Genomic DNA, 72,089 nt, shown 5'->3' with positions numbered 1-72,089 from the left:
CAATAAGTGAATGTAATACATTTGGAGAATATAAAAGTTGTAATCAGAAATTGGTTGCATTTCTATAAACTAATTATAAAGTAGCAAAAACAGATATTAAGAAAACATTTCCATTTACAAAAATAGTAAAATATCTAGGAGCAAAGAAAACAAAGAGGTGAAAGACCTATACTCTGCACAATATAAAACACTGATGGAAGGAACTGAAAATGACAGAAACAAATGGAAAAATATCTCATGCTCAAGCATTAGAAGAATTAATATTATTTTATTAACTCATTTTATTTTTTTATTTTTTAAAATTTATATCCAAATTAGTTACCATATAGTGCAACAATGACTTCAGGAATAGATTCCTTAGTGCCTCTTACCCATTTTGCCATCTCCCTCCTACAACTGCTCCAGTAACCCTCAGTTGGTTCTCCATGTTAATGAGTCTCTGATGTATTGTCCACCTCCTTGTTTTTAAGTTATTTTTGTTTCCCTTCCCTTATGTTCATCTGTTTTGTCTCTTAAAGTCCTCGTATGAGTGAAGTCATATGATTTTGTCTTCCTCTAATTTCACTTGGCATAATACCCTCCAGTTCCATCCATGTAGTTGCAAATAGCAAGATTTCATTACTTTTTATTGCCAAGTAATATTCCATTGTATGTATATACCACATCTTCTTTATCCATTCATCCATCAATGGACATTTGGGCACTTTCAATACTTTGGCTATTGTTGATAGTATTCCATAAACATGAAGGGTGCATGTGTCCCTTCGAAAGAGCACACCTGTATCCTGTGGATAAATGCTTAGTAGTGCAATTGCTGGGTCGTAGGGCAGTTCTGGTTTTAGTTTTTTGAGGAACCTCCATACTGTTCTCCAGAGTGGTTGCACCAGCTTGCATTCCCACTAACAATGCAAAGGAGATTCTCTTTCTCTGCATCCTCGCCAACATCTGTTGTTGCCTTAATTGTTAATGTTAGCCATTCTGACAGGTGTAAGGTGTATCTCATTGTGGTTTTGATTTGTATTTCCCTGATGATGAGTGATGTTGAACATTTTTTCATGTGTCGGTTGGCCATCTGGATGTCTTCTTTGGAGAAGTATCTATTCATGTCTTTTACCCATTTCCTCACTGGATTATCTGTTTCTTTGGGTGTTGAGTTTGATAAGTTCTTTATAGATTTTGGATACTAGCCCTTTATCTGATATGTCATCTGCAAATATCTTCTCCCATTGTGTCAGCTGACTTTTAGTTTGAGTGATTGTTTCCTTTGCTGTGCAGAAGATTTTTATTTTGATGAGGCCCCAGTAGTTCATTTATGCTTTTGTTTCCCTTGCCTCCAGAGAGGTGTTGAATAAGAAGTTGCTGCGGCCAAGATCAAAGAGGTTTTTGCCTGCTTTCTCCTCAAGGATTTTGATGGCTTCCTGTCTTACATTGAGGTCTTTCATCCACTTTGGGTTTCTTTTTGTGTATGGTGTAAGAAAGTGGTCCAGGTTCATTCTTCTGCATGTCGCTGTCCAGTTTTCCCAGCACCACTTGCTGAAGAGACTGTCTTTGTGCCATTGGATATTCTTTCCTGCTTTGTCAAAGATTAGTTGGCCATACGTTTGTGGGTCCATTTCTGGGTTCTGTATTCTGTTCCATTGATCTGAGTGTCTGTTCTTGTGCCAGTACCATACTGTCTTGATGATTACAGCTTTGCAGTATAGCTTGAAGTCTGGTATTGTGTTGCCTCCTGCTTTGGTTTTCTTTTTCAAAATCGCTTTGGCTATTCAGGGTCTTTTCTGGTTCCATACAAATTTTAGGGTTATTTTTTCTAGCTCTTTGAAGAATGCTGGTGTTATTTTGATAGGTATTGCATTGAATATGTAGATTGTTTTGGGTAGTATTGGCATTTTAACAATATCTGTTCTTCCTACCTAGGAGCATGGAATCTTTTTTCCATTTTTTTGTGTCTTTTTCAATATTTTCAGAGGCTTTCTATAGTAGTCAGTATATAGATTTTTCACCTTTGGGTTAGATTTATTCCTAGGTATTTTATGTTTTTTTGTGCAACTATAAATGGGATCGATTTCTTGATTTCTCCTTCTGTTGCTTTATTGTTGGTGTATAGGAATGCACCTGATTTCTGTGCATTGAGTTTATATCTTGGAACTTCGCTGAATTCATGAATCAATTGTAGCAGTTTTTGGTGCAATCGTTAGGGTTTTCCATATATAGTATCACGTCATATGCAAAGAGTGAAAATTTGACCTCTTCCTGGCCAATGTGGATGCCTTTTATTCCTTTGTGTTGTCTGATTGAAGAGGTTAAGACTTCCAATACTATGTTGAATAACAGTGGTCAGAGTGGACACCCCTGTCTTTTTCCTGAAGAATTAACATTTTTAAAATGACTACACTACACAATGAAATCTACAAATTCAGTGTAATCCCTATAAAAATACCAGTAGCATTTTCACAGAGCTAGGGAAAAAATACTAAAATTTGGATGGAACCACAGAAGAACTTAAATAGCCAAACCATTCTTGACAAAGAAAAAAAAAAAACAAAGCTGGAGGTATCACAATCTGAGATTTCAAGGAATTCTACAAGGCTATAATAATCAAAATAGTGTGGTACTTGCACTAAAATAGACACGTAGATCAATGAAAAGAATAGAGGGTCAAGAGATATAGCTAGAATGACTAGAATAAAAAAGAAAAGAAAGAACAAATGTCAGTGAGGAAGTGGATGTGTACTGTTGGTGGGAGAGTAAATCAATGAAGCCACCATGGAAATCATTGTAGATGTTTCTCAGAAAATCCAAAACAGGAATCCATATGCTACAGTAATTCCACTACTGGGTATTTACCCAAAGAATATAAAAACACTAATTTGAAATGATATATGCATTACTATATTTATTGAAGCATTATTTATAATAACGAAGGTATGAAAGCAACCTATATGTCCATTGATAGATTAATAAGGAAGATGTCATATATATAAACAATGGAATACTACTCAGCCATAAAAAATAATGGTATCTTGCCATTTGTAACAACATAGTTGGATTTAGAAGGTATTTTGCTAAGTTCAAAAGTCAGAAAAAAACAAATACCATATGATATCACTTATATGTGAAAGAAAAAAATAAACATTTGCAAACACCTTCTTCCATTGAGTACTTTTTGTTTATTGATGGTTACCTTTGCTATGAAAAGCTTTTCATTTTGATGTAGTCCCAATAGCTTTTTTTTTCTTTTGTTTCCTTTGCATCTGCAGATGTATCTAGAAAAATGTTGTGGCCAATGTCAAAGGATGCACAAAGCAAAATGCCTGTGCTCTTTTCTAGGATTTATAGTCCAGCTCTCACATTTAGGTCCTTAATTCATTTTGAGTTTATTTTTGTGTATGGTGTAATAAAGTGGTCCAATTTTATTAATTTGCATGTAGCTGTCCAGTTTTCCTTGCACCATTTATTGAACAAACTGTCTTTTCCCTGTCATATATTCCTTCTTCCTTTGTAGTTGATTAATTGACCATATAGTCATAGATTTATTTCTGAGGTGTCCATTCTGTTTCATTAATCTATGTGTCTATTTTCTGTGTCAGTACGATATTGTTTTGTTTACTACAACTATGCAATATATCCCAAAATCTGTTATTGTAATACCTCCAGCTAAGTTCTTCTTTCTCAAGATTGCTTTCGCTATTGAAGGTCTCTGTGATTCCATACAAATTTTAGCATCGTTTGTTCTACTTTTGTGTAAAATGCTGCTCGTATTTTAATTGGAATTGCACTGAATCTGTAGATGGCTTTGGCTAACATGGACATTTTAACAAAATTATCTCTTCTATTCTATGAGCATGGAATATTGTTTTCATTTATTTGTGCCATATTCAATTTCTTTCATCATGTTTTAAAGTTTTGGGGTATAGTCTTTCACTTTTTTGGTTAATTTTATTCCTAAGTATTTTATTCTTTTTGTTACAATTTTAGATGTAGTTGTTTTGTTTTTGTTTTGTTTTGTTTTGCTTTGCTTTTGTTTTGCTTTGTTTTTGCTTTTTTATTTTTCCTGTACTTATTTTGTTATTAGTGTATAGTAATGCTACTTTTTTTTTGGTATTGATTTTATATTGTATTCTGCCACTTTACTGAATTCATTTATTACTTCTAGTAGTATACTGATGGAGTCCTTAGGGTTTTCTATGTATAGTATTGTGATATCTCCAAATAGTAACAGTTTAACTTTACCAATATGAATGCCTCTTATTTCTTTTTGTTGTCTGATTGCTGTGGCTAGGATTTCTACTACTACATTGAGTAAAAGTGGTGAGGAGAGTGGATATCCTATCCTGTTCCTGACCTTAGAATGAAAGCTCTCACTTTTTCACTATTGAGTATGAAATTATCTGTTGGCATTTCATATATGGCCTTTATTATACTGAGGGTTGTTGTCTCTATCCCCAATTTGTTGTGAGTTTTTAACATGAATGGGTGCTGAATGTTGTCAAATGTTTTTTCTGCATATATATTGAGATGATATGATTCTTCCCAGTTAATTTTTTATTAAGCTTTTTTTATGGTTAATTCCAGTATAGTTAACATATGGTGTTACATTAGCTTTGGGTGTACAATGTAGTGATTGAACAATCTATACATCATTACTCAGTGCTCATTATAAGTGTACTCTTAATCCTTTTTACCTTTTTCACCTACTCCCCAATTTACCTCCCCTCTGATATGGTTTATTTTAAATAAGTACCATCAGTTAAAGTTATTTTCTTCAAAAAGAACATTTTTTACTTGAAGCATACTTCAGAATACATGGCTCTAATAGGTATATATAAAACATTCAATTCAAGAAAAATAGAGTACACGTTTTTTTCAAATACACACTGAAGAATCCCCTGGTTAAATCACATACAAACAAGCATCACAAATACAAATTTAAGACCACTGAAATTATACCAATTATATTTTGCAACCACAATGGTACAAAACTAAAAATCAACAATAAAACAAAGCCAGAAAATCTATAATGTGAACATTAAATGTTTAATATGTAAATATTAAACAACACACTACTGCACAATGGGCCAATGATTTTAATCCTATATTTTGTTGAAGTGGTGTATGACATTTATAACTCCAATAAGAGATTAATATCCAAAATATATAAATAATTTATGCAACTCAACACCAAAAAAAGTTATCTGCTTTTAAAATAGCAGAAAACCTAAACAGACAATTTTCCAAAGAATACATACCAATAAACAATAGACACATGAAAAGATACTCAACATCTCTAATTATTAGGGAATTAAAAATCAAAACCAAAATGATATATTCCCTTACACCAGAAGGAATGGCTAAAATAAAAATCACAAGAAATAACAAGTGTGAGCAAGAATTTTGATAAAAAGGGACCCTCATGCACTGTTAGTGGGCATGTAAATTGGTAAAGCCATTGTGAAAAGAGTAAGGACATATATCAAAAAATTGAAAATAGAAATAAACGATGACCCAAAATTTCACTATTCAGTATTTAGGCAAAGAAAATGAAAATACTAATTTGAAAAGATATTTTCACCTCTCTCTCTATATATATATATATTTTTTTAATTTTTTAGATGTTTATTTATTTTTGAGAAAGAGAGAGAGAGAATGATCAAGAGAGGGGCAGAGAGACACAGAATCTGAAAAAGGCTCCAGGCTCTGAGCTGTCAGCACAGAGCCTGGCAAAGAGCCTGAATTTAGGAACCAGGAGATCATGACCTGAGATTAAGTCAGACACTTAACTGACTGAGCCACCCAGGCATCCCTCACTTCTATTTTTATTGCAGCATTGTTTACAATAACTAAGACATGGAAGTAACCTTGCCCATCAATAGCCTAATGGTCAAGGAAAATTTGAAGTTCAAACATTTATATAATAAAAAATAAATATCATAAAATACTGCACAGCCATTGAAAAGGATGAGATTGTGCCATTTGAGACACAATGAATGGGTCTAGGGGATATTATGCTAAGTGAAATAATTAAGACTGAGAAAGACAAATACCACATAATTCTACTTATTAGTGATATCTCAAAAAAAAAAACTAAAGAAATAGCTAGGAGTTAAGAGGGCAGAGTAGTTTGGGGACCCCAAGCTTGTCTCATTCCTGAAATGCAGCTAGATCAGCATCAAACCATTTTGAACCTCTAGTAAATTGATCTGAGGATTAACACAACAATGTGCATAGTATGAGCCACAGAACTTGGCAGGTATGTGGTATAAAGAGGTGAATTGGGAGATAGAAAAGCTGCAGACACATGGAGGGTAGGGAGCTGTTTTCACAGAGAGAGGACAGAGAAGGAGAAATGGGGAGAGTGCAGCACATTGGATTCTGGCAAGAAAAACACTCCTCCCAAAAGTAGCTGGAGAGAAAGAGACAGAGGAAGAGTGAAAACACTCACAGGGGACTGGACAAGAAATCTGTTCCCCCCTAATCATTCATGAGGAGACAGTAGATGGTTTCAATACCACCAGGATTCTACAAAGAGTAGAGCACAGAGTATGAAGGTTTAGAGCTCAGTGCCTTAGTGGTGCTTTGGTGAGGATTTAAGGTTAATCCCCAGAAGCAGGCAGCATGGTCTGAGGGGTTCATTTGCCACATGGGGAGAAGCGTTTCCTGTGCTTTGAGTGCATTTGATAGAGACCATATGGCCTCCACAGGGGAAAAGACTGGGCAAAACCCAGACAACAGCCACATTTGCTGGTATTGAGAAAAAGACACCAGAGTATGGGGAAACCTAGTGCCAGCTGTGTGTTTTGATTTGCCATAAACACTGAACCTCTGCTGCTGTGCAATTGGGTGAACATTTTCTGGGACAAGCTGGCACCCAGCCATTGTTCGACAAGACCTTCCCCCAGAGAGTCAGCTTGGGTCAAAACCGTGGGGGTCTCTGAAGTGTGGGGTTTTGAAACACGGCCCCATCTGAGATAAAATTCTGGAAGGAAGTGCCACATGCAGGCAGACAGCTTGGACACGGACAGGATAGAGGTGGGGGATGGACAGAGGCCTGAGAAAAAGGAGGGGTACTGGATTGAGGGTTGGTGAGAGCATAAGGTTCCTGTGCCAATGACTAGGGAGCTGAGTGAAACCATTTTCACCCCTAGAGTGCCCAAGCATGAACACATGCACACTAATCCATTTCAGTAAACTAAGCAGTGCCACCAAGTGGAGAAAAAAGCTTTTACATCAAGCCCCACCCACTAGCACCCTCCAGGCACATGTCCCACAAGACCAGCACAAATCCCTCCACCTGCTTAGTGTACAGACTAGAGAATGCTTCATAATTTCAGTTCTAGGGGAAACTGCATGTAACTTCATTTGGGATTCATTCTGTTTGCTGGTTCATGTGTTTGTTCATTTTCTTTGCTTTCATTTTTGTTAAATTTTCTTTTTTCTTTCTTTAATTACTTCTTTCTTTCTTTCTCGTTCTTGCATACAGAATTTTTTAAATTAAAAATATTTTACTATCTTTATTATATTTTATAATTTAATTATCTTATTTTAATTTTTCTTCTAACTTTTTTCCCTTTCTTTTCTCTTTTGTATCTATTCTACCAAGCTTTTTTAACAAACAGACCAAAACACACATAAGATCTAGCTTCATTTATTTGATTTTTTGTTTTGTTTTTAATTTTTTAATTTTTATTTTATTTTTTTCTTTCTCCAAAAATGACAAGACAGAGGAATTCACCCCAAAATAAAGATGAGGAGAAATGTCGGCTAGGGATTTAATCAACACGACACAAGATGTCTTCATCAACATGTCTGCACTACAATTTAAAACCACGATTATAAGGATACTAGCTGGGGTTGAAAAAAGCATAGAAAACTCCACACAATCCTTTTCTGCAAAGATAAAAGAACTAAAATCTAGTCAGGCTGAAATAAAAAATGCTGTAATTAAGAGACAATCTCAAACTGGATGCTGTGACAAAAAAGATAGATGAAGCAGAGCATTGAATCAGTGATATAAAGATAAAATTATGCACAATAATGAAGTAGAAAAAATGGGTAAATAAAGGCAAAAGATAACGATACAAGACTTAGAGAAGTCAGTGACTTATTAAAGAGGAATAACATTCATATCATAGGAGTACCAGAACATAAAGAAAGAAAAAGTGCAGAAGGTTTAGGTGAACAAATTATAGTTGAAAACTTTCCTAAACTGGGGAAAGGCACAAACATCAATTTTAAAGAAGAATAGAGAACTCCCATTTAGATTCAACAAAACTTACCATCATCAAGGCTTATCATAGTCAAATTCACAAAATACACAGACAAGGAAAGAATCATAGAAGCAGCAGGGGGAAAAAGTTCCTAACCTACAAGGGAACACAGATCAGGTTTGCAGCATATCTGTCCATAGAAACTTGGGCAGGACAGAAAGGAGAGGTAGGATATATTCAATGTGCTGAATCAGAAAAATATGCAGACAAGAATTACTCATCCAGGAAGGATGTCATTCAAAATAGGAGAGATAAAAAGCTTCTGGGACAAACAAATATTAAAGGAAATTGTGACCACTAAACCAGCATGTAAGAAATTTTAAGGGGGAATCTTTGAATGAGAAAAAAAAACAAAACAAAAAACCAAAAGCAAGAAAGACTAGAAAGGACCAGAGAACATCAACAGAAACACCAACTCTAAAGCAACACAATGGCACTAAATTCCTATCTTTCAATAATCACTCTAAACATAAATGGATTGAACCAAATCAATACTGAAGCATGCTGCACACCTAGAAAACTGGTTTGAGGATTAACACAACTTCTGCACAACTTCTACCATGGAACTCAGCAGATACCTGGTGTGAAGAGGTGAACTGGGGGAGAGAGAAGTCGAGGAGGGCAGGGAGCTGTTTTTGCTTGCAAAGAGAGGCTGGAGATGGGGAAGAGTATGGGAAAAGCACCCCAGAGGCAGCTAGAGAGAAAGTGGAAAAGTGGAAACAGCCACAGGGACTGAACTAAAAAGGGAGAAAAGAAAAAGGAGAGAGTTTAAATTACATTAAGACTCCATAAACAGGGGGATTGCAGAGTCTGAAACTCTGCAGCTCAATTCCTGGTGGTGCTCTGGTGGGAAAGGTGAATCTCAGGAGCAGAGTGGGGTTCAGGAATTCCTTGGGCCACACAGAGAGAACCGGTTCCACTGCTGGAAGGACATTTGGTAGAGGCTGTGTGGCCACCCAGTCCCAGCAGACACCAGAGAACAACCACATTTGCTGATGCTGGAACAAAGTCCTTAAGGGTAAAGCCTGGTGCCAGATGTGTGTTGTGATTTTCCATAATCCCTGATATGCTGCTGCTACACGATTGCATGAACTTTTTCTGTGGTGGGCTGGCGCCCAGCCACAGTCTCTGGGAATCAACAGCAGCACAGTCCTGAAAATATTCCTGGGTGCAGCTGGCACTGGCCATTGCTTGTTGAGAACCTCCCCCAGAGGATATGAGCAGGTCAAAGCTGCAGCCCCTCAGAAGTGAGGGGTTGGGAAACAGCTGCAGTTGAGATAAAACTCAGGAGGGATGTGCCACCTGGGAACCTGATGGCTTGGTCATGGAAAGTATAAAAGCTGGGAGTGGATGGAAGCTGGAGACAAAGGACGAGTGCTTAATTGCTGGTTGGGGAGAGCACAGAGTTCCAATACTAGAGACTGGGTAGCTGGGTGACATCATTGTCATCCTTCCCGTGCATGTGCATACACACCCAAATATATAAATCAATTAATCACAAACATAAAGAAACTCATTGATAATAATAATATAATATAATAGTAGGGGATATCAACACCCCACTTACTGCAATGGATAGATCATCTAAACAGAAAATAAACAAGGAAACAATGGCTTTTAATGACAAACTGGGCCAGTAGGACTTAACAGATATATTCAGAACACTTCATCCTAAAACAGCAAAATATACATTCTTCTCCAGTGCACATGGAATGTTCTCCAGAGTAGATCACATACTGGGACACAAATCAGCCCTCAACAAGTATAAAAATATCAAGGTAAAACCATGCATATTTTCAGAACTAAACGCTATGAAACTAGAAATCAACCACAAGAAAAAATTTGGAAAGATAACAAATACTTGGAGACTAAAGAACATCCTACTGAAGAATGAATGGGCTAACCAAGAAGTTAAAGAGGGAATTAAAAAGTATATGGAAGCCAATGAAAACGATAACACCATAGCCCAAAACCTCTGGGACGCAGCAAAGGCAGTCATAAGAGAGAAGTATATAGCAATCCAGGCCATCCTAAAGAAGGAAGAGAAGTCACAGATACACAGCATAACCTTACACCTTAAATAGCTGGGAAAAGAAAAACAAATAATATTACAAACCACCAGAATACAGGAAATAATGAACATTAGAGTAGAAATAAATGCTATTGAAACAAACAAAAAAGTAGAACAGATCAATGAAACCAGAAGCTGTTTGAAACAATTAACAAAATTGATAAACCACTAGCAAGTCAAATAGAAAAAGGAAAAGACCCATATAAATAAAATCAAGAATGAAAGAGGAGATATCACAGCCAACACAGCAGAAATAAAAACAATAATAAGAGAATATTATGTGCAATTATACGCCAATAAAATGGGCAATCTGGAAGAAATGGACAAATTTGTAGAAACATATAAACTACCACAACTGAAACAGGAAGAGATAGAAAATTTGAACAGACCCATTACCAGTAAGGAAATTGAATTAGTAATAAAAAAATCTGCCAAAAACCAAGAGTCCAGGGTCAGATGGCTTTCCGGGGGAATTCTACCAAACACTTAAGGAAGAGTTAACACCTATTCTCATAAAGCTGTTCCAAAAAATAGAAATGGAAGGAAAACTTCCAAACTCTCTCTATGAAGCCAACATTACCTTGGTTCCAAAACCAGACAAAAACCCCACTAAAAAGGAGAACTAGGGAAAAATTTCCCTGATGAATATGGATGAAAAAATCCTCAACAAGGTATCAGTCAATTGGATCTAAGAATACATTAAAAAAATTATTCACCACGACCATGTGGGATTTATACCTGGGATGCAGGGCTATTTCAATAACCACAAAATAATCAATGTATTTCATCACATCAATAAGAGAAAGGACAAGAGCCACATGATCCTCTCAGTCGATGGAGAGAAAAGATTTGACAAAATACCGCATCCTTTCTTGATAAAAATCCTGAAGAAAGTAGGGAGAAAACAATCATACCTCGAGATCATAAAAGCGATACATGAAAAGCCCAACACTAATATTATTCTCAATGGAGAAAAACTGAGAGTTTTCTCCCTAAGGTCAGGAACGAGACAGGGATGTCCACCTCACCACTGTTATTCAACATAGTATTGGAGGTATTAGTGTCAGCAATAGAACAACACAAAGACATATAAGGCAACCAAATCAGCCAGTAGAAGGTCCAACTTTCTCTCTTCACAGATAACATGACACTATATATGGAAAACACAAAAGATTCCACCAAAAACTGCTAGAATTGATCAATGAATTCAGCAATGTGGCATGATATAAAATCAATGCACAGAAATCAATTGCATTCCTATACACGAATAATGAAGCAACAGAAATAGAAATCAAAGAATCAATCCCATTGACAATCACGCCAAAAACCATAGGCAAAAACCAAAGAAGAAATCTAACCAAAGAGGTGAAAATCTATATACTGAAAACTACAGAAAGCTTATGAAAGAAATTGAAGAAGACACAAAAAATGGAAAAAGATTCCATGCCCATGGATAGGAAGAACAAATATTTTTAAAATATCAATACTACCCAAGGCAATATACATATTCAATGCAATACCAATAAAAATAACACCAGCATTTTTCACAGAGCTAGAACAAACATTTCTTAAATTTTTATGGAACTGGAAATGTCTCCATATAGCCAAAGAAATCTTAAAAAAGAAAACCAAAGCAGGAGGCATCACAATCCCAGACTTCACGCTGTATTACAAAGTTATAATCATCAAGACAGTATGGTATTGACACAAGAACAGACACTCAGATCAAAGGAACAGATTAGAGCACCCAGAAATGGACCCACAAATGTATGGCCAACTAATCTTTGACAAAGCAGGAAAGAATATCCAATGGAATAAAAACAGTCTCTTCAGCAAATGGTGCTGGGAAAACCGGACAGCGACATGCAGAAGAATGAACCTGGACCACTTTCTTACACCATACACAAAAAGAAACCCAAAGTGGATGAAAGACCTCAATGTAAGACAGGAAGCCATCAAAATCCTTGAGGAGAAAGCAGGAAAAACCACTTTGACCTCGGCCGCAGCAACTTCTTACTCAACATGTCTCCAGAGGCAAAGGAAACAAAAGCAAAAATGAACTACTGGGACCTCATCAACATAAAAAGCTTGTGCACAGGAAAGGAAACAATCAACAAAGCTAAAAGTCAAGCGACGGAATGGGAGAAGATATTTGCAAATGACATATCAGATAAAGGGTTAGTATCCAAAATCTATAAAGACCTTATCAAACTCAACACCCAAAAAACAAACAATCCAGTGAAGAAATGGGCAAAAGACATGAGTAGACACTTCTCCAAAGAAGACATCCAGATGGCCAACTGACACATGAAAAAATGCTCAACATCACTCATCATCAGGGAAATACAAATCAAAACCACAATGAGATACCACCTCACACCTGTCAGAATGGCTAACATTAACAACTCAGGCAACAACTGATGTTGGTGAAGATGTGGAGAAATGGGAACCCTCTTGCACTGTTGGTGGGAATGCCAGCTGGTGCAGCCACTCTGGAAAACAGCATGGAGGTTCATCAAAAAATTGGAAATAGAACTACCCTTTGACCCAGGAATTGCACTACCAGGTATTTATCCAAGAGATACAGGTATGCTGTTTCCACAGGGCACATGCACCCAATGTTTATTTTTTATTTTTTTAATTTTTATTTTTGAGAGACAGAGAGACAGAGCATGATCTGGGGAGGAGCAGAGATTGAGGGAGATAGCAGAAGTAGGCTCCAGCAACACAGAGCCTGATGTGGGGCTCAAACTCATAAACCACGAGAACATGACCTGAGCTATAGTCAGATGACCAAACGACTGAGCCACCCAGGCACCCCTGCACCCCAATGTTTATTGCAGCACTATCAACAATAGCCAACACATGGAAAGAGCCCATATGTCCATCAATGGATGAATGGATAAAGAAGTGGTATTTATGTATAATGGAGTATTACTTGGCAATCAAAAAGAATGAAATCTTGTCATTTGCAACTATAATGATGGCACTAGAGGGTATTACACTAAGCGAAATTGGAGAAAGAAAATATCATATGACTTGACTCATATGAGGAATTTTAAGATACAAAGCAGATGAACATAAGTGAAGGGAAGCAAAAATAATATAAAAACGGAAGTGGACAAAAACATAAATCACTCTGAAATATGGAGAACAAAAAGAGGGTTACTGGAGGATTGTAGGTGGTGGGATGGGCTACATGGGTAAGGGGCATTAAGGAATCTACTCCTGAAATCATTGTTGCACTGTATGCTAACTAACTTGGATGTAAATTTAAAAAATAAATGAAATAAAAGTAAATAAATACATACATAAATAAATAAATGTAAATGGATTAGTGCTCTAATTAAAAGACAGAAGGTATAAGAATGGATAAAAAACAAGAGCCATCTATATGCTGCCCATAAGAGATTCATTTAAGACCTAAAGACACATGCAGATTGTAAGTAAGGGGATGGAGAACTATCTATAATGTTAGTGGATGTCAAAAGAAAGCCAGAGTATCCATACTTATATCAGATAAAGTATATTTTAAAGCAAAGACTGTAATAAGAGATGAAGAAGGGCATTATATGATAATTAAGGTGTCTATCCACCAAGAAATTATAACAATTATAAATATTCATACACCCATATTGAAAGCACATAAATATATAAATCAATTAAACACTAACATAAAGAAACAAACTGATAGTAATATCATAACAGTAAGGGACTTTAACACTACACTTGTAGCAATGAGCAGACTAAGCAGAAAATCAACAAGAAAATAATGACTTTGAATGCCCCTCTGGACCAGATGGACTTAACAGATTCGGGATATATCACATTAATAAAAGAAACAATAAGAACTACGCGATCTTCTCAACGGATGCAGAAAAAGCATTTGACAAAATACAGCATCCATTACTGATAAAAACCCTCAAGAAATTAGGTATAGAATGGACATACCTAAAGATCATAAAGGTTATATATGAAAGAACTACACCTAGTATCATCCTCAATGGGGAAAAACATCCCCCCTAAGGTCAGGAACACGACAAGGATGTCCACACTTACCACTGTTGTTCAACATCATACTGGAAGTCCTAGTCTCAGCAATCAGACAAGAAAACAAAACAAAAAGCATTTAAATTGGCAAGAAAGAAGTCAAACGTTCACTCTTCCCAGATGACATGATACTCTAGGAAAACCCAAAACTCCACAAAAAACTGCTAGAACTGATACATGAATTCGGGAAAGTTGTAGGATATAAAATCAATGTACAGAAATCAGTTGCATTTCTATACATCAATAATGAAGCAGCAGAAATAGAAATCAAGGAATCAATCCCATTTACAATAACACCAAACACCATTAAATACCTAGGATTAAACCTGACTAAAGAGGTTAAATATCTGTATGTTGAAAACTATAGAAAGCTATGAAAGAAATTGCAGAAGATACAAAGAAGTAGAAAAACATTTCATGCTCATGGATAGGAATAACAAATGTTCTTGTTAAAATGTCGATACTAGCCAAAGCAATCTACATATTCAATGCTATACCTATTAAAATAACATGAGAATTCTTCACAGAACTAGAACAAACACACCTAAAATTTGTATGGAATCAGAAAAGATCTCAAATATCCAAAGTAATCTTGAAGAAGAAAACCAAACCTGGAGGCATTCCAGACTTCAAGCTGTATTACAAAGGTGTAATCATCAAGACAGTTCGGTACTGCCACAAAAACAGACATATAGATCAATGGAACAGGATAGAGAACCCAGAAATTGACCTAGAATTGTATGGCCAACTAATTATTGACAAAGCAGGAAAAAAATATTCCATGGAAAGAAAAAGATGGTCTTTTCAGCAAATGGTGTTGGGAAACTGGACAGTGGCATGGAGAAGAATGAACCTGTATAACTTTCTTACACCATACACAAAAATTAATTGAAAATGGATGAACACTTTTGTACTGCCAGTGGAAATGGAAACTGTTGCAGCCAGTCTTGAAAAAAGTATGAAGGTTCCTCAAAAAGTTAAAAATAAAAATACCTTATGACCCAGCAATTGATCCAAAAGACACAAAAACGCTGATTCAAAGGGCCACATGCACCCCAGTGTTTATAGTAGCTCTATCAACAATAGCCAAATCATGGAAAGAGCCCAAATGTCCATCAACTGACAAATGAATAAAGAAGATGTGGTATATATATAAAATGGATTCTTACTCAAAGATCATAAAGAATGAAATCTTGCAATTTGCAACAACATGCATGGAACTAGAGTGTATTATGTTATGCGAAATAAGTCAGAGAAAGATAAATATATAATTTCACTTATATGTAGAATTTAAGAAACAAAACCAAAAATCTTAGGGGAAAGGAAGGGAAAATATGATTGAAAACAGAGAGGGAAGCAAACAATAAGATATTTTAAATACAGTGAAAAAACTGAGGGTTGCTCGAGCGGGGAAATGGGGGGGGGATGGGCTTAATGGGTGACAAGCACTAAGGAGGGCGCTTGTTGGGATGAGAACCATATGGAAGTGATGAATCACTAAATTTTACTCCTGAAACCATTATTACACTATATGTCAACTAACTTGGATTTAAATAAAATTGTTTAAAAAATGAGGAAATAAACAAACAAAAAAAAAGAATCAGAACTCTAAATACAGAGACAAACTTATGGTTGGTGGGCTGGCTGGGCATAACGGTGAAGGAGAGAGGAAGGTACTGTTTTCCGGGTATGGAATGAATAAGCTTCAAGATTAAAAGAGCATAAGGAATACAGTGAATTATATTGTAATAGCAATGTAATTGGACAGATTGTAGCCTCACAAACATAACTTAATGTATAAACTTGTCAAATCACTAAGTTGTACACCTGAAATGAATGTAAATTTAGGTGTCAATTCTACTCAAATAAAACAAAAATAAAGCAAACACACATACAAAAGGAGAAATAACCCATAAGCACAGAGAACAAAGTGGTAGTTTCCAGTGAGGAGGAAGTTATGGGAATGGACAAAATGGGTGAAGGTGAATGAGAAGTACAGACTTCCAGTTATAAAATGTGTAAGTCATGGAGATGAACGGTATAACACATGTAATATAGTCAATGATGTTGTAACAGCATTGTATGGTGTCAGATAGTAATTTCATTTGTGAGTACAGCAAAATCTATAGCACTTTCAAATCACTATGGTGTACTCCTGAAAATAATGTAACTTTGTGTGTCAACTATACTTTAATTGAAGAAATAAGATACATTGAGAGAAATGAGAAAAATTACCCATTCCAAAACTTATAGGATGCAAGAAAAATAGAACTGGGGGTGCCTGGGTGGATCAGTTGTTTGGCATCTGACTTTAGCTCAGGTCATTATCTCATGGTTCATGGGTTTGACACCTGTATTGGGCTCTGTGCTGACAGATCAGAGACTGGAGTCTGCTTCAGATTCTGTGTCTCCGTCTCTCTTTTTCCCCCTCCCTCACTCATTCCCTCCATCTTTGTCTCTCTCTCTTTCTCACTCTCAATAATAAACAAACACTAAAAATGCAAAAAAAAAAGATAAATAGAACTGATTGTACTCATAGCATTAAAAGGAAATAGTTTAAATGAATAATCTAAACACACATTAAGGAATCAGCAAAAGAAAAGCAAACTAAATCCAAATTTAGCAAATTGGAAGTCATTAAAAGTAAGAGTGTAAAGTTTTTAAGTGTTTAGATTCTCTAAACACAATAGAGGGAGTGACATTAATGAGATAATTCAATAGGAAGTCGCAGCACCACTCTTTACACACATACACACACACACACACACACAAAACAGATAAAATATTATTTGGCTAGCATGCCTAAGTGAGAGTTGCAGATTTAGGTTAAGAGTTTGCAACATCTCAGAGGAGAATAAAACCAAGTAAAATCACTTTGAAATATTTAAGAAGTATTTTTGGTTTATTCATGTTTGTTCTTTCCTCATGCCTGCACAGCTCAGTGCTAAGAGACATCCACTTGGTCTCTGGTTTATCCTTCAGGGAAAAATGAGTGAAGTGTCCCTCTGACATCCCCAGAACTTCAGGGTATTTTTTGTGAAACCTACTTCTCTCTTATCTCACTCAGAGCCCTGAAACAACTAGCATAGATATAACGTCTGGAGACAGCTAACAAAAAGAAAAAGAGCAGTTTCAGGAGACTTCATGTTCCAGTAAGTTGGAGAGAATATGCACACTCCTGAGATTTCTCTTTCAAGAAGAAAGGGGAGAATTGGGGCTACACCTAGTCTCTTGACATTCCAGTGCACAAAAGAGAGAGAAGTAGAGATGCATCCAGTCTCCTGGGATTCCAGTAAACTCCTCTAGGAAAAGGAGCAAGTGGCCTTAAGTAGTCTGCTCATCTCTGTGGGAATGAAAGAAGGTGTAGAATATTAAAACTTCTCTTTAAGGAGGAAGTTATAGATCCATTTGCATCCAACATCCTGGCATTCCAGTGCACTCCCTTGGAGAAAATGTAAATGAAGTTTTTAATATCCTGGAAATCCCTGCAGGACTGAAAGAAGGGGCAAAATACCGAGGCCTCTCCTTAAGAATTAAATAAGTGATGCTTGCACCAAACCTCCTTAGGGACTACTGTACTCCAAGAAAGAAAGAAAAAGAAAGAAAGAAAGAAAGAAAGAAAGAAAGAAAGAAAGAAAGAAAGAGAAAGGAAAGAAAGAAAGAAAGAAAGACTTATGTCAGCATGGTTTGGTGAAACTGAGAGAATATTCAAAACACTGAAACTTCTTTACCAGGAGGATATGAAAGTGGTGGAACATGCACATCTCTATAAAACTTTTGATAGGCTCTCAGAATCTCTAACCAGGATGATTGTCAACGGTTTTTCACTTCCAAAACAAATATATGAATGATAGGAAAGGTGGTTCCTTGTTCAAGTAGGCATATGAAGAGTAATCTACTAGAGAGAAAAAAAAATCAAGGGAATATGACGCTACCAAAGGTACAAAATAAATCTGTAACTGACTCTAATAAAAAAGATTGGTAAATTGCCTGGCTAAGAACTCAAAATAATTGACTTAAAGAGGCTAAGTGAGATAGAAGAAAATATAGATAACTAAATGAAATTGGAAAAATGTTACATCAACAAAATAAGGTTATCAAAAAAGAAATAGAGGAGATTCTTAAATACAGAAGACAAACTGAAGGTTGCTGGAGGGGAGGGGGGTAAGGGAATGAGCTAAATTTTTGATAGACACTGAGGAGTGCACATGTTGAGATGAGTACTGGGTGTTATATGCAAGTGAAAAATCACTAAATTCTAATTATGAAACCAATACTACACTTTTTGTTAACTAATTTTAATTTAAATTAAAAAAGTAGAAATCATAAAAAATAACCTAGAAAACTACTTGAATTAAATAATTCAATAATTGAACTGAAATATTCAAAGAGAGTTTCAACAGCAGATTTAACAGGCAGTCAAAAGAATCAGCTGATTTAAAAATAGATCATTTGAAATTATCTAGTCAGAGGATCAAAAAGAACACAAGAATGTAAAAGAGTGAAGGAAGACTAAAGGTCTTCTGAACTATAATCAAGTAAATCATTGTATGCATCAAAGGAATCCCATGAAGGGAAAGAGTGAATGAAAGTGCAGGGAAGTTTATTACACACTGTATGTTAGCCAATTTGACAATAAATTGGCTGAAACTTCTCATATCGAAGGGTAGAAGTTGACACCCTGATTCATGAAATCCAAAGGCCTCAAATAAGAAGAACACAAATAAGCCTATTTGAAAAACATTAAAATAAAATTATTAACGACAAAGAGAATTTTAAAAACAGCAAGAAAACATGATTCATCATGTACAAGAGAGCACCCATAAGGTTATTAGTGGATTTCTCAGCAGAAACATTGCTGGCCAGAAGTAAGTGGCATAACATAGTCAACATGCTAAAAGAAAACAAAAACAAACAAAAACAAACACTGAAAACCAGCCAAAGTTCTCCTTTAGAATTGAAGGAGAGATAAAGATTTTCCCAGACCAAAAAAGAAAAAAAAATGCTGAAGGAATTCATAAACACTGAACAGGTTTTTCAATAAAAGCTAGGAGTTCTTCAAGCATAAACAAAAGGTTATTGAATATTAACATGAAAATATAGGAAAGTATGAAACTTGCTGGTAAAGATAATATACAGTTAAATTCAGAGTACTTTAATATAACAATGCTAGTGAATAAATAAATCATAATACTATTATAAAGTTTAAGTCAAATTACTATAAATAATTATAGCAACAATATTTGCTAATGGATACATAATAAAATATGTGAATGGTGACATCAAAATTAAAAAAATATATATTTTTAACTTTTTGAGGAACCTCCATATTGTGTACATTGGTTACACCAGTTTGAATTCCCACAAACAGCACAAGAGGACTGCTTTTTCTCCATATCCTTCCACATTTGTTGTTTCTTGTGTTGTTGATTTTAACCATTTTGACAGGTGTCGGGTATACCTCATTGTCACTTTGTTGATGATGATGAGGTGATATGTCATCATCATTTTGCTGATCAGTGATGTTGAACATCTTGTCATGTGTTTGTTGGTCATCTGGATATCTTCCTTGGAGAAATGTCTGTTCATATCTTCTGTCCATTTCTAATTGGATTATTTGTTTTTGTTCAGTGTTGAGTTTTATAATTTCTTTATATATTTTAAATACTAACCCTTTATTAGATATGACATTTGCAAATATCTTCTTCCCTTCCATAGTTTGCCTTTTAGTTTGTTGATATTTTCCCTCGCTGTGCAGAAGCTTTTTATTTTGATATAAAGTCCCAAAAGTTTATTTTTGCTTTTGTTTCTCTTGTCTCAGAAAACATAGATAGAAAAATGTTGTTATAGCCAATGTTAAGGAAATCACTGCCTGTATTCTCTTCTGCGATTTTTATGGTTCCAAATCTCACATTTAGATATTTAATCCATTTCGAACTTATCTTTGTGTATGGTGTAAGAGAGTGGTCCACTTTTCATTCTTTAACATGATGTTGTCAGTTTTCCCAACACCATTTGTTGAAGAGATGGTCTTTTTCCCATTGGGCACTCTTTCTTGCTTTGTCAAAGATTAATTCACCATATAGTCATGGATTTATTTCTGGGTTTTCTATTCTGTTAAATTGATTTATCGGTCTATTTTTTGTGCCAGTACCATACTGTTTTTATTACTACAGTTTTGTAATATAACTCGGTATCTGGAATTGTGATGCCTCCAGCTTTGCTTTTCTTTTTCAAGACTGCTATGGATATTTGGGGTTTTTTATAGTTTCATACAAATAATAGGTTTCTTTCTTCCAGTTTTCTGAAAAATGCATTGGTATTTTGATTGGGTTGCATTGACTGTGTAGATTGCTTTGGGTAGTATAGACATTTTAAAAATATTTATTTTTCCAATCCATAAGCATGGAATGAATTTCCATTTATGTGTCATCTTAATTTTTTTGCCAATGTTTTATAGTTTTTAGAGTACACATCTTTCATCTCTTTGTATAGGATTATTAAAAGTTAAAATATAATTACTCTATGATCCAGCAATTGCACTACTGGGTATTTACACAAAGAGCACAAAAACACTAATCCAAAATAATACATGCACCCTTATGTTTACATCCGAATTATAAAACCAGTCCAAGTGTCCACTGAGAGATGAATAAAGAAGAGGTGGTATATATCCACAGTGGGATATATTCAGGATTAAAAAAACATATTATCGTGCCATTTGCAAGGGCATGGATGGAACTGGAGAATATAGTGCTAAGTAAAATTTGTCAGAGAAACACAAATACCATATAATTTCACTCATATGTGGTATTTAAGGAACAAAACAAATGAGCATATGGAAAAAAGAGAAAGAGAGAGACAAACCAAGAAGCAGAGTCTTAATTATATAGAAGAAACTTATGGTTACCAGAGGAGATGTGGGTGGATGGATGAGTGAAAATAGTTGATGGGGATGAAGGAGTGTACTTATCATGATGAGCACTGGGTCATGTATGGAATTGTTGAATCACTATACTGTATACATGAAACTAATATAACACTATGTTAAATAACTAGACTAAAAAAAAAAAAAAGAACCTTGGAGGGTGCCTGGGTGGCTCAGACATTTAATCTTCCAGCTCTTGATTTTGGCTCAGGTCATGATCTCACAGTTTCATGGAGCATCGGGCTCTGCACTAATAATGTGGAGCCTGCTTTGAATTCTCCTCTCTATGCCCCTCCCCTTTTCTGTCACTCCCTAAATAAATAAAGTTAAACACAATTTTGGAAAAATTAATAAATAAATTTTGTTGGAGAAGGAGAAAAATGTAGGTATTCTGTGTGTAATTGAAGGTGTTATCAGCTGAAAGTAGACTACAATAATTATAAGATTTTGTTGTAAATCTAGTGGTAACTATAAAGTGAAACCCTACAGTAGACAGACAATAGATAAAGAGAAAAGAATCAAAGCAGAAAATCAACAAATGAGAAAGTAAGAAAGGAATAGAAGAAAAGGAGGGGGGTGGAAAGCCTTATAAAACACCTAAAACAATTAGCGTAATGGCTACTATAAAAACTTATGCATCAATAATCACTTTATACAAATTAATTAAATTATTCAATCAAATAATATAAAGTGTCTGGATAAATAAAAATAATAAATGTTTATAAGCTGCCTATAAGAGTCTTACTTCAGCTATAATGACACAAAAAATGAGGGTAAAAGGATGTAAAAATATAGTCTATGCAAATGGACATCAAAAGAAACCAGTGATAGTTACACATATTCAGGTAAAAAAGACTTTATGTGAAAAACTCTAACAAAAAATAATGTTATAAAATGATAAAGAGCTGAATTAATCAAGAGGACATAACAATTATAAATATGTATGCACCTAGCATTGGAGTACTTGAATATATAAAGCAAATATTTACTGATTGGAAGGAAGAAGTAGACAGCAATACCATACTAGTAGGGGGACTTCAGCATATCAATTTCAACGAAAGATAGATCATCTAGACAGAAATTCTACAAGGAAACATTGTACTTGGACTTGAATTACACATTAGAAGAAATCGACCTAAAACACATTTACAGAACATTTTATCTAACAGCATCAAAATGCTTTTTTCTTCTTAAGTGCATACAAAACATTCCCATGATAGATTCTTCTTAGGCAACTAAACAAGCCTTAACAAATTAAAAAAGTTTGAACTCATATCAAGGATCTTTTCTTACCACAAAGATATAAAACTAGAGATCAATAAAAATAACAAAATTTGAAAATTCACAAACATTTAAGGACTAAACAAAATGTGCCTGAATAGCCAATGGGTCCATGAAAAAATCAACAAGAAAATCAAAAGATACTTTAAAACAAAAAAGATTGAGTTACAACATACCAAAACATGAGATTCAGAAACTCCAGTTCTAAGAGGGAAGTTTTTAATGAGAAGCAACAATATTAAAAAAATAAATAAATAAAACCTCTTAAACAATATAACTTTATATCTCCATGAACTGGAATAAAAAGATCAAACTGAGCCCAAAGTTATGAAATACAGGAAAATAACAAAGGTCAGAATATAAAAAAATAAAATAAAATAGAGACTAGAAAGACAATAGAAAAGATCAATAAAACTATTATTTTGGTTGTTTTCGTTGTTGTTGTTTTTCTTTTTTACAAAGTAAATGGAATTGGCAAATCTTTAATTAGAGTAAGAAAACAAAATAGAAAACTCAAATATATCAAATTATAAATGAATGAAAGGGCATCATATATGACACCATAGAATCACAAAGGATCACATGATACTATAAACAATTATATGTCAAATAATTGGATAACCTAAAAATGCAGAAACTCTTAGAGACAGAAAACCTACCAATATTTAATTATAAAGTAATAGAAAATCTGGACAAATTGCTACTAAGGATATTACAACAATAATGAAACACCTCTCAACAAGTAAATATCTAGGACCAAATGAGTCACTGTTGAATTCTACCATTTAAATAAGAATTAATGCCAAACTTTTCAAATCTTTCTAAAAGTTTGAAGAGAAAGGGACACTTACAAAGGTATTTTATGAGACAAAATTATCCTGTTATCAAAACCATGTAAGGACATTAAAAGAAAATAAAATTATTGACCCCTGTCTCTGATAAAATCCATTGCAAAAATCCTTAACAAAATATTACCAAATCAAATTCCACTGCACATAAAAAAAATTACACACCATGATCAGGTGGGATTTATTCATTGGATTCAAGGATATTTCAACATATGCAAATCAATAAAGCTGATGCATCACATTAACAAAATAAAGGATAAATATCATACAATTTTCTCAATGATACAGCAAACGCATTTGGCAAAATTCAACATCTTTTAATGATAAATACTCTCACAAATTAGGTATAAATGAAATATATCCGCTTTTCCATGCTACCCAGGGAGGGGTCCATAGGGTATTGTTTTGCATTCCCATTGTAACTTAAAGGGAAACTTTCACAATGTCCAGAGCCCTTGATGTCCTGCAAATGAAGGACGATGTCCTCAAATTTCTTGCAGCAGGAACCCACTTAGATGGCACCAACCTTGACTTCCAAAGGGAACAGCACATCTAAAAAAGGAAAAGTGATGGTATTTACATCATAAATCTGAAGAGAACCTTAGGAGAAGATTCTGCTGGCAACTCATGCCATTGTTGCTATTGAAAATCCAGCTGATGTCAGTGTTATATCATCCCGGAATACTGGCCAGCAAGCTGTGCTGAAGTTTGCTGCTGCTACTGGAGCCACTCCTATTGCTGGCCGCTTCACTCCTGGAACCTTCACTAACAACATCTAGGCAGCTTTCTGGGAGCCAAGACTTCTGGTGGTTACTGATCCCAGGGCTGACCACTCACAGAAGCTTCTAATGTTAACCTGCCTGCCATTGGTCTGTGTAGCACAGACTCTCTGCGCTATGTGGACATTGCCATCCCTTGCAAAAACAAGGGAGCTCACTCGGTGGGCTTGATGTGGTGGATGCTGGCCCAGGAAGTTCTGTGCATGTGTGGCACCATTTCCTGTGAACACCTATGGGAGGTCATGCCTGATCTCTCCTTCTATAGGGATCCTGAAGAGATTGAAAAGAAAGAGCAAGCTGCTGCCATAAAGGCTGTGACCAAGGAATAATTTCAGGGTGAATGGACTGTTCCAGTTCCTGAGTTCACTGTTACTCAACTTGAAGTCACAAACTGGTCTGAAGGCATGCAGGTGCCCTCTGTGCCTAGTCAGCAATTCCCTACTGAGGACTGGAGCACTCGTCCTGCCACTGAAGACTGGTCTGCAGCTCCCACTGCCCGGGCTACTGAATAGGTAGGAACAACCACTGACTTGTCTGAAGCTGCTTTTCTACAGAGAAACAAAAAAGAAATAAGGTTAATGGAAAATAAACAGTTTCAAAAAGTTGAAAAAAATATTTAAAAAATGAATGAAATAGGGGCGCCTGGGTGGCTCAGTCGGTTGAGTGTCCGACTTCAGCCCAGGTCACGATCTCGCAGTCTGTGAGTTCGAGCCCCGCGTCAGGCTCTGGGCTGATGGCTCAGAGCCTGGAGCCTGCTTCCGATTCTGTGTCTCCCTCTCTCTCTGCCCCTCCCCCGTTCATGCTCTGTCTCTCTCTGTCTCAAAAATAAAATAAAAAAACGTTAAAAAAATTAAAAAAAATGAATGAAATATATCCCAACATAATAAAAGCTATCCATGACAAGGCCGTAAATGTTACATTCAATGGTGTAAAATTAAAAACCTTTTTCTAAGGTCAGAAACAAGAAAAGAATGTTCATTCTAATCAATTCTATTACTGGTAGTAATATCCAGATAACTATTCAATAAAAGAAAATCAAAGGCACACAAACTGGAAAACATATAGTATAACTGTATTTGCAGAAGACATCACCATACATATAGAAAAAGCTAAAGACTTTACTAAAAGACTATTATAATAAGTGAATTTAGTTAAGTTACAGGATAAAATGATTAATATGCACATTCAGTTGTGTTTCTATATGCTAACAATGACATATTTGTAAAAGCCATTGAGAAAACTATTTCATTTACAGTAGAATGAAAATAAATAATAAACTTATGAATATATACAACCAAGAAGTTGACATACCTATGCAATTAAAACTATACAACATTGATAAAAGAAATTGAAGAAGACACAAGTAAATAGAGACATTCTGAGTTCATGGATTGAAGACAAAATATTGTTAAAGTATTCATGCTCCTCAATGTGATTACAAAATCAATAAATTCCTATCAAAATTCAAGTGGCATTTTTCAAAGACAAAAAAATCTTAAAACCTGCATGAAATTCAGAAAAGACCCCACTGGTTGCTTAACTTGCTTACACCAAGACCCATCTCCCTGTGTTCTGGTGAGACTGCCCTTCTTGGTCAAGCTTGTGTCATCCCCAGCATGCTGGTCTCCAGAAGATCAGCATGCTTCTGTCCACACCATGTATCTAAAACCTGGGGTTTTAAAGGTCAGAAGACTGGGAATAGGGTCTGGAGGTTACTGCACTGCTCCTGGAAATAATGAAAGCAAACACCATGGGGGCAGACAGCATAGAAACAGCAATATGAAAAATGCTTGGGGCACACAGGGAAGATATTTTATATTCTAGGAGCTTCCCTGAGAGGCAGCATTTACAAGGTGCCTCTCCAGGAAAAAAGAAGCTGTCTGGGGACAATTCCCCCCACCATTGGGCATAAACAGAGCCACCTGAAGGAAGCTGCTTAGCTTGGACACTGGCTGCCTAACTTGTTTACATCGAGCTCCACCACCTGTGATCTGGAAGGACTGCCCTTCTCAGTCAAGCTTGACTCAGTCCCAGCATGGCAGGACATTCCCCTCAGAAGATCAGGACAAACCCCTGCCCACACCACGTTTCCAGACTAGAGAGTTCTGAAGGGCTGTGGTTCTGGTAGAATGGGTGTCAGGTCTCATTTCACAAGCATATCAATCAGACCAGAGCACAACTAGTTAAAAGTCACCACATTCAGCCCAGGGACCAAACGTTGCCCACATCAGGCAAGGAGAGCCTCTGCAGATGACTGGCATGAAAGATAGAGAAGTCAGAATAGAGTAGCAGAGCACACACAGCACACACCACAGACACTGCATGAAGCTCCTGACCCTGAGCACTATGTGACCTCTTCTTTCTAAACCCATTACCCTGAGAAGCAGGAAACATAATGGAGTTTTCTAACACAGAGAAGGCAGAAACATAAACCAAATACCAAAACTGAGGAATTTAAAACAAATGAAAGAACAATATAAAACCCCAGACAGAGATGTAGAAAAAAAACAGATAGACGTAAAATACCTAAGGAAAAATTTAAAGCAAAAATCATAATGATATTTATGGTCTTGAGAAAAGAACACATCAGTGAAACACAACAGGTATAAAAGAGTTTTAAAAAAGAATGAATCAGAGATGAAAAATGCCACAAATGAGATTGGAAACTGGCTTGCTGCAATAAACACCAGACTGGAAAAAGCAGAGTAATGTATTAGTGATCTAGAAGATAAAATAATGGACAATAATGAAGCTGAACAAAAGAAGTAAAGAACTAGGGGTGCCTGGGTGGCTCAGTTGCTTAAGTGTCTGACTTCAGCTCAGGTCATGATCTCACAGTTTGTGGGTTTGAGCCCCACATCAGGCTCTGTGCTGACAGCTCAGAGCCTGGAGCCTGCTTCAGATTCTCTGTCTCCCTTTCTCTCTGCCCCTCCTCTCTTCTCTCTCTCTCCTTATAAAATAAATAAATAAAAAAGAGTAGACTTAGAGAAATCAGTGACTCCATAAAATGTAATAACATTTTTAGTATAGGAGTCCCAGAAGAAGACACAGGAAAAAAGGGGCAGAAAGTTTAGTTGAAGAAATAATAGCTGAAAACATTCCTCATCTTCAGAAGGAAATACACATCCAGATCCAGGAAGCACATAGAATTCTCATCAAAATCAACAAAATCAGGCAAACATCAAGACTTTTTAATTTAATAATTTGTTTTTAAAGTTTCTTTATTTTGAGAGAGAGAAAGAATGAGAGCATGTGCACAGGGAAAGGGCAGAGAGAGAATCTCAGGCAGGCTCCACGTTGTCAGCACAGAGTCTGATGCAGGGCTCAATCCCACAAACCAGGAAATCATGACCTGAGCTGAAATCAAGAGTCAGAAGCTTAACCAACTGAGCCACTCAGGCACACCTCAAGATATATTGCTATTAAAGCTGCAGAATAAAGTGGTAATGAAAAAAATCTTAAAAGTGGCAAAAAAAAGAAGTCCTTAACTTACAAGGGAAGACCCATAAGACTAGCTTAAGATTTCTCAACAGGGGCACCTGGATGGCTCAGTTGGTTGAGCATCCGACTTCACCTCAAGTCATGATCTCCCGGTCTGTGAGTTTGAGCTCAAGTTGGGCTCTGTTCTGACAGGTTGGGGCCTGGAGCCTGCCTCAGATTCTGTGTCTCCCTCTCTCTCTGCCCCTCCCCTGCTCATGTTCTGTCTCTCTCTCTCTCTGTCAAATATAAAAAAAAACATTAAAAATGTTTAAATAAAAAAATAAAAAGATTTCTCAACAAAAACTTAGCAAGCCAGAAGGGAGTAGCATGATATATTCAAAGTGCTCAATAGGAAAAATTGCATCCCAATAATGCTCTTTACAGCAAGGCTATGGTTCAAAATAGAAGAAGAGATAGAGTTTCCCAAACAAAAACTGAAGGAGTCCATGACCACTAAACTATCCTGGCAAGAAATATTAAAGAAGACTCTTTGAGTGGGAAGGAAAGACCAAAAGTGACAAAGACAAGAAAGGATCAGAGAAAATCTCCATGTACAATGATAAACAAGAAATAAAATGACACTAAATACCCATGTATCAATATTACTTTGAATGTAAATGGAGTAAGCACTCAAGTCAAACACACGAGACATCCAAACGGATAAAAGTCAAGACCCATCTATATGCTACCTACAAGAAACTTACTTTAGACCTAAAGACACCTGCAGATTGAAAATGAGGGTATGAAGAATCATTTGCATGCAAATGGACATGAAAAGACAGAGTAGCAATATATATATCAGAAAACTAAACTTAAAAAAATAGACTATAACAAGAGATGAAAAATGGGACTATACCATCATACAGGGGACACTCCAACAAGGAGATCTAGCAAATGTAAATATTTATGCATCCAACATGGGAGTATATATATATATATATATATATATATATATATATGTGTGTGTGTGTAACAAACATAAAATAATTCATTGATAATAATACAATAATAATAGAGAACTTTAACACCCCACTTACATTAATAGACAGACCATCTAAACAGAAAATCAACAAGGAAACAATGGCTTTGAATGTCAACTGGACCAGATAGACTTAACAGATATATTCAGAATATTTTATTGTAAAACAGCAGAATACACATTCTTTTCAAGTGCACATAGGATATTCTCCAGAATAAATCACATAGTACAAGTCACATTTCAAGCCTCAAGAAGTACAAAGAGATTGAGATTATACCATACATATTTTTCTGAACACAGAAGTATGAAACTTGAGCTCAAAACAAGAAAGAAATGGAAAAGAACACAAACACATAGAGGTAAAACAACATGACACTAAATAATGAACAGGCCAACCAGAATATCAACAAATGAAGAAAAATCTAGAGCTTTTCCTCTATGGTCAGGAACAAGATGGGAATGCCTGCTCTCACCACTGTTATTTAAGATAGTTTTGGAAGTACTATCCACAGCAATCAGACAACACAAAGAAATAAAAGGCATTCAAATCAGCAAGGAAACAGTCAAACTTTTAGTATTTCCAGATTACATGGTACTATATATATAAAACCTGAAAGACTGCAACAAAAAATTTCCAGAATTTATACACGGTTCAGTAAAGTCATAGGTTACAAAATCAATATACAAAAACATGCTGCATTTCTATACACCAACAATGAATCTGCAGAAAGAGAAATCATGGAATAAATCTCACTTACAATTGCACCAAAACCCATAAGATACTTAGGAATAAACCTAACCAAGGAGAGTAAAAACCTGTACTCTGAAGAGTATAAATCACTGATGAAAGAAATTGAAGATGACACAAAGAAATGTAAAGCATCCCATGCTCATATATTGAAAAACTATCTGTAATATCTATATATCTATATCTATATCTATAAATGTATATATTACCCAAAGCAATCTCCCATTCAGTGCAATCCCAGTCAAAATACTAATGCATTTCTCACAGGACTAGAGCAAACAGTTGTAATATTTGAATGGAACCACAAAAGACACCAAAGAGCCAAAGCAATTTTTAAAAAGAAAAGCAAAGCTGGAAACATCACTATTCCAGACTTCAAGTTTTATTACAAAGCTGTAGTGATCAAGACAGTATGGTACTGGCACAAAAAAAATAGACACACATATCAATAGAACAGAACTAAGAATCCTGAAATGGTCCCACAACTATATGGTCAATTAATCTTCAACAAAGCAGGAAATAATATCTAATCAAAAAAACAGGCTCTTCAACAAATAGTGTTGGGAAAATGGGACAGCAGTATGCAAAATAATGAATCTGGACCACTTTCTTACACCATACACAAAAATTAATTCAAAATGGATTTAAGACTTATATGTGAGACAGGAAACCATGAAATCCCAGAGGAAAACACAGGCAGTAATCCCTTTGATACCAGCCATAGAAAGTTCTTACAAGGTATGTCTTTTTAGGAAAGGGGAAACAAAGACAAAAGTAAACTATTGGGACTTCATAAAAAAAAAAAAAAACAACTTCAAACTGGAGGAAATATTCAGCATATGTAAAAGGCAACCTATGTAATGGGAGAATATAGTTGCAATTGACATATCCAATAAAGGGTTAGTATACAAAAAATATAAAGAACTTATAAGATTCTTCACTTCAAACCAAATAATCTAATTGAAAATGGGCAGAAGACATGAACAGACATCCCCCCCCAAAAAAAAGACATACAGATATCCAACAGTCACATGACAAGATGCTCGACATCAATGATCCTCAAGAAAATACAAGTCGGGCACCTGGGTGGCTCAGTCGGTTGAGCATCCGACTTTGGCTCAGGTCATGATCTCGCGGTCAGTGAGTTTGAGCCCCGTGTCAGGCTCTGTACTAACAGCTTAGAGCGTGGAGCCTGTTTTGGATTCTGTGTCTCCCTCTCTCTCTGCCCCTCCCCCTCTCATGCTCTGTCTCTCTCTCTGTCAAAAAATAAATAAACATTAAATAAAATTAAAAAAAAAGAAAATACAAGTCAAAGCTATAATGAGGTATCACTTCACACCCACGAGAATGGCTACAATCAACAACACAAGAAACAATATGTGTTAGTGAGGATGTGGAGAAAGAAGAACCTTCTTACAATGTTGATGGGAATGTAGACTTGTGCAGTCACTGTAGAAAATAGTATGGAGGTTCCTCTAAAAGTTAGAAACAGAACTGCCTTTTGATCTTCTAATAATACTACTAACATATACCCAAGGAATAAAAAAAAAGACTAATTTGAAGGGATACATGAACCTCGAATGTTTATAGCAGTATTATGTACAGTAACCAAATTATGGAAAGAACCAAAATGTCTATCAAGTGACAAATGGATAAAGAATTGGTATATATATATATATATATATATATATATATATATAATGGAATACTACTCTGCAATACAAAATAATGAAGCCTTGCCATATCCAATGACATGGATGGAGCTAGAGATTATTATGTTAATGACATAAATCAGTCAGAGAAATACAAACACCATATGGTTTTACTCATATGTGGAATTTATGAAAAAAACAAGTGATCATAGGGGGCGGGGGGAAGAGAGAGGCAAGCCAAGAAACAGACTCAACTACAGAAAACAAAATGATGGTTAATAGAGGGGAGGTCAGTGGGGGAATGGGTTTATTTTTGTGATGGGGATTAAGAAGTGCAACAGTTGTGATGAGCATCAAGTGTTGTATGTAAATGAATAATCACTAAATTGTACACCTGAAACTAATATTACATTAATGTTAATTCACAGGAATTTAATTAAAACTTTAAAAAAGTGAAATTAAATAGGTTATACAACTGCAGATCCCAGGTAAGTTAAAAGGATAATGAAAAAATACTAGTAAAAACCATATCCCCACAAAGTTGATAATCTAGATGGAATAGACTAATTCCTTGAATAACATAATCTTCCAAAACTCACACAAGAAGAAACAGATGAGCTAGATAGGATGATACTTTTTAAACAAATTGAATCAATAATTATTCAAATTTCAAAACAGAAAGCACCGTGCCCATTTTTGTTCGATGGCAAATTCTACCAAATATTTATGGACGAATTATAGTAATTCTCTACAGTCTCCTTTAGAGGATGGAATGGGAAGAAATATTTTGTATCTCACTTATGTGGCCAAAATTACTCTATTACTAAATTCAGAGAAAGGCATTAAAAGAAAACAAATCTACAGACCAGTGTATTTCAGGAACAAAGAAGTAACATTTCTTCAAAAAATATTAGTAAATTAAAATAAAAAACATATGAAAATAATTATGTATCATGACCAATATTTGCCCCAGGTATGCAAAACTATTTTAACATTCTAAAATTAATTAATGCTATCCAAAAGGAAAATAAAGGAAAAGGAAAAAACACACATGATCATATCAGCAGATTCAGAAAAATCATTGGACAAAATTCAACACCAATTCATGAGTAAAACCTCTCAGTAAATTAGATACAGAGACGAACGTTTACCAAAATGATACAGTGTCTTAAAAACTTACAGTTAACATCATAGATAATGGTGAGATACTCAAAGCTCTCCTTTGAAGATCAGGTACAAGATGAGGATAACCTTTCTTACCACTTCATTTCAACAATTTCTGAAAGTCCTTCTTAAAGCAGTAAAGCAAGAAAAAGGAACTAAATAGTATATATATTAGGAAGGAAGACATAAAACTACCTTTGTAGATTAAATAATTATCTATGTCAAAAATATGAAAGAATGAACAACAATAAAAATCTTGGAACTAATAAATGATTATAACAAAGTTGTAGGATACAAAGGTGATATACAAAAGTGAATTTCTTTCTTATATATCAACAATAATTAAATAGAGTTTAAAATTTTTAAAATAACATTTACAATAGCTTCAGAAACTGAAATCCATTTGTATAAATCTAACAAATTATATATAATATCTATGTGAAGAAATTGCAAAACTCCAGTGCATGAAATCAAAGAAGAATTGGAAAGCTAGTGTGTAAGAGATTCAATATTGCCAAAATTTTAGTTATTTTCAAAATGATCTATAGATTCAATGCCATCCCAATCAAAAGTCCAGCAAAGTATTTTATGGGTTTTGACAAACTAATTCTAAAGTTTATATAGAGACCCAAAATACCTCGTATAGCCAACACAATTTTGAAAGAGAAGAGCAAAGTTGGAAACTGGACATTGCGAAACTTCAAATGTTACTATAGAGCTCCAGTATTCAAGATAGTGTGATAATCATTAAAGGATAGACAAATAGATCGCTAGAACAGAATAGAGTCCAGGAATAGACGACCATAAATATAGTTTACTGATACGTTACAGAGGAGAAAAATAATACAATGAAGCAAAGATGATGTCTTCAACAAATGGTGCCAGCACATCTGTACAATCACATGCAAAAATTTAATCCAGACACAGAACTTATACACTGCCCAAATATTAACTCAAGGATCTAAATCTCTTTATTTATTTATTACAAAAATATTGTTTATTTATTTTTGAGAGAGAGAGAGAGAGAGAGCGTGAGTGAGGGAGAGGTAGAGAGAGAGGGAGGCACAAAATCCGAAATAAGGTCCAGGTTCTGTGCTGTCAGCACAGAGCCAGACACAGGGCTCTAACTCATGAACCATGAGATCATGACCTGAGCCATAGTTGGATGCTCAACCAACTGAGACACCCAGGTGTCCCACAAATCTAAATTTAAAAAACATAAGTATACCTACATGACCTTGGGTTTGAAATGACCTTTCAGATATAACTCCCAAGTCACAATCATGAAACAAATAATTGATCAAGTAACTTCATTAAAATTAGAAACTTCTGGGCACCTGGGTGGCGCAGTCGGTTAAGCGTCCGACTTCAGCCAGGTCACGATCTCGCGCTCCGTGAGTTCGAGCCCCATGTCGGGCTCTGGGCTGATGGCTCAGAGCCTGGAGCCTGTTTCCGATTCTGTGTCTCCCTCTCTCTCTGCCCCTCCCCCGTTCATGATCTGTCTCTCTCTGTCCCAAAAATAAATAAAAAACGTTGAAATAAAATAAAATAAAATAAAATTAGAAACTTCTGCTCTGCAATAGATACTGCAAGAGAATGAGAAGACAAACCATATATTTGGAGCAAATGTTTGCAAAGGGACATCTGTAAAGGACTGTTATCCAAAATATACATAAAAACCTCTTAAAATTCGCTAATAAGGAAACAAACAAGTCGATGTAAAAATGGGCCAAGACATTAACAGACCCCTCACCAAAAAGATATACATATAACAAATAAACACATGAATATGTAATCTAAATCATATGTTTTCAGGAGAATGAACACTAAACCAACAATGTGATATGACTATATACCTATTCGAATGGCCATAATTGAGAATTCTCAAAATACCAAGTGCCGCCAAGAGAAAAAACAGCAATTCTCATACATTGCTGTTAGAAATGCAAAATAGTACAGCCAATTTAGAGGACAGTTTGGTGTTTAATTTTGCTTTATTTTTACTAAACAAAATATTACTCTTACATATTTTCCAGCAGTTGTGCTTCTTAATATTTATCCAAAGAGAACAGCAATCACTTTAATCCTCCTAGCAAAAAAAAAAAAATCAAAAGAATATTTTAAAAAATCTTACACCATGAACAATACAATTTATCCTAAAAATGTAAGGTAGGTTCAAACTATGTAAATCAATCGATATGATTCATTACATTAACATAATGAAGGATAAAAATGACATGTATATCTCAGTAGATACAGTAAAACTATTAGGCAAAATTCAGCACTCTTTCATGTTAAAACACACACACACACACACACACACACACTTGTAAAGAAGGAAGAGAAGAAATAAAAATTAAGACCGTATTTGACAAGTCCACAACTTACATCATGCTCGATGGTGAAAATTTGAAAGATTTTCCTATAAGATCAGGAACAAGACCAGGATATCCAGGGGCGCCTGGGTGGCGCAGTCGGTTAAGCGTCCGACTTCAGCCAGGTCACGATCTCGCGGTCCGTGAGTTCGAGCCCCGCGTCAGGCTCTGGGCTGATGGCTCAGAGCCTGGAGCCTGCTTTCGATTCTGTGTCTCCCTCTCTCTCTGCCCCTCCCCCGTTCATGCTCTGTCTCTCTCTGTCCCAAAAATAAATAAACGTTGAAAAAAAAAATTGAAAAAAAAAAAAAAAGACCAGGATATCCAATCTAACCAGTTATATTCAACTTAGTACTGGCAATCCTAGTCAGTGCAGTTGGACAAAAAACATAAATAAAATACATCCAGATGAGAAAGAACAAAGTTAAATTATCTTTGCTTATATATGACATATTCCTATATGCAGATAACCTTAAAAATGCACAAAATAGGGGCGCCTGGGTGGCTCAGTCAGTTGGGCATCTGACTTTGACTAAGGTCATGATCTCACGGTTCGTGGGTTTGAGCCTCGCATCGGGCTCTGTGCTGACAGCTCAGAGCCTAGAGCCTGCTTCGGATGCTGTGTCTCCCTTTTTCTCTGCCCCTCCCCCACTCATGCTCTGTCTCTCTGTCAAAAATAAACATTAAAAATTTTTTTTAAATGCACAAAATAACTGTCAGAACTACAAGCAAATTCAGTAGTTGCAGGATTTAAAAGAACCATGTAAAAGTTAGTTTTATTTCTATACATTAACAATTAACTATCCATAAAGGAAGTTAATAGTGTAATCCCATTTGGTTATCAAAAGGAATAAATTACTTAGGAATACATTTAACCAAGGAGGTAAAAGGCTTGTAAACTAAAAACTATAAAACACTGAGGAAAAAAAAATTAAAGCAGATGCCAATAAATGGAGAAACATCTCATGTGCATACATTGGGATAATTAATATTGTTAAACATCCTTACTACCTGAAGTGATCTACAGATTCAGTGAAATCTCCATCACAATTCCAGAAGCAACTTTTACAGACATAGAAATAATTCAAAAGAAGAAATAATTCTAAAATTTATATGAAATCCCAAAAGATCATGAATAGCCAAGGCAATGTTAAGCAAATAGAAAAAAAAAGCTGACTATATCACATTTCCTAATTTCAAAATATAGTAAAAAGCTACAGTAGTCAAAACAGTATTGTACTAAAAATAGACATGTGGACCAATGGAACAAAAAGTAGAGGCAAGATATAAACTTATGGTCAATTAATCTTCAAGAAGGGTGCTGAGAATGCACACTGTAGAAGAGATAGTCTCTTCAACGAATGATATAATGCAAACATGATATCTATGCCAAGAAAATAAAATTAGACTTTTATCTTACACCATACATTAAACATTGACTCAACTTCAATTAAAGATTTAAATGTAATTTCTGAAATTGTAAAAATCCCCAAGAAAACAAAGGGGGAAGGAAGCTTCTTGATATTGGTCTTGCCAAATTTCTTGGATATAACATCAAAAGCACAGGCAACAAAAGTAAAAATAGGCAAGTAGGAGTGCATCAAATTTAAAAGCTCCGAACAGCAAAGGAAACAACAGGCAGTCTATAAAATGGAAGAAAATAATTATAATCTTTATATTTGATAAAAGGCAATTTAAATAAATATATATATATATACAACTCCTGTAGCTCAATAGCAAAAAAATGCAAACAACCTGATTAAATATAGGCAAAGGAATTGAAGTACTTTTCTCCAAAGAAAACATACAAAAGGACAACAGGTATATGGAAAGATGCTCAATATTGCTAATGATTAGGGAACTGTAAATCAAGATTGAAATTAGAATCTTGAATAGATATCCAGTGTACATTTTAGCACTTATTCACATTAGCCTAGATATGGAAATATTATGTCGTAGTGCAGGATTCAGAATCAGATCAGCAGATCTGTCAAGAGATGAATAAAGAAAATGTAGTCTATACATAAAATGGAATATTATGCAGCCTAAACAAAGAAAATACTACTGTTTGCAGTAACATGGATAAACTAAGAGAATATTATGCTAAGTGAATGCCAGACACAGAAAGACAATGTGTGATTTATCTTATGTAATGCCTCTAAATAGTCAAATATATAGAAATAGACAATATAATTGTGATCATCAGGGGATGGGGAAAGGCCATATGAGGGGTAGTTGCTCAGTGAGTAAGCAGTTATAGTTGTGAAAGATGAGCAAGTTCCAGACTTTTAGTATTTCACCACTGATCAAGTTTTTTTTGTGGCCTTTTTATATATGGCCTTTTCAGTGTTTGGTAAGTTCCTTCTAGACCTACCTTATTGCAAATTTGTTTTTTAATGAAACTTTGTTGAGTTTTGCCAAATGCTTTTCATACATCTATTAAATTAATCAAGACTTTTGTTCTTTATTCCATTAATGTGGCATACCACATTGATTGATTTGCCTATATTATAAATACTTCTTGATTCCCAAAGATTAGTCACATTTGTTTATGGCATATAATATTTTTAATATGGCTCTGAATTCTGTTTGATAATATTTTATTTGGGGATTTTGCATTCAGTTTATCAAGGATATTGGTCTATGATGGGTATTATGAGGGCACTTGTTATGATGTTTATTCCATTGTGTTTGGAAACAATACTTGGAGTGATTGTTGACTTCTCTAATTTTCCAAGACTTGTTTTGTGAGCTAGTATGTAATCAAACTTGGAGAATGACCCATGCTCCTTTGAAAAGAAAGTGTATTCTGCTGCTGTCTGATGGAATGTTCTGTACATGTCTGTTAGGTGCATTTGGTCTATAGTATTTTTCAAGACTGCATTTCCTGGGACACCTGATGGCTCAGTTGGTTAAACATCTCACTCCTGATTTCAGCTCAGGTGATAATCTCACAGTTCATGGAATCAAGCTTTGCATCAAGCTCTGCAATGACATCATGGAGGCTGCTTGGGGTTCTCTCTCTCTCTCTCTCTCTTTCTCTCCCTGACCATTCCCCATTTTCTCTCTCTCAAAATAAATAAATGAAATCTTTAAAAATTTTTAAAAAGACTGCAATTTCATAATGGATTTTCTAAGTGGATGACCTATCCATTATTAAATGTGGAGTATTGAAGTCTACCACTGTTATTGTTTTGCTATCTATTTATCCCTCCCTAAATGTCAGTGTTGCTCTATATATTTAGGAGATTTTCTATTGGATCAAATCAATGTCTAATTATTATATCTTCCTCTATAATTGGTTCCTTTATCATTATGTAATAACCTTCTTTGACTTTTGTAAGAATTTTTGACTTAAAATATGATTTACCTGATAGAATTATAGCCACACCTGCTCTTTTTCTTGCCTTTTGCATAGAATATCTTTATCCATTCCTTCAAATTCAGGATATGTGTGTCCTTAAATTGATGTGAGTCTCTTGTACACAGCATATATTTAGGTATTCTTTCTTTTTAAAGCTTTTATTTAAGTAATATTTTGTTAATATATGGTGTAATACCATTTTCAGGTGTACAATATAGCAATTCAACACTTTCATACAACACCCAGTGCTCATCACAAATAAGTTCATTTTTTAGTCCTTATCAACTATTTTATCCACCACCCCCAACTACCCCCTCTGGTAGCCATCAGTTTGTCCTCAATGGTTAACAGTCTGTTTTTCTTGGTTTGCCTCACTCTCTTTTTTTTCCCCCTTTGTTCATTTCTTAAATTCCACATTATTTCTTATTTTTTTAATGTTTATTTATTTTTGAAAGAGAGAATGGCAGAGTGCAAGTAGGGAAGGAACAGAGAGAGAGAGAGAGAGAATTCCAAGTGGGGTCCAGGCTCTGAGATGTCAGCACAGAGCCATATGCAGGGCTTGAACCCATGATCCACAAGATCATGACCTGAGCCAAAGTTGGACGCTCAACAGACTGAGCCATCCAGGGCCGCCCACATTATTTCTTAAATTCAATATACTCATATGGTATTTGTCTTTCTCTGATTCACTTACTTTGTTTAGCATAACACTCCCCAGCTCCATCCATGTCGTTGTAAATGGCAAGACTCCATTCTTTTTGAGGGTTGAATAATATTTCATTATATATATATATATATATATATATATATATATATATCACTTCTTTTTTATCCATTATCAATCAGTAGACACCTCGGCTGTGCCAGTTTGGCTATTGTAGGTAATGCCACTATAAGCATCAGGGTGCATATATCCCTTCAAATCAGTATTCTTGTATCCTTGGGTAAATGCCTAGTAGTACAATTGTTGGATCATGGGATAGTTTATTTTTTATTACTTTTTAAGGAACTTCTATACTGTTTTCCAGAGTGGCTGTACCAGTTTGCATTCCCAACACTAAGAGATGGTTTCCCTTTCTCCACATCCTCACCAACACATGTTGTTTCTTGTGTTGTTGATTTTAGCTAATCTTACAGGTGTGAGGTGATATCTTATTGTAGTTCTGATTTCTATTTTCCTGATGATCAGTAATGTTGAGCACATTTTCACATCTATTAGCCATCTGTATTTCTTCTTTGGAAAAGATGTCTATTCATGTCTTCTGTCTATTTGTAAATTGGATTATTCATTGGGTCTTAAAATCCATTCAATCACTTTGTTTTTCTACTGGTAAATTTCATTCATTTACATTTAATGTCATCATTGATAAATAAGAAGTTATTGTCATTGTATTAATTTTTTCTTGTTCTTTTGCAGTCTTTGTGGTTTAATGTGTATTTTTAATTATTTTTAATGTTTATTTATTTATTTATTTTTAATTTAATTTTATTTTTTTTAATTTACATCCAAATTAGTTAACATATAGTGCAACAATGATTTCAGGAGTAGATTCCTTAGTGCCCCTTACCCATTTAGCCCATCCGCCCTCCCACAACCCCTCCAGTAACCCTCAGTTTGTTCTTCATATTTATGAGTCTCTTAGATTTTGTCCTCCTCCCTGTTTTTATATTATTTTTTTCCTTCCTTATTTTCATCTTTTTTGTCTCTTAAAGTCCTCATATGAGTGAAGTCATATGATTTTTGTCTTTCTCTGACTGACTAATTTCACTTAGCTTAATACACTCTAGTTCCAACCACGTAGTTGCAAATGGCAAGATTTCATTCTTTTTGATTGCCGAGTAATACTTCATTGTGTATATATATACCACATCTTCTTTATCCATTCATCCATCGATGGACATTTGGGCTCTTTCCATACTTTGGCTATTGTTGATAGTGCTGCTATAAACATGGGAGTTCCTGTGTCCCTTCGAAACAGCACACATATATCCCTTGGATAAATGCCTAGTAGTGCAATTGATGGGTCGTAGGGGAGTTCTATTTTCAATTTTTGAGGAACCTCCATACTGTTTTCCATAGTGGCTGCACCAGCTTGCATTCCCACCAACAATGCAAAATAAATCCTCTTTCTCTGCATCCTCAACAACACCTGTTGTTGCATGAGCTGTTAATGTTAGCCATTCTGACAGGTGTAAGGTGGTATCTCATTGTGGTTTTGAATTGTATTTCCCTGATGATGAGTGTTTATTTTTGAGAGAGAGACATAGCATGAACAGAAGGTCAGAGAAAGAGGGAGACAGAATCTGAAGCAGGCTCCAGGCTCTGAGTTGTCACTACAGAACGCAATGCAGGGCTTGAACTTCTGAATCACCAGATCATGACCTGAGCGAAAGACACTTAACTACCTGAGCCACTCTGATGTGTTTTTAAGTGATAGACTTAGCTTCTTTTTATCTTTTGTGTATCTACCATAGTTTTTTCCCCCTCATCATTACTACTGTGTTTCCATTGAACCTCTTATAGTCTATTTTATGATGATAGATATTTAAATTTTATCAAATATGGAAGCTCTACACTTTTAATATCCCCACCCAGTTTATGGTATTGATATCAACAGTTTCTTCATTTTTAAAGTGTATTTATTTTTAGACAGAGACAGAGAGAGAGAAAGTGCAAGTGGGGGAGTGGCAAAGACAGAGGAGAAAGCAAGAATCCCAAGCAGACTCTTCATGGGCAGCATGAAGCTCAACACAAGGCTCAAACTCTCAAACCCTGAGATCATGACTTGAACCAAAGCTGGATGCTCAATAGATTGAACCACCCAGGTACCCCTCAATGTTTACCCCTTTTTATATTTTGTTTTCATCATGAAATATTTGTCATTATAGTCTTAAAACTTTTGCACTTTAACTTTTATATTTGGGTTAAAAATCATTTATCTACTGCCATTCCAAAATTAGAATGTTCTGTATTTATTTATATATTTACCTTTACCAGTGAGACTTGTTCTTTCATACATCTTCATGTTTCTGTTTACTGCCTATTTGTTTCAACTTGAACAACACCTTTTAGCACTTCTCTTAAGATAGGTCTAGAGGTGATGCATTCCTTTAACTTTTGTTTACCTTTGAATGTTTTTATCTCTCCTTCATTTTTGAAGGGTAGCTTTGATGGTTATGATATTCTTGGTTGGCAAGATATTTTTTAGTAGTTTAAGTATATCATCCCATACCCTTCTTATCTGCATGGTTTCTGCTGAGAAATGTGCTGATTTTCTTATGGGAGTTCTGTTATATGGGACAAATCATTCTTCTGTTGTTTTCAAAATTCTCTCTTTGGGTTTCTCATTTTACAATTTAATTACAATTTGCTTTGTAAAGATCTTTTTAGTTGCAACCTATTTACGTAATTTGAATCTTCATGAATTGGGATGTCCATTCCCCTGCCAAAATTTGGGAAGTTTTTTATGCATTATTTCTTTGAATATGTTTTCTTCCCTTTTATCACTCTTCTCTCCTTCTGGTACTCTCATCACACATATATTGTTTCTTTTGATGGGACCCCACAAGTCCCATAAGCTTTCTAAATATTTTTACATTATTTTTTTCTTAGTTTTTGCTCTTATAACTGGATGATTTCAAATGACCTCTTCGAGTTCAATAATTCTTTCTGCTAATAAATCAAGTCTGCTGTTGAAACTGTCCTTTGAATTTTTTAATTCAGTCATTCTTCAACTCTAGGATATTGATTTGGTTTTGTTTTATGGTTTCCATTTCTGTGTTGATCCTCTCCATTTGTTCATCTATTGTTTACCTGATTTTGTTTAGTTGTCTTTGTTCTTTTCTATCTTACTGAGTTTCTTTAAGATTATTAGTTTGAATTCTTTGTCAGGCAGTTCACTGATCTTTTATTTAAAGTCAGTTACTGAAACTTTATTAATTTCCATTCATGGTGTTGTTTTCCTGAATTTTTATACTTCTTAAATCTTTGCACTAGTGAATTTACATTTTACAGTAACAGTCACCTCTTGTTGTCTCCACAGGCTGACATCTGCAGGGGAAGGCCTTCAGCAGGTAACTTGGTCTGGAATTCTGGGAGGGCCTGTTGGTGGCATCTGTGAATGGAAGGGGTTTTCTGCTGTTGTACATGGGTGAATACATTCTTCCAAAATCTTTGGGATCCACAGTCAGATAGTGCCTATAATTTTATTGTTGAATATGAACCATTAGTGAGTGTCTGTGGTTGGTTCAGGCTTATAGTCAACTGATTTTTAATAAGGGTGCCAGAACATTCAGTGAGGAAAAAAAGTAGTCTTTTCAATAAGTGGTACTTGTAAACAAACATATACACATAAAAAGAATAAAGGACCTCTACCTCTTTTCATATACAAAAATTAATTATAAATGGATCAATGACCTAAACACAACAGGTAAATCTGTACAACTCTGATGAGAAAACATAGGGGAAAATCTTCATGGCCCTGAATTTGGCAGTAAGAGTTTACATATGACACTGAAAGCAAGAGCAACAAAAATAAATGGATAAATTTAAGTTCAAATTTAAAATGTCAAAAAACATTATCAAGAAAGTAAAATGAAAACCTATAAAATGTGAGAAACTATCTACAAATCATATATCTATTAAGAATCTTGTATCTATATTTTAAAAAACTTTTATAAATCTACAGTAAGGCAACTTTAATAAGTGAATATAAACATGAATAGATATTTCTTCACAAAAAATATGCAAATGTCCCAAAAGCACATGAAATGAAACTCAATGTCACTAGTCTTTAGCTACATGCAAATCAAAACCACAATGTGATACCACTTCACACTCCTTCGGACAGTTATATAAAGTGGAAATAAAACAAGTGTTGGCAGGTATGTGGATAAATTTGAACAACTGTAATTCTACTACTTGTGGAAATGTAAAATACTTCACTTGCTTTGATAAAGTGATCCTTAAAATTAAGCAGAGTTATCACATAGCAATTTCACTCAAAGGTTTATGACTTCCAAAATTAAAAACAGGTACTTTAAAAAGTACATAAAGGGGCGCCTGGGTGGCGCAGTCGGTTAAGCGTCCGACTTCAGCCAGGTCACGATCTCGCGGTCCGTGAGTTCGAGCCCCGCGTCAGGCTCTGGGCTGACGGCTCAGAGCCTGGAGCCTGTTTCAGATTCTGTGTCTTCCTCTCTCTCTGCCCCTCCCCCATTCATGCTCTGTCTCTCTCTGTGCCAAAAATTAATAAACGTTGAAAAAAAAATTATTAAAAAGTACATAAATACACATACACACATAAGCATTATTTTCAATATCCAAAATGTGCAATTACTACTATACATCATGTGTGAATGAATAAACATGGTGATATATATGTATATATATTACATTTTATTATCTTATATAAGAGAATATCATTTTACTACAAAATGGAATGCATGCTACAATGTGGATCAAACTCTAATACATTGTATTAAATGAAAAATGTCTGGCATACCAGGTCACATGTTTTATGATTTCACTTGAATGAAATAGATAGAATGAATAGATAAGTTCACAGATAAGTAATACAGGTAGGTGTTTTTACTACTTTGTGGTACAGATATGGGGAAAGGAAATAAAGAGAAACTACTTAGTAAGGAGTTTTAGTTCAAAATGATGAAAATATTTTGAAACTAAATAGAAGTTGTGTTTGTACAAGAATGTGGCATAGCTACATGTGAAAGGATGAAACTGGACCACATTCTTATATCAAACACAAAAATATACTCAAAATGTGAGACCTGAAAACATAAAACCCTTAGAAGACAAATGGTCAGTAATTTCTCTGACATTGGCTGTGGTTGGCTTTCTATATATGTCTCCTAAGGTGAGGAACAAAAGCAAACTTGTAGTGTACATAGCGTAATTTAAACACTTGGCAAATCACTATGCCAGACACCTGAAACTAATGTAACACCGTATGTCAACTGTACTCAAATAAAGAATAATAAACTATTGAGACTACATCCAAATAAAAAGTTTCTGCACAGCAAAGAATGCCTTCAACAAAACAGAAGGCAACCTACTGAATGGGAGAAGATGTTTGCAAATGATATATCCAATAAGGAGTTAATATCTAAAATATGTAAGGAACTTATACCACTCAAAACAAACACGAAAAAAAAATAACCCAATTAAAAATTGTCAGAGGACCCGAATAGATACTTTTGGCCATACAGATGGACAAAAGACACATAAAAAGATGCTCAGTGTCACTAATCATCAGGGAAGTGCAAATCTAAACCACAGTGAGATATCATCTCATACCTGGCAGAATGGCTAGCATAAAAAAGATCAGGAATAAGTGTTGGCAAGGACGTGGTAAAAAATAAACTTTCATGCACTGCTGCTGGAATTGTAAATTTGTATAGCCACTGTGAAAAATATTATGGACATTCCTAAGAAATGAAAAATAAAAATACCATATGATCCAGTAATTCTATTACTGGGTATTTACACAAAGAAAATGAAAACACTAATTTGGAAAGATATATGTGCCCCTATGCAGCATTATTTATAATAGTTAAGATATGAAAGCAGTCCAAGTGTCCATTAATAAATGAATGAAAAAAAGAAGATAGATGATAGATAGATAGATAGATAGATGATAGATGTAAAATCGAATATTACTGAGCCACAAAAAAATAATGTAATCTAGCCATTTGTGCCAACATGAATGGACCTAGCAGGCATTGTGCTAAGCCAAATGTGTCATACAGAAAAAAAGATAAATACCATGTAATTTCTGTCATATGTAGAATCTAAACTTTCATCATATGTGGAATCTAAAAAACAAAACAATGAATAAACCTATTGAGAAGCAGAATCAGACCTATAAATATAGAGAACAAACTGATGATTTCCACAGGTGAGAGTAGAAGCATGGGCAAAATGGGTAAAGGAGAGGGGGAGCTACAGGCTTCCATTTATGGAATAAATAAGTCAAGGAATTAAGGGTATAGCAGAAGGAATATAGACAATGGTATTATAATAACATCACATAGTTACAGATAGTACCTACACTTGTGTTGAGCATAATGTAACATACAGAATTGTTGAATCAGTTTGTATAACTGATACCAATATATTATTGTGTGTCATCCATGCTCAAATTAAAAAAAATGTTAATACACTGTTTTTTTAAACAGATAAGTGTATTTTATGTGAATTTTCTGTTAAATTACTTTTTAAACATCATGATAGATGGGGCTTCTGGGTGGCTCAGTCGGTTAAGTGTCTGAATTCAGCTCAGGTCATGATCTCTTAGTTTGTGGGTTCAAGCCTTGCTATCAGGCTCTGTGCTGACAACTCAAAGCCTGGAGCCTGCTTTGGATTCTGTGTATTCCTCTCCCTCTGCCCTTCCCCCGTTTGTGTGCTGTCTCTCTAAAATGAATAAACGTTATTTTTCCATTTTTTGTGTCTTCTTCAATTTCTTTCATAAGCTTTCTATAGTTTTCAATGCACAGATTTTCACCTCTTCAGTTAGATTTATTCCTAGGTATTTTATGTTTTTTGGTGCAATTGTAAATGGATTGATTTCTCTTTCTGTTGCTTCATTATTGGTGTATAGGAATGCAACTGATTCTTGTGCATTGATATTATATCCTGCGACTTTGTCAATACTACCCAAAGCGATCTACATATTCAATGTAATCCCTATCAAAATAACACCAGAAATCATCACAGAGCTAGAACAAATAATCCTAAAATTTGTATAGAACCTGGAAAGACCCTGAATAGCAAAAGCAATCTTGAAAAAGAAAACTGAAGCTGGAGGTGTCACAATCCCGGACTTCAAGCTGTATTACAAAGCTATAATCATGAAGACAGTATGGTACTGTCACAAAAACAGACCCTCAGATAAATGGAACAGAATAGAGAACTCAAAAATACACCCATAAATGCATGGCCAACTAATCTTTGACAAAGCAGGAAAGAATATCCAATGGAATAAAGACAGTCTCTTCAGCAAGTGGTGCTGGGAATACTGGACAGCGACATGCAGAAGAATGAACCTGGACCACTTTCCTACACCACACACAAAAATAAACTCAAAATGGACGAAAGACCTAAACATAAGACAGGAAGCCATCAAAATCCTCGAGAAGAAAGCAGGCAAAAACCTCTTTGACCTGACCCGCAGCAACTTCTTACTCAACATGTCTCTGGAGGCAAGGGAAATAAAAGCAAAAATGAACTACTGGGACCTCATCAACATAAAAAGCTTCTTTGCAGCAAAAGAAACAATCAGCAAAACTAAAAGTCAAGTGACGGAATGGGAGAATATATTTGCAAATGACATATCAGATAAAGGGCTAGTATCCAAAATCTATAAAGACCTTGTCAAACTCAACACCCAAAAAACAAACAATCCAGTGAAGAAATGGGCAGAAGACATGAATAGACACTTCTCCAAAGAAGACATCCAGATGGCCAAGTGACCCATGAAAATATGCTCAACATCACTCATTATCAGGGAAATACAAATGAAAACCACAATGAGGTTCCACCTCACACTTGTTAGAATGGCTAACATTAACAACACAGGCAACAACAGATATTGGTGAGGATGCGGAGAAAGAGGATCTCTTTTGCATTGTTGGTGGGAATGAAAACTGGTGCAGCCACTCTGGAAAACAGTATGGAGGTTCCTCAAAAAACTGAAAATAGAACTACCCTACCACCGAGCAATTGCACTACTAGGTATTTATCCAAGGGATACAGGTATGTTGTTTCGAAGGGGCACATGCACCCCAATATTTATAGCAGCACTATCAACAGTAGCCAATGTATGGAAAGAGTCCACATGTCTATCGATGGATGAATGGATAAAGAAGATGTGGTATATATATACAATGAAGTATTACTCAGCAATCAAAAAGAATGAAACCTTGCCATTTGCAACTACATGGATGGAGCTACATGGTATTATGCTGAGCGAAATTAGTCAGAGAAAGACAAATATTGTATGACTTCACCCATACGAGGAATTTAAGATACAAAACAGATGAACATAAAGGAAGGGAAAAAATAATATAAAAACAGACAGAGGGTCAAAAGATAAGAGACTCTTAAATATGGAGAACAAATAGAGGGTTGCTGGAGGGGTTTTGGGAGGGGGGATGGGCTAAATGGGTAAGAGTCATTAAGGAATCTACTCTTGAAATCATTGGTACAGTATATGCTAACTAACTTGGATGTAAATTAAAAAATAAAATAATAAATAGAACAAAATAAAGAATAATAAAATGAATAAACCTTAAAATATTAATAAAATAACACATCATGATACATGAGAGCAACATAAAGAGATATATCAACTAAATGATAACTTGGATGGGACTTAAAACTGAAAATGGACATTAGGTGAGAATTAAGGAAATCTAAATAAACTATGTATTTTATTTAATAATAAAAACTCTGGAGGGTAGTTGATATTGTATGAACAATATATTAGTTCTTGAGGAAGTATAAGCTTACAAGAATTATATATTTAAAGTGAATTCCCACGTTACAAAAGTAAATTTCATTGTTTAGGATGGAAATGTAAGCTGACAAACTTTTAGAGGTAACAATAAAAATAATGGTGATAATAATTATTTATGTAGTATATTATAAAAGTGATTGTCATGTTTTTCTTCACATCTAAGTGCCCGACACATGGTATATACTTAATAAATATTTGATTAATGAATGAATGCTTTGATTGTGGTCTTTTCTATGTATTAAAAAAAGATCAAAAAAGAGTCAAAATAATATTTTTGACAGTCTTTTTAAGTAATGTGGATTGATTGCACAGCTGGTTCTTTGACTGCCTAGGGATCAAACAGTAAGTTGAGAAAAAGGAAAACAGTAATTTCTACTGAAAAACAACTGATTTGGTGACCCTGTCTATTCACAGTCTAGCTTTCTAAATATTCAGTCTATGAAACTTAATGCAGAACTAACAAATGTCAAATGAGGTTTCAACTTTAACTAGAAGGATAAAAGAAAGGCTCTTTTGCAAAATATATATAATATGATTCCATTTGTGCAAATATAAGTATGTACATAGATGTGTTTGTAGCAGCCTAGTAAATTTATAAAGGTTATTGTAATTTCCTCAAGGGTGTGGGACTATAATGAAGGTAAAGTTTATTTTAATTTTATATCCGTCTAAAACGTGGGATTTTAAAAAAATTATTGGCATAATTTACATTATAGTTTTCAATATTACTAAAATATATGTGCCATATGAGATACTCTTTCGGTTCTTGTGAAATGGGTATGCTGTGCTTCACTCTCCATAGACTCTATAAAATCTACATCTTTGAATGAAGCTTTTGAACATTATTTTTCTTCTTTGCATCTCTGCTAAGCCTTTGAACTACTTAGAGATTAAAGTTTCAGCACATCTCATAATTATAGCCAAATATGCCTTAATTTTTTTCTGACTTTAAATTTCATTGAATTTATTTTTATAATAATTTACACATAATTCTGATTTGGGTTAAAAACTGACTACTCCATCTGAAAGTAAAAAAATCAAACAACGCATAATTTTTCCATGTGAAAACTTTGCATATAAGAGCACTCTATCTATAAAGTATCTTCCTATGTTAATTAAATATGCTTCACATGAAGATTGCCCACATATACATGGTACATTTTACTCAATTTTTAGACATGCAATGGTCAACCTTCTATTAATATGCTTTTCAGGAAGGCTGAAATGAAAGAAACAAAGTACTGACTTCTCATCAACAATGTTACACATGATTCTAACACTAGAATTACTTACTTTAAAATTGTATTATTGAGTTGTTTGTAAGACCCCAGTACTTTGATCTGTGTGGCAGAGAACCATTAAAAATTACTAATAATGAAGAAGAAATCTTACATTGAAATTGTAATTTTCTCCCAACTGAATTTCCTGCCTCCATCCCCTTTTTCATTCTTCCACACTATGGCTTCATTTAAGGCTATAGTGAGTTATCTTTCTAAATACAATTCAGGAAACATACTAGTGGGCAACGACCTGCCCAGCTTGTCTGTGACTAGGGGCTTCCCAGGATATGGGATTGTCTGTGCTAAAATCAGAATAGTCGCTGGCCAAGTAGGACCATCTTTTTTGTTTGTTTGTTTTTACCCTAGTTTATGTCTTCTCACAATTCTTGGGCGGCTTTATCCCAGGATACAAGACCTTTCACTATATGATCCATGCTTAGCTTCTCTGTTTCTAATAGTGTTGTTGTTGTTGTTGTTGTTGTTTCTGACATTTACACTCTAGCTATACCATATTTCTATATTACTTCTGGTAAAATCCTGCAGCAAACTTTTTTCATAATATTTTCATATACCAATATTATTTCTCCCATCAGCGATCACTTCACCTTTTTCTTCACCTGGAGAATTTACAATATTCAACTTTATCTTTCTATGATGATTTCTCTAAATCTCATTACACTTTTCTCTCCTGATAGGGCTCTCTCAGTAGTCTCTGTGTGTATTCATTAAAACCTATGACATTGTTTATTTATCTGTTTGCAATACTGTCTTGTCTACTAGATTGTGATGTCAAGAGATGCAAGGATCCTGTTATCTACGTAAGCAACTGCAATATATGACACAGAGTTAGCATTCAATGTCAAATTAATTATTTAATGTTAATGAATACTCTATTGTGCTATATACACCAATAACTACTAAACAAGCAACGACTAGTATGGCTATAGTTACTATGGTTAATTAAAACAAAAGTCTAAGGCTAAATGCCAGCCATCAAAGAATATACAATCTTAAATTAAACAGGGATTCTCCAATAGAAGTTTATGCTAAAAGGGAATGAACAAATATATTTTATATTGTTGGCATAATTTTTTTTAAATCTTTTAATTTATAATCATGGCAGATTAACATGCCCCTGTAATCAATAATACAGAGAGATCCTCTCTTTTGCCCATTTACATTCATGTGCAGATTTTTGTGTGAATCTGTTCATTTCTATGGGATAAATGTTAAAGAGTACCATTGCTACCTCATTTGAGATTTTTATGCTTAGTTTTAATAGAAACTTCTCAACTGGTTTCCAAAGTGGTGGATTCAAAATAAAATGTATCATTTTACCTTCTCACCAGCATTCTATGAATGGTACTATTTCTCAATAACCATGAAAATATTTGATATTGCCACATTTTTTTTATTTATCCAATTTGAAAGGTGTATAGTAATATGGCATTGTGATTTTAATTGGCATCCTTTTATGGTTACTGATGTTGGACATTTTTAAAGAAATTTTTAAGGTTTAAGTAGACTTATTTTTACAAGGAGGGCCCTACTGAGCAGAACATTATAGACCAATATATGTGGTCCCAGGATGTCACCACGGATAAATTGAGAGGTCATGATTGCAGAGGAGGTCACTGTAATTGAAGGACATGATCCAGGGAAAGTTGGTCAAGAATGCAGCAGACATGATCAAGAAAGGCTGGGGGTGGTCAAGTCACAGGGTGAGGGACAGGACAAACCCCTTCAATTCCATTTCTTGTACTTCTCTAGATGTGACAGTATCCAGCCCAATGGTAAGAGGAAACATAGAAAGCAGGGAGGTGAGCCCAAAGGCTATAAATCATGGTCCCAAGCTCTTCCTGTGGCAGCATGGAATGGATCTGGGCACCCAGCATTAGGAGCTGCTGGGTAAATCCTGTCAGGACACTCAGCAGCAGTGGTGTCAGCATGGACATGACCTCATGGAATAACTGCAGATAGTCGATGTAAAACATTTTAAAATGTGCTTATTTTGCATCTGCATAAAAACAAATGAAGGCAGGGGCGCCTGGGTGGCACAGTCGGTTAAGCGTCCGACTTCAGCCAGGTCACGATCTCGCGGTCCGTGAGTTCGAGCCCCGCGTCGGGCTCTGTGCTGACGGCTCAGAGCCTGGAGCCTGTTTCCGATTCTGTGTCTCCCTCTCTCTCTGCCCCTCCCCCGTTCATGCTCTGTCTCTCTCTGTCCCAAAAATAAATAAACGTTGAAAAAAAAATTAAAAAAAAAAAAAAACAAATGAAGGCAGTGTATGACTCCCTGGTAATGACAAAAATATAGTCAAATTTTGTTTCCATAATATGGTAATAGTGGTACATAATGCATTTACAACTTTGTAATTTCAAAGTTAAAAAACAAATGTGGTAAAAATAGCCATAAATACAATAATCTGTTATTAGTTATACAATATAAAATTACATGAATTATAACACCAATAAGCTTAAATGTGAGAAGGAACAAAAATAAAAGTATAAAACTTAAGAATTCTATTGAAGTTAAGTTGTTATTAAGTTAAAAATGATGTTGTGATATTAAAATGCTTTATATAAGCTTCATGATAAGACAAATTGTACTACAAGACAATTTTTTGTAGTAATTACACAAAATAGCATGATAGAGAAGTCAAAGTGTATTGGTACCATAAGACATCAAAACACACACAAAAGACAGCAGGATAAGAAACAAAGAACAATGGATATATGAAAAAAACAGAAAGCAAATCACAAATGGCAATAAGCATTAACAGATAATAATTACTTCAAATGATAATAAATTAAATTCTCCAATCAAAAGACAGAATGTTTGAATGGGTAGAAAAACAAAATTCAGTGGTATGCTGCCTACAAGCTAATCACTTTAGCCTTAAAAACATACATAGACTGACAGTGAAGAGATGAAAAAAATTCAAGCAAATGGTAACACAAAAGTAGCTATACTTTTATTAGACAAAATAAATTTTAAACTAAATATTTAAGAAAAGACAAAGAAGGCCATTATATAATGATAAAGGGGTTAGTACACAAAAACTATATAGTAATTATAAATATGTATGTGCCCAACATAGGAGCATTTAAAGACATAAAGCAAAAAATAACAGAGCTAAAAGGAGACATAAATAATTAAATAATAGTTGGGGACTTTAATACCCCACTCTCAACAATGAATAGGTAATTCAGACAGATAATCAATAAGGAAACAGTAGATTTGAACAATGCTATATGCCATATGAACCTAACAGACATATACAGAACATTTTGTTCATCAAGAGCAGAAGGCACATTCTTCCCACATGCACAGGGAACGTTTTCTAGGATAAACCATATGTTAGTCCAAGTCTAAACAATTTCAAGAAGATTGAAATTTTATCAAGTATCTTCTCTGACTACAAAATAAAAAAAGTATCTTTAGACAAATGAAAATGAAAACACAATATACCAAAACATGTGGCATACACCAAAAGAATTACAAAGAGGGATGTTAATAGTAGCAAAAACCTACTTTAAGAAGCAAGAAAAATCACAAATAATTTAATTCTACACCTTGAGGGACTAGAAAGAAAAAAATAAATGGAGCTCAAAGCTAACAGAAGAATATATAAAGGTTTGAGCAGACATAAATGAAATAGAGAACAGGAAATAGAAAATACTAAACTAAGAGTTGGTTCTTTGAAAAAACAAACAAAATTCAGAAAGCTTTATTTAGATAAACCAAGAAAAAAAGAAGAGTACCAAATTAATAAAATTAGAAATGAAAAAAGAGACATTACAACTGATACCACAGAAATACAAAGAATCATAAGAGGCTACTATGAATAACTGTACACCAAGAAACTGAACAATTTAGAAGAAATTTCTAAGAATTTTTGTTTCTAATAAAATTTGTTTCTAAGAAAATTTCTTAGAAACATACAAACTACCAAGACTGAATCAGGAAGATACAGAAAATATAAATACACCAATTACTATCAATGACATTTTTACGAAAAATATTGACTAGTTTTATTTTAAAATAACATCAGCAAAATAGTAGAATAACGTTTAAAAGTTAAAAACCAGCAAAACTAGTAATGACATTGAATTAGTAACCAAAATTTTCCCCCTAAAGAAAAGTCCAGTACAAGTGGGTTTCATTGGTGAGTTTTAACAAACATTTAAAGCATCAATGCCAATCTTTCTCAAGCTCTTTCCGCAAATTAAAGAGAAGGAAATACTCCAAGCTTCATTTTATGAAGCCAGCATCACCCTGATACCGAAGCCAGAAAACAAAACTACCAGTGAAAAAAACTACACACTAAAATCTCTGAAAAATATAGATGCAAATGTTTTTAAAGTTTATTTATTTATTTGGGGGGGGGGGCAGAAGGAGAAGGAGAAAGAGAGATTCCCAAGCAGGCTCTGCACCATAAGCACAAAGCATGATGCAGAGCTCAAACTCACAAACCATGATGCAGAGCTCAAACTCACAAACCATGAGATCATGACCTGAGCTGAAATCAAGACTTGGATGATTAACCGTTTGTGTTACACAGGCACCCCTAGATGCAAAAATTATAATAAAATACTAAAAAAACAAATTCAGCAGTACATTAAAAGGATCATTCACCATTATCAAGTGAGATTTACATCTGAGATGCAAGGATGGTTCAATATATGGAAATAAATCAATGTGGCATGCCACATTAATAAGATGAGAGTAAATAGCATATTATCATCTTCATGCAGAAAAAACAATTGGCAAAGTTTGACTTACATTAATGTTAAAATTCTTGATAAGTTAAGTATAAAATATGTCAATACAATAACTGTCACATATAGTGAGACCATAGCTTATATCATACTTACTTGTGAAAGTTTAAAAGATTTCCCTTTTAGATTAAGAATAAGACAAGCGTTTCCACTCTCACCTTTCTTATTCAAAATAGTATTGAAAATCCTTGCTACAACACTCATCTGAGAAAAGGTAATGAAAGAAATCAGAATTGGAAAAGAAAAAGCAAAATTGTCTTTCTTTCCTGATGACATGATTGTGTGTGTGTGTGTATGTATATGTGTATGTATATGTATGTATATATATATATATATATATATATATTTCTAAAAACTAAACAAAGAAACTTAGATCCTATCAACAAATTCAGTAAATTTGCAGTATACAAAATTAGCATACAAATATCAGTAGCATTTCTATACACTAACAAAAAATTATATAAAAAAAGAAAGAAAACAGTTCCATTTATAGTAGCATCAAAATAATAAAACAATTAAGAATGAACTTAACCTAGGAGGTGAAAGATCTCTACTCTGAAAATCAAAAGGCATTGATGAAAGAAATTAATGATGATACAAACACATGGAAAGTTATCCTTTGTTCATGGATTGAAAGAGCTAATATTCTTAAAATGCCTATATTAATAAAATATAATTATAGATTTGATGCAATCCCTATCAAGATTCCAATAGCATCTTTTACAGAAATACAAATTTTTTAAAAATTTATATGGAACTATAGAAAACACTGAATATACAAAGGAAGTCTGAGAAAGAAGATGAAGTGGGGGGCATCATACTTCCTGGTTTTAATCTCTACTATAAATTATGGCCATCAAAACAGTATGCTACTAGAATAAAAAACAGACACATAGACCAATGGAACAGAATTGAGAGCTCAGAAATAAACCCAGGAATATATTGTCAACTAATATTTACAATAGAGCTAAGAGTACTCAATGAAAAAATTCAGTCCCTTCCATAAATGGTGGTGGGAAAATTGGATATTTGATTTTAAATGAGAAAAAAATGAAACTAGACCCCTGTCTTATGTCACTCACAAATTTAAGTCAAAATGGCTTAAAACTTAAATGTAAGACACAAAATCATGAAACTCCTGGGGGGAAAAAATCAAAGGAATAAAGCTCTATGACATGGGTCTTGACAATGATTTTTAAATATAACTTAAAACACAAGCCATAAAATAAAAAATGAACAACTGAGAATATATCAACTTGAAAAGCTTCTTCACAGCAACAACAACAAAAAAATACAATCAACAAGGTGAAAAGATAATGTATGTAATGGGAAAAACATTTGCAAACCATATATCTGATAATGGGTTAATGTCCAAATTACATAAAAAAACTCACACATCTCAATAACAAACAAAAACAAAAAGACAAGTAATTTAATTAAAAAACAACAGATGTCCTATATAGACATTTCTGTAGAGAATGTATATGAAAGGCCAACAGGTAAATGAAAATATGCTCAAATCAGTAGTCATTAGGGAAATGCAAATCCAATCACGATAAGATATCACATCACACCTGTTAAATAGCCATTATTAAAAAGACAAGAGATAACCAATGCTGGTGAGGATGTGACAAAAAAGTAGAACCCTTCTGCACTGTTGGTAGGTTTGTAAACTGGAACAGCTACTATGAAAAATGTTATGATTGATCCTCAGAATGTAGAGTATAAAATTAGCAGGTGACCCAGCAATTCCTCTTCTGGGACTATATCCAAAGGAAATGAAAACACAAACTCAAAAATTTTTCTGTACTTGCATGTTATTAGCAGCATTATTTACTAGCCAAGATACGCAAACAACCTTTCCACTTACAGCTGAATAGATTAAAAAGCTGTGACACACACACACACACACACACGCACACACACACACACACACACACCATTAAAGCCAAACATTATTCAGCCATAAAACAAAAACAAAAACAAAAAAAATCCTTCCATTTGTGAAAACATGACTTGAGGGCACCATGATAACTGAAGAAAAAGACAAATACTCTATGATCTCATTTCTATGTGGAGTCTGAAGAAAAAAACATACTCATAGAAAAAGGGAACAGATGTGTGGTTGACGGTTAGGAATGGCCTAGAAGGAATCTAGAGAAAAGGTTCAATCATCCAGTTACAAGATAAAGAAGTACTAAGCATGTAAATACAGTATGACTGTAGTTGACATTGCTGTATGATATATATGAAGGTTGTTATAACAGTAAGTTTCAAGAGTTCTCATCACAAGAAAAAAGATTATTTTCTCTTTTCTCTTTCTCTTTTAATTGTATCTGTGTCGATGATTCATGTCAACTAAACTTTCATCAATAATTATTTTGCAATATATGGAAGTCAAACAATAAGGCTATATACCTTAAACTTATACCATTACATATGTCAAATATATATCAATAAAACTGGAAAAATTAGCTAGATATATTTATGTGGGTCTACATTTGGGATTTCTATTGTAGTCCCTTGATCTATGTGTCTATTCTCTACCAACTCCACACTCTTTTGATCACTGTAGGTATGTGAGTGTTAATATTGGCTCTAATGTTTACTATTTATTATGATATAATAGTTTCTCCCAACATTATTTTTAAATTGTTTTAGATGTTGTAATCTCTGTGTTTTTCCACATAAATTGTATAAGGTTTTTTATGTCAAAAAAATTGCTGGGAATTTGACAAGAATTTCATTAAACCTACAGATTAATTTGGAGTGAGTTAACATCTTTACTATTTTCAGTTTTCTAATCCATATGTATTGTTTGCCTTTTCATTAATGAAAGTCCATATTTTGAATTTGTTTCAACAGAGGCGTCTGGGTGGCTCAGGTGGTTAAGCATCCAACACTTGATTTTGACTCAGGTCATGATTTCATGCTTCATGGGATTGAGCCCCTCATCAGCCTCCATGCTAGTGACATAAAGCCTGCTTAGAATTCTCTCTTTCCTCTCTCTATGCCCCTCCCCTCACTCTTGCTCTCTCTCTCTCTCTCTCAAAATGAATAAGTAAATATTTTTTAAATAAATAAATAAATTTAAACAGAATTTAAAATTTCTTTAAATGTTTATTTAATTTTTAGAGAGAGACATACAGATCATGAGTAGGGGAGGGGCAGAGAGAGTGGAGACACAGAGTCTGAAGGAGGCTCCAGGCTCTGAGATAGCACAAAACTCGACATGGGGCTTGAACTCATAAGCTGTGAGATCATGACCTGAGCTGAAGTTGGACACTCAACCAACTGAGCCACCCAGGCCCCCTCAACAGAATTTTTAATTGTCAGAATACAGATACTGTAAATGTTTTGTTAATTATATAACAGAACATTTCTTTATTGTGCAGTAATTGTGTATGATATCATAATTTTAGTTTCAATTTAAGCAAAGCTGTCATTGGACTATATAAATATAATTATTTTTTATTTTTTTCAAGTTTTTATTTAAGTTCTAGTTAGTTAACATACAGCGTAATATTGGTTTCAGGAGTAGAATTTACACTCAGTGCTCATCACAACAAGTAACCTCCTTAATATCCATCACACTTTTTTGTGTTGATATTGTATGCTGTGATGTTACTGAAACTACTTATAAATCATAGAGGTTTTATTTGTAGATTTCCTAGATATTTTATACATAAGCAATTTTGCCATTTGGAAATAGGGTACTTTTCTTGCTTTCTTACCAATTTGTGTGACATATATTTATTTATATTTGTCCTATTATTTTTGTTATAACTTCCCCTAACATACTGGATAATATTGTCAAGAAAAGACATATGCAATCTTTTTACAATCTTAGAACAATCATTCAGACCTTCACCATTAATTATGATGACACTTACAGTTTTTATAGATGCTTTTTTGTCAATCTGAGAGCACCTCCATACATTTCTAAAATCCTGAGGGTCTCTATTGCACATGGGTGGAGAAACTCACTTCAAATATAATTTAGGAAAATTCCAAGTAAAAGAATGGAAAATATATTCAAACATTAAAAAAAAACAAGATGTTTATATTAACATCAGATAAAGTATATTTCAGAGCAAAGAAAATTACTAGAGGCAGATATTACATAATGACAAATTACCTATGCGCCAAGAACACATAATGATCCAAATGAAAATATTCCAAGATACTTAAAATTAAAACTGGTAAAACTAAAAGAACAATAGATCAAATTATGTTTGGGAACTTTAACACCCTTCTGACTGCCACTGATAGAACTACCAGAGATGAGAGTACCAGGGAAGGTGTTGGCAGTAGGAGGATCCTACAGATAACCCTAGATAACAACTGAAATCAGTGTAAATAACTCAGAGAATGACCCAAAGACTTGCAGAACAGGCTTATCACATTTATTTAATTAAACAGAAGAGGCCACATTGAGAAAGAGGTCACATGTAAGAAAGGCATGCCTGGGGCCAGGAACAAAAGTGACCTGAGAAACTTACCATGGGATAGGGGAGGCATGGAGAGGAAAGAGTAAACCCCACACTAGGCATCCCAAGCAGGGGGTACTGGCAAAGGAAGCAAATCCTTTTAACATTTAGCATTGAAAACTAAAGGTGCTTTACAATCAGTGGGGCTTAATAAAAGGAACATTAAAAATCAATAGGTTCAACACTCAGAAAGCTAGCAAGCAATAGGAAACAGTCACTGTCATTAAAGTGACAGCATAACAAAGAACTCTACCAAGATAAAGCAGAGAAACACCAGTTTGAGAGTCCCCTGGGGTATACAGGAAGTAGAGTTATTTGCTAGTTTCAAAATATGTTCATGAGGGGCAGGGATCCTTGAGAGACTTCTGCAAGAACAAAGGAGCTGGCTGGTACTATTTCTTTCCTCCACCCTTCAGCCTAAATGCAGGGATACCTGTAGGAACCACTGCAAACACTTTCTCATAGCTTGCTTACAGTGTGCCTTGCCCCCATGTTGTCCTGGGGGTCTTCTCCATCCAACTTACCCCACTTGGCAGGAGTTCTCCATGCAACTCCAGGTATCCTCCCACAAGAAGATGAACACAAACCTTGCTAACACGGTGCACCCCACCTATGTGTTCTATGGACTGCCCCATCCAACCTGTTCCACTCAACAAGAGTCTAACCAAAGCTACTCCAGAAGCATGTCACTGTGCAAACAGCCCCAACAGTGACCAGCACCACTCCAAAATGACTCCTTACCTGGGGAGAAGGAAATATAACCACACACACAATTTGGACTGGGGTGGGGGGCATCTGATCTCACTACCAACTCTGCCCACCACCATAAACCTTACAGGGGACAGTACAAAGAAAGACCCCAGAAGTTTGAGGTTGCTGCAAACTCAACAGATACACTGGATATAGGCGTCTTGTCCAACTTCAGGTCCTGCCACAAAACAAGTCTAAACAAACTCAAAAAGATTGAAATTATACCATGTAGCTTTTCTGACCACAAAACTATAAAACTAGAAATCAACCATGATAAAACAAGTCTGGAAAGAACAAAAATGCATGGAGGTTGAATAGCATGTTAAGAAACAATAAGTGAAACAAAATATCAATTAGGGAGTCAAAAAATTCATGGAGAAAAATGAAAATGAAAACACAACAGTACAAAATCTTTGTAAACGTCAAAACTGCTATGAGGGGAAAATTATAGATATGCAGGCCTACCTCAAGAAGCAAGAAACCTGAAATAAACCACCTAAACTTAAATGTAAAAGAGTAAGACAAAGAAAAACAAAGCTCAAAACTAGTAGAATGAAGGAAGCAATAAATATTAGAGCAGAAATAAATGAAATATAGACTAAAAAAACAATAGAACAGATCAATGAAACCACAATCATTTGTGAAGAGAGCAAGAAAATTCATAAACTTTTAGTCAAATAAAGAAAAAAAGAGGGAAAGAGGACACAAAAAATAAAATCAGAGAGGGCATAGCAGGAAAAACAGGCATCACCACAGAAATAGAAAGAATTATAAGACAATATTACGAAATATTATATGCCAACAAATTGGACAACCTAGTAGAAATGTATAAATTGTGAGAAACATATAACCTTCCCAAACTGAATAAGAAAAGAATAAAAATTTAATTAGACAGGTTACTAGCAATGAAATTTAATCAGTAATAAAAAATCACCCAACAAACTAAAGTCTGGAATCAGATGGTTTCACAGGTGAAATCTACCCAACATTTAAACAAGACTTAATACCTATTCTTCTCAAAATATTCCAAAAAAATATAAAGGAAAGGAACATTCCAAATTCATTCTATGAAGAGGGAGCAATACCCTGATACCAAAACCAAATACAGACACTACAAAAAGTAAAATTACAGGCCAATATCTCTCATGACCATAGATGGAAAAATCCTTACCAAAATATTAGCGAACCAATTCCAACCATACATTAAGAAATCATTAATGAAGATCAAGTGAGATTTTATTCCAGGGATGCAAGGATCATTTCATATTTGCAAATTATTCCATGTGATAAATCATATCAATAAAAGAAAGGATAAAAATCACATTATCATTTTAGTAGATGCAGAAAAAAACATTTGACAACATACAACTGAAAAGAACAGCTTTAAATCCAAATGACAGCCCTGCCTTAGTTTAAAGCTAAAGTTCTCTTTTCTGCTTATTATGGATCTTTGATAAGAAATACAATTGCTGAGAAGTCTGTTTTGCTTGCTGTTTGCTACGAGCATTGTGAGGCCTTTCCTGAATGTAACCCGCTGTGTAGTAGAATGGGTTGTAAACCTTCCTAAATGTAGTCTGATATGTAATGGAATGAGTGATTATACATAAACTAACCGGCATTTCTCGCTTCTGTAAACCTGCTTGCTTAGCACATTCCCCACCTACCCTACCCCCTTCCCCCTTCCCCCTTTTTTCCTCCCGCCACAAGTAACGGACAAAGCCTTCCCGCCAAAGGACAGACAAAGGACGCCCAATCAGAGAACAACAAATGTCCTTACTTTAAAATCAACTAATCAGGCCCCTCATAATTTGAAACCTCCCCTGTGCTATTTGTCTCTGTCTATAAAAACGCTGTACCAACCCTGATCGTGGCCTCTTGCGTCACCGGCGACGAGTGCGCAGAGGACCAGGTTCGAACCTGCAATAAACGACCCTTGCCGCTTGGCTTTGACTTACGACTCTGGTGGACTTTTGTGGGAGGTTTCGGAACTTTGGGCATTACATTTGGAGGTTCCACCGAGATCCCCCCCGAGCCCACCAGACTTCTGGTCAACAGGTCGTATCTGATTCCGATCGGTAAGTAAGCCGGCTCTAAAGTTCTTCCTTTTCTCTCTGATCTGTGTTTCTTCTCTGGAGAACCGGTTCTGTCTGGAAGCTGGTGTGACCCTGGCGGACGCGCTATAGGGCACCCAGCCGGGGTCAGTTGGAGACGTCCACTGACATCTGGGGGCCTTCTTGGCCCATCTGGGGGCCTTCTTGGCCCGTCTGGGGGCCTTCTTGGCCCGTCTGGGGCCTTCTTGGCCCATCTGGGGACCTTCTTGGTCCATCGGGGGACCTTTTTGGCCCATCAGGATTCTTTTCTGTGGGCTGCTTACGCCCAACGCGCCTGCGAACTAAATACTTTCATTTTCTTTATGAACTACCAGAGTGCTAAGAAATATCTCTACGCGTCTAAAAGAAAAACCATCTAGTCATGCCAATTGTTACCCGTATTTTGATGTGATGTGTGTCTGTGTGTCTGTCTGTTAAACTGACTGGAATGATTGTTGGGAGTCAGGGGCACGCGCCTGACTTACCCTATGTGTAGTCCCACGGCATAAGCTACGGGATTCGAGTGGGCTCTAACCCGACTTCCGCGGTGATCTTCATACGGCTTAAGGCGGTCAAAATTTATTTTGATCCAAGCAGGGGGATTATACCTGCCCGCCCATGCTAAGAGGCACCTAAGTTCCCGAGAGGGACGCAGACGGGAGAGTACGCGAGTGCTTCTATGTCAGTCTAAATGTATCGTCACCCCTGGGCCCTTGTAATTACCGCCGTCCTAGCCACAACCCTCTCTGTTGGGCTGGCCGAGACGGCACCAGAAAGTTGGAACCGCTGCGAAAGATTCTTGTTAGTTCTTGTTTTTCTTTCATGGGTCGGATGTTTTATTGGAATTAAGTGTTTTATCGGCTGATCAGAATTAATTATTCCATCCTTTGTTCCTCTCTCCTCCTTCCTCAGCTCCCTACGGCTTTCCCTCCCGCCCCCTGGCCAGCGGCGCCCCTTCCCCCACGTCCGTGCTGCCCGCGCCCCCTTCTCTTCTCCTCTTCCTCAGAATCATAACATGGGCCAAACGCAGAGCACCCCTCTCTCCCTCCTTCTCGCCAACTTCAGGGATGTAAAAGCTAGGGGACACAACTTAAGCCTAGACATTCGCAAAAGGAAGTTGATCACCTATTGCCGCTCTGAATGGCCCACCTTTGGGGTCAATTGGCCTACAGAGGGAACCTTCTGCCTCCCCGTGGTCCTTAAAGTAAAATCAATAATTTTCCTACCAGGGAAAGAAGGTCACTCGGATCAGATTCCCTATATTCTGGTGTGGCAAGATTTAGTAGAAAACCCACCTCCCTGGATGGCCTCTTTCTTAACAACAGGGCCATGCAAAATTCTAGCGGCTAAACCTATCAACCCACCCAAGCCGCCAACTCCAACTGCACCCCCTGTTCTCCCCGACAGCCAAGATTTACTTTCCCTTGACCCTCCCCCTTACCAGGTTCCTCCTCTCATTCCGCAAGCTGCCCCTATCCCTGCTGCACCGGCAGAGCCTCCCGTAGCCCAGCCCATAGGAGAACTAGAGAATAGGGAGGCTCAACCCGCGCCCATGCCTAGTGGGGGCGAAGTCCAAAGGCCAGCTGGACGCACCCGTAGGCGGGCCCCTCATGAGCCAGGACTCCGCCTTCCTGACTCCACCGTAGCTTTACCCTTACGGGAAATAGGGCCTCCCAATGGTACGGGGAACCCCCGACTTCAATACTGGCCCTTCTCTACCAGTGACCTATATAACTGGAAAACCCAGAATGCCCGATTTTCTGACAACCCTAAAGATTTAATAAGTCTCTTAGACAGTGTTATGTTTACCCACCAACCCACCTGGGATGATTGTCAGCAGCTCCTCCGAATCCTGTTCACCACCGAGGAGCGAGAAAGAATTCAACTGGAAGCAAGAAAGCTGGTTCCTGGAGATGACGGCCAACCCACTGCTAACCTTGATCTCATTAATGCAGCTTTTCCCTTGACCCGACCCCCACAGGATGGCTGGGACTACAACACGGCAGAAGGTAGGGGACGGCTGCGCATTTATCGCCAGACTCTAATGGCGGGTCTCCGGGCTGCTGCACGCAAGCCCACTAATTTGGCAAAAGTGTATTCAGTAATACAAGGTAAGACAGAGAGCCCTGCTGCTTATTTAGAAAGATTAATGGAGGGGCGCCTGGGTGGCGCAGTCGGTTGAGCGTCCGACTTCAACCAGGTCACGATCTCGCGGTCTGGGAGTTCGAGCCCCGCGTCAGGCTCTGGGCTGATGGCTCGGAGCCTGGAGCCTGTTTCCGATTCTGTGTCTCCCTCTCTCTCTGCCCTCCCCCGTTCATGCTCTGTCTCTCTCTGTCCCAAAAATGGAAAATAAACGTTGAAAAAAAAAATTAAAAAAAAAAAAAGAAAGATTAATGGAAACCTTCAGACAGTATACCCCCATGAACCCTGAGGCCCCCGAAAATCAAGCTGCTGTTGTAATGGCCTTTGTAAATCAGGCAGCCACTGATATTAAAAAGAAACTCCAGAAACTAGAGGACCTAGAGGGAAAACAGATTCAGGACTTACTCCGCATTGCCCAACGTGTCTATAATAATAGAGAGACTCCAGAGGACAGGCAACTTAAAGCCACCGAGGAAATGACCAAAGTCCTGGCCGCTGTTGTCCAAAAGCCCCTGGATAAACAAAAGTCCCTAGATAAGGACCAATGTGCCTATTGCAAAGAAAAAGGCCATTGGGCCCAAGAATGCCCTAAAAAGAAAAAGCCACGTCATGATCAAAAACCGTGGCAGCCAAAAACCACACCCGCCCTCTTCACTCAAGATGCAGAATAGGGGAGACGGGGTTCGGATCCCCTCCCCGAACCGAGGGTAACGCTACAAGTGGAGGGGAACCCAGTTCAATTCCTAGTCGACACAGGGGCACAACATTCGGTCTTGATCAGACCCCATGGAAAAATTTCTGAAAAATCTTCCTGGGTCCAAGGGGCTACCGGGATAAAAAAATATCCCTGGACCACCCAGAGGACTGTGGACCTAGGAAATGGAAAGGTCACCCATTCCTTCCTAGTCATCCCCGACAGCCCCTGCCCCTTATTAGGCAGAGACTTACTCACTAAAATGGGGGCCCAGATTCATTTTACGCCAGGGGGCCCCCAAGTGACTGGCCCTCACAACCAACCCATTACCATACTTACTCTAAGATTAGAAGACGAATATCGACTCCATCAGGGGCCACCCTCACAAAGTCAAAACATAGAGCCCTGGCTCCAGCAGTTTCCAGAAGCATGGGCTGAAACCGGGGGTGTGGGGTTGGCTAAACATCGCCCAGCTCTATTCATAGAGCTGAAACCAGGGGCAGATCCAGTTCGGGTCCGACAATACCCGATGTCAATGGAGGCCAGAAATGGCATCACGCCACATATCCATTGCCTCCTAGACTTAGGCATCTTGCGTCCCTGCCATTCAGCCTGGAACACCCCCCTGCTGCCTGTATGAAAACCTAACAGTGCGGACTACCGTCCGGTACAAGATCTGAGAGAAGTTAACTGCCGAGTCATGGACATACACCCAACAGTACCCAACCCCTATACCCTCCTAAATGCCCTCAGCCCAGGAAGACAATGGTATACTGTCCTTGATTTAAAAGATGCTTTTTTCAGCCTGCCTCTGGCCCCCAAAAGCCAAGAGCTCTTCGCCTTCGAGTGGTCCGACCCTGAGAGAGGCATAAATGGGCAACTCACCTGGACCCGGCTCCCCCAAGGATTTAAAAACTCACCCACCTTGTTCGATGAGGCACTTCACGAGGATCTGGGTGAGTACCGGAATCAAAACCCCGAAGTGACTCTCTTGCAGTACGTTGACGATCTTTTAATCGCCGCTGAGACTGCTGAAGCTTGTTTGCAAAGCACCAAAAACCTCCTCCGGACACTTGGTGCCCTGGGGTACCGGGCTTCAGCAAAGAAAGCCCAAATTTGCAGATCCGAGGTAACCTACTTGGGGTATCTGTTAAGAGAAGGCCAACGATGGCTCACTGATGCACAGAAGGAAACTGTCCTCCGCATCCCCTGACCCACAATGCGAAGGCAGGTAAGAGAATTCCTGGGATCGGCTGGGTTCTGCCGCTTGTGGATACCTCGGTTCGCCGAAATGGCTAAGCCTCTTTACCTCGTCACCCGAGAACAGGTGCCCTTTGAATGGACAGAGGAAACTGAGCAGGCTTTCCAGCAAATTAAACTCGCCCTGTTGTCGGCACCAGCCTTAGGGCTCCCCGATGTCTCCAAACCCTTTCATCTCTTCGTAGATGAAAACAAAGGGGTAGCCAAAGCAGTGCTGACGAAACTCCTTGGCCCATGGCCCAGGCCCGTTGCCTATCTTTCAAAAAGACTGGACCCAGTAGCGGCTGGCTGGCCCCCTTGCCTCCATATGATCGCTGCTACAGCTCTAATGGTAAAGGATGCTGATAAATTAACTATGGGACAAGAGTTACATGTTACAACCCCTCATGCCATCGAGGGAGTCCTCAAGCAACCTCCTGACCGATGGATAAGTAACGCCCGACTGGTTCACTACCAGGGACTATTATTAAATCCCCTCAGAATCATTTATGCTCCCCCCCGAACACTAAACCCTGCCTCCCTGTTACCAGACCCGGACTTGGATACCCCCCTCCATGACTGCGCTGAGATATTGGCACAGGTTCATGGAGTTCGGGAAGATTTACAGGATCGCCCACTACCAGATGCCGAAGTTACCTGGTTCACTGACGGCAGCAGCTTTGTACATCAGGGTCAAAGGTATGCGGGGGCAGCAGTCACAACTGAAACTGAGACTGTTTGGGCAGAACCTTTGCCAGCTGGCACCTCTGCCCAACGGGCTGAACTTGTGGCCTTAACCAAGGCACTGACTTTGGGAAAAGACAAGAGACTAAACGTGTATACCGATAGCAGATATGCTTTTGCTACGGCCCACATACATGGAGCTATATACAGAGAGAGGGGACTGTTAACTGCAGAGGGGAAAACTATCAAAAACAAAGAAGAAATATTGGCTCTTTTAAAGGCACTCTGGCTGCCTAAACGACTAGCCATCATACATTGCCCAGGCCACCAAAAACCGGTCACACCGGTGGCCAGAGGAAATAATTTGGCTGACCAGGTGGCCCGAGAGGTGGCCTTACAGGTGGACTGTGCTTTAATGACCACCCTACCAGACCCCGGTTCAGCTAGTTTACCAGAAAGTCCCACCTACACTAAAGAAGACCTAAACTGGATCCAAAAATTGCCTATGACTCAGTGCCTTAATGGATGGTAGAGAGCAGCAGACTGTAGCATAATCCTCCCAGAAGAAATGGGAAATAAAGTCTTATCCAAGATGCACCGAGCCACTCATATGGGCACAAGAAAAATGCAAGACTTAATAAGACATGCTAGGGTCACCATTAAAGACTCTAGGACAAAAATTGAACAGATAGTTACTAGCTGTAAAGCTTGCCAATTAACTAACGCCACCAACCACGGGAAAAACCCTGGCTCCAGAACCCGCGGAACCAGGCCGGGAGCCTATTGGGAAGTAGACTTCACCGAGGTAAAGCCTGGAAAATATGGGTACAAATATTTGTTAGTGTTTATAGATACCTTTTCAGGATGGACAGAGGCCTTCCCCACCAAGCATGAGACTGCGCAGGTAGTAGCAAAGAAAATGTTGGAAGACATCATGCCCAGGTACGGATTCCCTACCCTAATAGGATCAGACAATGGACCAGCATTCGTTTCAAAGGTAATACAAGGGATAGCGCAGTTTATTGGGGCCGATTGGAAACTACATTGTGCATATAGACCCCAAAGCTCAAGACAGGTAGAAAGAATGAATAGAACCCTAAAAGAGACCCTAACCAAATTGACCATGGAGACTGGCACTAACTGGGTAGTCTTACTCCCCTACGCTCTGTTCAGGGTGCGGAACTCCCCTTACAAACTGGGATTAACCCCCTTTGAAATCATGTATGGAGTGCCCCCCCCTATAATTCCCAACCTACAGTCTAATGTGTTAACTGAATTTGATGATCATAAACTTCTTATTTCCCTGAGGGAACTCCAGCACACACACCAGGAAGTTTGGCCCAGATTGAGAGCCATTTATGAGAGCGGGCCCCCTCCTGAGCCGCATCACTACCGACCCGGAGATTGGGTATACGTGCGGAGACACAAGCAAAAGACCTTCCAACCACGGTGGAAGGGACCCTACATTGTGATCCTAACCACACCCACTGCTCTCAAAGTCGACGGGATTGCCACCTGGATCCATTACGCCCACGCCCGACCAGCTGATCCCTTTGCGGTTCGAGAAGACTTCGTGCCGGAAGCCAACACCGCCTGGACAGTTGACCAGAGTAAGACCCATCCTTTAAAATTGACTCTGCGTCGAAAACCTGACCCCGAAAACCGGCTGAGACCAAAGGCCTGGGTGTCCCATACCAAGACTGTTGCAGCAGCTCCTGACCCACAATGATCGGAGGAACACACATTAGCGTGCTCCTTCTCACCTCCTACGGACTGATAAGTATTGCGAGCAACCCCCATATACCCTATACTTTAACTTGGGAGGTTTCTAATTTAGAAACCCAGGAAGTCTATAATACTACCACAGCAGACGATACTCCCCTAAATGCCTGGTGGCCTGATCTATATTTTAACCTAGAGGACGTAGCCATAACCATGGGGGTACTTCCCCCCAATGGAAGCCGCCAGCGTCCTAATCCGTCATGGACCGGAACCCCAGAAAATGAAAAAGAGCGTATAAGATCTAGTGGGTTTTATGCATGTCCCGGGTTCAGAACAGGAGCAATGAAAAAAACCTGTGGAGGAATCGAATCCCTCTACTGTAAGGCTTGGAGTTGTGTCACTACCAATGATGGAAGCTGGAAATGGGAGGTAAAACCCCATTATATTGACATGAAATTTGCCAGCCCCTGTCCCAAGCAAACCCGTGCCTGTAACCTTATTCGTATCAAATTCCTAGAGGACGGAAAAAAGGAGACGAGATGGATTACGGGACTAAATTGGGGAATTTACCTGTATCGGGGCCCGCCTTACTTTGCAACTGTTATTCAGATAAGATTAAAAATAAAACCCAAAGCCTCACCAACACTACTAGGGCCAAACCAGTCAGTATGGCCCACAAGTAAGCCTAATACTACCCCGAGGTCCACAAATAAGGGTACTAATCCTCCGGCCACTCAGGTGGTCACTGTAACCGGGACTACTCCAAGAAAACCCCCAAAAATTCAAACCCCATTCAAAGATGACCCCTTATGGGTAATGATGAATACCACTTATAAGGCCTTAAACCATACTAAACCCAATGAAACAGAAGCTTGTTGGCTGTGCTATTCCACAAAGCCTCCATTTTACGAGTCAGTAGCAATAGTAGGAAATTATAGCACTGCGAACAACTCAGACGCTTGCAGTTGGGGACAGAGAAGACCCGGCCTCACACTACCAGTGCTTACGGGGAATGGGACATGTATAGGAACAGTGCCAACAAAATATAGCCACTTATGCATAAGTAACAGAAATATATTCAATACTTCAGAAAACTGGATTATTCCACCAAATAACTCATGGTGGCTTTGTTCTTATGCGGGATTAACCCCTTGTCTCTACAAGGATATGTTCAATCAGTCAGAATTCTGTGTAATGGTAATTGTGTTCCCAAAAATCATATACCACACAACTGAGTATGTAGACCAGATGTGGATAGCACCCAAAAGAGTAACTAAGAGAGCACTCATTACTGCCGGGGCTCTAACACTAGCCACCATATTCGGACTCGGGGCCATCGGAACAGGGACAGGGATCTTGGCCTTAACTATACAAAACAAGGGATTTAGTATACTTAGAGAAGCGGTTGACAAAGATATGGAAAGAATTGAAACTGCCATCACTTCGCTTGAAAAGTCCCTAACCTCACTCTCGGAAGTAGTTTTACAAAATAGGAGAGGATTAGACCTGCTGTTCCTACAGCAAGGTGGTCTCTGTGCAGCACTAGGAGAAGAGTGTTGTTTCTATGCTGACCACACAGGAATAGTAAGAGATTCTATGGCCAAGGTCCGAGAAGGGCTAAATAAACGAAAAAAGGAAAGAGAACAGGAGGCTGGATGGTTTGAATCCTGGTTCAGTGCGTCCCCATGGTTAACTACCCTGCTCTCCGCTTTACTCGGGCCTCTAGCCATCCTACTTCTCGCTCTCACATTAGGCCCCTGCATCATAAACAAAATTATTAATTTTGTCCAAGACAGGTTCAATGCTGTACAATTAATGGTCTTACGAACTCAGTACCTACCGCTCGAGACATTACAAACAGAGGCTTAAAAGACCCAAGATTGGCTCTTTAGGCACAAGGAAAAGGGGGGAATGAAAAGAACAGCTTTAAATCCAAATGACAGCCCTGCCTTAGTTTATTTATTTTTTTTTTAATTTTTTTTTTCAACGTTTTATTTATTTATTTTTGGGACAGAGAGAGACAGAGCATAAACAGGGGAGGGGCAGAGAGAGAGGGAGACACAGAATCGGAAACAGGCTCCAGGCTCTGAGCCATCTGCCCAGAGCCCGACGCGGGGCTCGAAATCACGGACCGCGAGATCGTGACCTGGCTGAAGTCGGCCGCTTAACCGACTGCGCCACCCAGGCGCCCCGTGCCTTAGTTTAAAGCTAAAGTTCTCTTTTCTGCTTATTATGGATCTTTGATAAGAAATACAATTGCTGAGAAGTCTGTTTTGCTTGCTGTTTGCTATGAGCATTGTGAGGCCTTTCCTGAATGTAACCCGCTGTGTAGTAGAATGGGTTGTAAACCTTCCTAAATGTAGTCTGATATGTAATGGAATGAGTGATTATACATAAACTAACCGGCATTTCTCGCTTCTGTAAACCTGCTTGCTTAGCACATTCCCCACCTACCCTACCCCCTTCCCCCTTCCCCCTTTTTTCCTCCCGCCACAAGTAACGGACAAAGCCTTCCCGCCAAAGGACAGACAAAGGACGCCTAATCAGAGAACAACAAATGTCCTTACTTTAAAATCAACTAATCAGGCCCCTCATAATTTGAAACCTCCCCTGTGCTATTTGTCTCTGTCTATAAAAACGCTGTACCAACCCTGATCGTGGCCTCTTGCGTCACCGGCGACGAGTGCGCAGAGGACCAGGTTCGAACCTGCAATAAACGACCCTTGCCGCTTGGCTTTGACTTACGACTCTGGTGGACTTTTGTGGGAGGTTTCGGAACTTTGGGCATTACAACAACATCAATACATGAAAAAACTCTCAACAAAGTAGGGTTGGAAAGAACATTGAACATGATGAAGGCCATATATGAAAAAGCTAGTCAGAGAGGTTTTTTTTTTTCTCTAAGCTTCCCTCCTCCTCTGAAAAGCTAGAAAATAACAAATCACTTTGAACACCCAAGAACTCGATTGGAAGTCTTAGAGAACAAAGCCCCAGTCTACAAACATACAAAAAAAATGTGTGGAAGGTAGAAACTGCAGAGTTGATTTGTGGGAGAAAAGAGCCACAGTCACTGCAGTGGAAGGGGAGGCCCTGATTGCAGACAGATGAGCTAGCAGAAAGATTGTGAGAAAGAGTGAAAAAAAGGTGAAAACACACACATGGGTCTACACAAGAAATCTGTCCCCCAAACCATTGATGGGGAAAAGGAGAGGTATTTATAAACAGTAGAAGGCAGAGGCTAAAGTTTAATAGGTCAGTGCCTGGTGGTACTCTGATGAGGAAGCAGGGCAGAACCCCAGGAGAAGGCAGCATGGTCTGAGGATCCCCTCAGTTGCTCAGGGGGAAGCAGTTCCTCTGCTTGGAGTGCATTTGATAGTGGTGATCTGGCCTCTTTGAAGGCAAAAAGAAATTTGCTGATGCCATTGAGTTGCCCCACTCACCAGTATAGGATCAAAGATACCAGCTGAGGGCAGCAAACCGTGGCACCAGTTGTGTGTTGTAATTTACTATAAATTTCAAAGTGCTGCCATGGCACCAACGCGTCACTGTTCCCTGGGATCAGCTGGTACCTGCCAGAACACAAGGAGACCATCCCCAGGGATCAGCATGGGTCCAAGCCAAAGAGGTCTCTGAAGGTTGGGGTTTTGAAATATTGTTTCTCCTGAGATAAAACAAGAGTGCTACACCTCCTAGGCAGGTGGACACCTTGGTCAAGGGCAGAGTGAAAGTGGGATCTAATGAAAGCCAAGGACACAGGAGGGGTAGTCATTTGTACATCTGTGAAGGCACAAAGTTCCTATTCCGCAGACTAGAGAACAGGGAGAAACCATTTTCACCCCTAACCCACCAACACTGATTGACCTAAGTGAGCTAAAGAGTGCCAACTAGTGGAGAACAGACCCATTAGAATAGCCTTGTCCCCACCATGTGTCCTCCAGGAACATCTCCACTAAGGCAAAGCCACCTGAGAGTCAGATCAGAAGGCTCCTCTCCCAGAAGAGCAGCACAAACTCATCCAACACAGTAAATCTCTTGATCATAGAGTGCTGAAAAGCTTCAGCTCTAGGGGGAAAAAGGATCTAGCTTCCTTTGGGGTTTTTTGGCATTTTTTTAAATGTTTTTGTTTTGGATACAGAAAGAGTAATTTTTTAACTTTTATTTTTTTTATCTTTTCTTTTTTTCTGTCAAGCTTCTCTTAACAAAGCTTGTTGACAAAACAGACCAAAACACATCTAAGATATAGCTTTCTTTATTTAATTTTTAATTTTTAAATTTAATTTTATTATTTTTCCTCGAAAATGACAAGACAGAGAAATTATCCCCAAAAAAATAACAGGAAGAAATGATGGACAGGGATTTAATTAATAGAGATATAAGGAAGATGTCTGAACTAGAATTTAAATGAACAATTATAAGGATTCTATAAGACACTAGAAAATCCTTCACTGCAGATATAAAATTTAGTAAGGCTTAAATTAAAAATGCTATAACCAAGCTGCAAACCTGAATGGATGCCAAAATAGTGAGGGTAGATGAAGCATAGAATGAATTAGTGATATTTAAAATAAAATTATGGAAAATAACAAAGCTGAAAAGAAGAGGGAAACCAAGGTAATAGATAATAAGGAAGACTTAGGAAACTCACTGACTTATTAAAATGGAATAACATTTGTATCATAGAAGTCCCAGAAGCTTAAGAGAGG

The 72,089-nt window shown here is 36.8% G+C and overlaps 1 protein-coding gene and 1 pseudogene across 1 annotated transcript; both read left to right on the top strand.

Annotated features, from left to right (window-relative positions):
• Positions 1-23,887: 23,887 nt before the first annotated feature.
• On the top strand, positions 23,888-50,708 carry LOC124509269 (40S ribosomal protein SA-like; annotated as a pseudogene).
• Positions 50,709-61,840: 11,132 nt separating this feature from the next.
• On the top strand, positions 61,841-66,615 carry LOC124509268 (uncharacterized). The gene is given in 3 exon segments (XM_047075798.1): positions 61,841-63,061; positions 63,306-65,679; positions 66,528-66,615. Coding segments are annotated over 3 exon segments (3,546 nt in total). The 5' UTR covers positions 61,841-61,920; the 3' UTR covers positions 66,559-66,615.
• The last annotated feature ends 5,474 nt before the right edge of the window (positions 66,616-72,089 follow it).

The sequence above is a fragment of the Lynx rufus genome, unplaced genomic scaffold, assembly GCF_022079265.1.
Source record: "Lynx rufus isolate CCGP_SWC_20201006 ecotype Redwood Valley unplaced genomic scaffold, mLynRuf1.p SCAF_14, whole genome shotgun sequence".
Classification (NCBI taxonomy): Eukaryota; Metazoa; Chordata; class Mammalia; order Carnivora; family Felidae; genus Lynx; species Lynx rufus.
This window is presented reverse-complemented; position numbering and strand designations above follow the sequence as displayed.